Source organism: Thermobia domestica, chromosome 1 (genome assembly GCF_964235325.1).
Source record: "Thermobia domestica chromosome 1, izTheDome1.hap1.1, whole genome shotgun sequence".
Lineage (NCBI taxonomy): Eukaryota > Metazoa > Arthropoda > Insecta > Zygentoma > Lepismatidae > Thermobia > Thermobia domestica.
Window position 1 is genome coordinate 84,712,490 of NC_137454.1, and position 72,089 is coordinate 84,784,578.

Sequence of the window (72,089 nt, forward strand, 5' to 3'; positions counted from 1 at the left end):
TACATATATACACATATACCGCACAAGTGCGTAAATTTGAGCAGCTACAAATATATTAAAGAATTTAACATGTGAAATTTCCGTTCGTTATTATTAAAGACTAACAAAATACCGGTTTTTCGCACGGAGAGAATGTGTTTCATTTTGGGTATAAAGAGCACCAAAACTGTCACCAATGAACTTAGGAACCCCCAAAACTATGAATTCGATACTAGTATCAGTCATTTTCAGTTACTTTTACATGTCATTTCTCCCCTTTATGAGTAACTAATGGGGCATAATTTGGATTTAAACGGTATCGAAAGTGTCACTGTTCATCTCAGCCACCCAAAAAACTATGTATTCGACACTAATATAGGCAATTTTCGATCATTTTTATATATCCACCCATTCTCCCTGCCCCAAGTTGCGGCGCTGAATTTTCATTTAAACTGCACCGGAAATGTCACTGTTCATCTCAGGGGCCCTGAAAACTATGGATTCACACTAATATCGATCATTTTGCATCATTTTTATATATATCTCCCTCCTCCCCCAGTTTGCGGGGATATATTTGGATTTAAACGGCATCGAAAGTGTCATTGTTCACCTCAGCGACCCTGAAAATTATGGATTCGACACTGATATAGGCTATTTTGAATCATTTTTATATATCTACCCTTTCCCCTCCCCCTCCCCTAAGTTCCGGCCCTGATTTTGTATTTAAACAGCATCGGAAATGTTACTGTTCATCTCAGCAACCACGAAAACTATGGATTTGACACTAATATCGGTCATTTTTGATCATTTTATGTATCTCCTTCCCCTTCCTCCAAGTTGCAGTGCTGAATTTGAATTTAAGCTTCATCGGAAATATCACTGTTCATCTCAGCAACTCCGAAAACGATGAGTTCGACACTAAGATCTGTAATTTTCAAAATATATTCGCACTTCCTCCAAGTCGCTCTTTCAAAGGTCTAGAATCCATCCCAGGGCCGAACTTCATCTATGTTGAAATTTTTTATCGAGATCAGTCTGGTGGTTCAAAAGTTGTTAAGTTGCAAATATAGTCACTTTCATTTTATATATGTAGATAATTTGTCACATTAGAAAACAGGTATTTGTTTACATTGCACATAAAGTTTATATTAATTTGAATATTAAATAATAATTATATGTCAGTGCATGAATATCAGTGCAATTTGCTTACTACTATTTGTTTTAAGAAGTAGTTTAGTTAAAATTAACAAAATTTCACCAGATCAAAGAGAATATTAAGAACTCAGTTTCATTCAAGAGCCCTATTTGTTGCAACAGAAACGCTTCATGATGGTAGATGTGTATGCAATTGTAAAAGTTCTGTAATTAATGCACAACCAGGAGTAAACGACTAAAAGGCACATAAAAGAAATGAGTGCATACTATTAATTTTCAAGAATAATTACAAGTTTTATTTTCGAATGCTTCTTTTTTTTAAATATTCACAATATTGAAATTTCTCAATTTACATTTTTCACGCGTTCAAAAAATAACTGTTCCATTACTAGTAAAACTAACTTAATACAAAGATTTTTGTTATTTTCCCAATTTTTCCGGAAAGAAACCGGAAAAAACTGTTCTTTTACCAGTCGGTTCAAAATTTCCGGAAATTTTACAACACTAGGGAACATTGATATGACAAGTGAAGATCAATGTGAGCGCAAACTTGCAGTGAAGTTCCCAAATTTTGAACTTGAATTTGTTTTAAAGCCTTTAGGCAAATTTGCATTAGGTCGTGAATTTGGATGCAGTGGAATGGATGCAGCTTACCAAGAACTAAGGGGGGGGGGGAGAAGGAGGAAGGGTCATTAAGCAGTTGATAGTAATCGGCTGAATATGATGATATATTTATTCATTGTTTTGGCCCCCCAATATTTTCTTCAAGTCGGCGCCTATGGTGATGAAGCATGCTTTACAAAAGATACTGTGTTGAATAACCAGAATGGTCATGTATGGGAGAAAATCCTCACACCATAATCCCTATTGGTCACCAATACACGTGCACGTTGAACACCAGGTCTAGTATTTTGGGAGATTAGCTTAGTGATCCATATCTTTTACCAGTTCGACTAAATGGACAGTTTTATCGTTATTTCTTGGCAAACATTTTACCAGAATTCTTGGAGGAGAATCCACTAGAACTTCATCAGCGCATTTGGTTCCAACATGACGGAACCCCGTCCCATTTCTCACATGACGTTTAGGAATGCCTGAATCATGTGTATCCGGTATCGTGGATAGAGCGAGGTGGTATCGTGATTAGGCCTGCTCGTTCACCGGACCTAAACTCATGAGACTTTTTTCTGTGGGGACATATGAAAGCCCTGCTTTATGAAACACCTGTACTGTCAGAAGAAGAGCTAGTTGCAAGAATTGTTACTGCTAGCCATTACATCAGAGAGGCACCACATATGTTAACATGGGGACCGCGGTGGCTTAATGGAAGAGCGTTCACCTATGGTGTATGGGGTCCTTGATTCGATCCCAGCCCGCGCCAAGTAAACTTAATGATGGACAAACACCGTGTGCGTGGGGTTTTCTCGGGGTTCTCCCGCTTTCTTCATTCCACCATTCCATTCATTACTCATCATCGAAGTCTTCTTCAGCCTAGGCGGCATAACCGTGGGAAATAAAACTTAAACATTTTTTTTTTTTTCATATGTTAACACGTATTGGAGAGAGACTGACAATTTTGCAATTCCGTTGCAATTCCCGTACTCACGTCCCGTTTGGAGCGTTGTACAACAGTAATTACGCAAGCGACACGGACGGAGAAACGCACATCCAAAGTAACTTAGTGTCGAATACTACGGTCATCACATGACGTATTTCGAACAAGTACAAACAAAGTTACAAGGAATTAAAAATTTGACTTTTTTCGAAGAACTTTATTTTGGACGAACGAGGTCGCCCCTGTTTGAAGTAGCTTCCCTTTAATGATCTCGTTCCGAATTACTAGGAGGTTCTTCCATCTCCAGTAAGACCGCTTTCCTACAAAACACGCGCGGGTCAGACACGTGCCCGTAGCTGCCGGAGTATCACATCCAATCACGTATTATTTAAAATGACATATTTGTGAGATTTTTTTAAAAAAATACTTTTTGATTTACTTTGCTTCTATAACATTACAACAATATTTTTGGTAGGTGTAATTACAATAAGTTCTCGCAATTACATAATTTTAAGCAGTGTTGCAAAATTTTTTCCAGTATTTATACTTATATCTAAAGAATGATTTGAGATATCAAGTTGCCATAAACAGCATTGTGATCTTCATATCTATTGAAAGCCAGGTGTACAACTGGACGAGGTACTTATTCAAGCAGTTTTTCCGAAATAAAGGCTTTGCAAAAAAGTCAAATTTTTAATCCCTTGTATATTTGTTCTTATTCAATCGAAGACTGTCATAGTATTAGACGCTGGAGTACTTTGGATGTGCTTGCCCTATTCGCCTCACTTGCGTTGTTACTGCTATAAAGACCACTAAAATTTGGATGTTTGTAAAACTATAGCGTCTTTACTTTGCATCACTGGATAATAAATCTGATATTGTAAGTTTTTATTTAATATGTAGATTTGAAATATACAATACCCTGACGTAGAGTTAAAAAAAACTTTTATGTTGTGTTGTCAACACTGTTTACCTGGTTGTATCATAGAGTATGTGAATCAATGTACCCCTATCGATATTTACACAGTACACAAGTTCACTTTTTTTTTTTTTTTTTTTTTTTTTTTGTCTTTTAGTTTTAAAGTCACAAGGGCGTGTGAAAATAAATGATCAACCCTGTATAGGCTATACTGAAATGCAAACTGTAGTTATTCGTTCATAAAAGTACAATTTCCTTGAAATTCCTATTCAAATCAACGTTAAAATTTATATTCAATTGGAAGTTTTTTTAATGTTTGCAGTAAATATGATCCATACATACATACATTAGTCCTACCTTAAAAAAAAAAGAAAAAAAAAAAAAGAAAAGAAATGATTTTACAGATTTTTTAAAACCTCACGACATAACCCTTTTTTATGGTTTCTTCAATTATCCGGAATTCTATGTGTCTGGATTACATCTAGAGCTCATTAATCCGTATAATTGAAGTTTTGTTGTATTTACTTTTTATAAAAATGAGGGTAATATGCCATAGAACAGTTTTGTAGAGGGTAGTTTTGTATGTACGAGATATTTGTACTTGAGCAGTAAACCATTAAAATATATGTGGGAGGGACGAGAAAGTGAAAATAATTTCTTCAACTTCGGTATTTTAATGAGTTAACTTTTATGATACATTCTTATTAGACAAGGAAAGTAAAAGTCCAACTCAGGTGGATTCATAATGAGTCGAATTGAACCGAAGTGAATCTAACAATTTCAAGTAGTCACAAAGGGTGCTTTTGTCTTACATATTTTTGGAGATTTGTTTTTTAGGTTCACGTCCCACAATATGCTCCAAAGTGAAATGAGATGGTGATAATAATAATGAACAAAGCCCACATGGTGCAAGCTGTGATGGAACCAGAGATACCCACCAACTACAGCTGGGCATTTTACCACTAAGCCACTGCAATCCCTGTAGACAAAACAGATACGTAATCTCTTTAATGACCATATCTGATGCACTTGAATAAGAAATTTCTCCATGACCGGAAATGACGTTATACCGTACTCAAATGATTAGGTGAAATTAGTCACTGGGGAATCTTAAATCTAAACAATATCTCAGAGAGTGTACGCTGTGGAAAACCCGGAATGAATCAATCTTCAAGACAAATTAGCACTACAGAGACTTCTCTGAATTTAAGATATTTGAATGGCGGGACTTTTGAGGAAGTATGATGAGAATTGTAATTGACTTATGGAGCAAGTTTTGCATTAATGTAGTCTGCAATTTATTTGTCTTTAAATTTGTTTCTGGACTTCATAGGTGAATATGAGAGTTAGACCTCTCCCCGAAATTCTAAGTTTAAACTGAATAAAATGTCGTTTTAAGTCGTTTTCAATTCCTCTAATATTTTCTTTTTAAAAAGACATACCGTTGTCAGTTTCCATCTTGTTTCTGAGTACAGCCTTGACTGTGATTCTCTACATAAATAAACGAAATAATGGGTTTTATACAATAATATAATAATTGGGTACCATGACATTGCCTTAAGAGTTAATTCATGCGTACACAGAACTATAAATTATTACAAAAGAAAAACTTCTTATGTCGTAATCAATTAATCTTTCTTCATTGTAAATTGAGACCTATATTCAAACCGAGGCCCAAATCTTCAACTGGGAAAGTGACATGACCAATAACTTGTATCTGTTGATTGTGTTGCCAAAATGTAGCTACGTGTTGTGGATTGTTCAAAATAGGTCCTTCATGAACATAGAAAATTTTCAACTGTTTAGATAAGGACTTTTTGCTTATTGATAATAGGAATTCCTCGTCACCAATTACATTGTAAAACACCACTGTCTCCAAAGCTGGAGCGCTCTCCAACAATAACGCCGCTGCATCAAATTTTACTTCGGCAAATAATCCAATCTTTCTCAATTTTGGTAACAGTTGCGTTTTCTTTTTATCATCCCAATACACTTGTCCCAATATATTTAAAATATTAAATTCTTCGAGATTTGGACAATATTTCAAGAACATAGGCAATATTACAGATTTCGTATACATACCAAAAGACAGTTCCAAAAAGATTAAGTTTGAACCAAAACATGAGACATATTTTACTAAATTTTTCAAACCCAATTGGTCGGCATGAATATCCCACACTTTCAATTTCCTAACGGAATGACATGTAGATTTCAAGATATTCAACATATCGTCTGACAGACGTCTCATTTTCACTGATCGCAAATTCAATTTTGGAAAAACAAACTCACTTCCTTGTTGTTCATACTGTTCACACAGATACGAGATGTATGTGTCTATGAACATAGCACAATCCTCTAAGTTTCTCAAGAATGCTATTCCTAAAGCTAGCCCTTTGTAAGTAACATTAGTCCCAATCAAATCAAGAATTTTAAGCGTACTGCACAATGTGGTAGCACGAATTGTAACATTTGGAAAGAGCTCTTTAAATTTTGAATTGTTGAACGGTTTGGTGCCATTTTTGGTATCGGTTAGAATAAATGTTATGAAAATATCAGTTGTTTCATCATTCAAATCTTCGTTCATTTTGTCACAGTCCCACTCACGGGTTAAATAGCAGATACCAGTATCACTAACTTTTGAATAAGAGATACTTAAAAATTGTAATTGGTAACATACTTTACCGATTACTCGTAGAATTTCATCGGTACAGATATATTGTAATCTTAAGTGGCAGAGAGTCTTGTTTGCCATGAGCAAGTCATGAAATAATAGCATATGCTGACAGGTTGCAGGACCATGATTATTTGTAGTTGGAATCACCAACACCTTGAGAAACTTTACTTCTTGCACTAAAAACTCCAGAAGTTCGTTCAAACGATCCGTAGGTCCAGAATCTAGGTTGAATTGATATGACAATTGCTCCATATCTGATGACCACAAAACATGTGTTATATAAATAAACATACTATTTAGCATTTCAGGAGAAAGCGAACTAAGCTCCATACGCAAGATTTCTGCACGAACAGAGGTTGGCAATTGTTGAATGTATGCTCTCAAATCTTTTATTTCATTAGAATGTTTACCCGTTTCGAACGGTTCATTGTATGTGAAAATGCTGCTAACAATTCTTCCAGATAATTTATTCTGAGCTAAAGATTTTAGTGATTCTGGCTGTTTGTAAGACCAAATACTAAAAGTTTGATCAGTCATGGTACCACTTAATATTTGGCAGAATAGAAAAATCAAAATTATGTTCCCGAAAACATTGTTGTCATAGACACGTAATAATCGTTTATTATTGCGAATTCAGACATTAACAAAAATATATATCAGTTTGTTCAGTTGACGTTCATATCAAATCCACAAAGATACATTCACCCAGGGATATAATGAAAGTTACACAAGAATATACTACGTGTGTCCACCTAATTCAATTATTTTACAATGTATATTCAACTAAACTTTACGAAATGTGTATAATTGATAGGTTCCCATGTAGCCGTGGGAAAACAAGGCGCAAGGAGGTAATAATCAGACACCTCAAGGCCTTGGCTTTAAATGTTTTTATAATTACCAATAAAGGTAGATCTTTTTTAAAGTAAGCTTATTGTAAGGTATAAGTCATTCAACATTAAAACAGAAATAAAACAATGTGTTCTACGATTCAAGTTGATATAGTATCTAGATCAGAAATAAATCGTTGAGAGTAAACACGTGCTTTTCGTGCAATTTTTGAAAATTTGTAACTTTGTTTATCAAATATCAAAGTTGAAATTTATAACATAGTTTGCTTTTATAAAAACATATTTAAAAAAAAAAACTATATCCCACCAGAGAGATACTTCAAACTGTGCAAAGAGTACAAAATTTCAAATTTAAAACATCACACATCACGTAACAGTTTCGACACAATAACTGTGCCTTCATCAGACTTCCACTCCTTCTGAGTGATCAGAGAAGGAGTGGAAGTCTGATGAAGGCACAGTTATTGTGTCGAAACTGTTACGTGATGTGTGATTTGTTACATATTATCACACAGCCTTGCTCAGTGCGTTGTTGTGTTTTAGTACAAAATGGAAACAAGGCCTGATAGAATAGTTAAAAAAAATCATATCGTACGAAGAACATATCAGTGTTGTTTATCTATAGTGAATACCATATGTAGTTATAATTTTAAAAAAATCAAGTTTAATATTTCACCTATTCATTATAAACTTTAGCTCTAAAAGTGGAATTTGTTAAATTTCGATACTACACTTAGGGAGTAATTTTCACTTATTAGGGTCCAATTAAGGCTTTTCATGCCAACAGAAAAAAATAAAGAACAGAAAGAGCTGAAGAAAATTGTTTGTTGCAATGTTTTTCAATAATCCAGCCCTCAGGTATATAAATTTACGCTAACGTCTGCAAAGTCACTAATTGACAGGCGGTACTCAACAGAAATGACAACCACTCACAAACAGGTTAAAATTAATTATAAAAAAAAAAAAAGTTTTGTAGTGCCGATGAATGTAATACAGTAAAACCTCTGAATAACGGACACCAATGGGACATGAACATTTGTTCATTACTGAAAGGGTGTCCGTTAGAGAGGTTACAGAAATTTAATTTCTCACAACGGTAATTGTGTGCAGTAATATACAGTAAATACATTATGTATGAGTGTAAACACGTAAAATTCAATATGAAAATACTCTATTTAGTACATATTTGAATTACTGGGAGGGATGAAGGAGAAATTCATTTCTGTTAAATAATATTTTGCTGGAGGATGTGTTAATATATTCGTATATTGCAACAGGCTAAACTCTTTTGCATGCTTTTTCCTCTACAAGGGTAATAAAACTTATTAGCAAGTGTCCTTTGAGAATCCTCAGTACGTTTGCAGAAGAAGCATGTGTATGTTGGGGGAGGGGGGTCTAAATTTGTTAGGGAAGGGAAGAGCTTTAGTATAGAATTCTTGATCATACGACTGACCTTGCATGAGTGTTATTGTTTATTGAAGGTTTTCTAGGATTTCCACCAGAAAGCAGTTTATTGCGGGCAGAAAAAAAGAATTTGAAGTTCAGCTTGAAGCTGTTCTGTTTGATGATTCACCAGGTCTAAACTGAAGATAGATACACTTGTGGGAAAAAGACTTTTCTGTCTACTGTAATATATCGCATAACCGAGAATAATTCGTGTCCGTTATGAAGAGGTTATTGAAACGTTTTTGGGGAAAAAGGATTGTCCGCGTTCGTATCTAAGAGTGTCTATAAAAGGGAGGGTTTTGTTCCGTAAGGGAACGTATAATTTTGAAAAAAAAAAAAAAAATGTCCGTATTATAGAGGTGTCCGTTAAGGGAGGTTTCAATGTAATACAATATAAAGAATAAAAAGATTGAAAATGGTCAAGCGACCATAATTTGGTTATTTTATATGGATCGTCCTTTTATAGCAAGCTTATGTTTCAAGATAATTATCTTTTACAGCCTTTTTATTATCATCTTTTTGAGTCTGCATTGATTCTTTGAGCTTTTCGCTAGATCTTCTGTAAGCAGTTGTAATTCTTGTTAAAATTACCTGAGTAATAGGAAAGCTTTAAATCTCTCTCTATATAACAAGAAGTTCTGGGTGAGTGACTGACTGATAAACTCGAGGTTTCAGCGTTTGTTAATATTTCTCCCGCAAAGGGGGGAAGGGGGAAGAGAAGGAAAATAAGACTGGGACTTGCAGTTGTTAAAGTAAGGTAACCATATCGCAAAATCCCTTAACATTTGAAACATGTTAGGGATATGAAACTTGGTACATACATATCTTATTCAAAACAAGTGGGCGTATGCCACAGTATTTTCGAAAATTCTGTTACAGCGTTTCCGAAAATTCCGTTTTAAGCAAAAGATGAAAGCAATTTCTATTTTTTTCCTCAATATATAAACGTGACTTCATAGTTGTCAGTCTCATTAGGAGAAAATACGTAAACTATTGGAAATAAATTTTTGAGCACAGTCAGCACTTGAACCAACATGGGCTTTTACCTTTCACTTTGATTGAAATGCGTGTTCTAAAGGGGGATGGGGGAAGGGTTTATATTTTTCACAAAGAATATACTATAGACGTATTCTTGCAGTGCAAAGAACGGAAGCAAAGGTTGAGATATAATGTACGCGGTCGTAGACCGAGTAAATTTAGTGTTTTATGGGCGAAGTCCCCAGCTAGCCGAAGATTGTACTTTCATAAAACCTGATTGCATTTATCCTGACTCTTCTGTGAAATATAGCAATTTCCTGACTCTCGGCATGTTTCGAAGCATTTTCTTTAATTTCTATGACTCATTTTAATTTCTGACTTTCTATGACCTTCTCGGACTTTCAAGATCAGTGTGAACCCTGAGTTATTAGCAAACATGAGTGTTACGACTTTACGTGTTCTTTCGATACAAATTGAACAAGTTGACTCATTGGAATAGTTTTTTAGTACTGTACAGAGAATTGCATTCTTCTATTAACTGTATAACTGAATATCTGAGTAATTAATTGGTAATGAGTATTCTCACATTCACAGTAAACATAGCATCTTATCCCTACATTCCAGCTTCCTAATTTAGAGATCCCCACATACCTGTTTCAAAGTAAATGAAAAGGGAACTGATTACTCTAATAGCTTAATAACCCTAAATAGTGAAAGTAAGTTAAATCGGCTAATCCCGGTCTCTACATAGAGCACTTACACAAGATAATACAGCACATTCCCTTTATAACATCATATCAGTAACTTGCATACTTATTAAGTGTATGAGGTACACTGAATATATTTACGGTGGCTCATTCTCCTTATTCTATCTCCTTAAAACTTGAAATAAACAACAACGGCCCTGACGATTCTCTGCAACTCTCCGGAGATTCATTCATGCGCCGATTTTTCCGTTCTGTTGTATGCTCACATCATACAGCATGTACCAAACGCAAAATTTAAGAGGAAAATATCTATATTCTATCATCATCTTTAGCCTACAAGGAATAACCGTTGAGATATTACCATAAAAATTATATTTCAATAACTTTGTCTCATACCACTTCAGCCTACTAGTAGTCCATTGTCTAATGAATGGATAAAGTAATTTGAGCACAAATTACTTATTGTATTAATGAGTATTTAATATAAACAAAGCTTAAGCATCCAGGCAACAATGGCACTTTGATCATACACATTTCAACGACAATTTGTCACCATCTTCAGTACAAATTCTTTAAAGAAGCAATGATGCTAGGATTACATTGTTGGTAATTTTTTTCATGTAAAAACAAATTAAAATCGAATGTCCCTTTTCCACTGTGTATGTGCTTCTTTACTATGGTAATAAAATCTCAACGGATTAATATACTTTAGTTCTATGTATCGTGATTCTCGAACCAGATACATAGTGGAAAAAAAGACATTTTAGTTTTAATTCGTTTTCACATGGAAGGAAAATTCACCGACAATGGAATTCTTCTACTAATGTTGCTTTCTTAAAAGAAATTACCGAAGATGATGATAAACTATCACTGAATTGTGCACGGTCAATAGTGACACTGGTATCTGCAGGCGCTTAAGCTAGTAAACAGAACTTTGCTCATCTAAATTTGAGCAGTTTTTAGGACCTGGGAAAATTAACTATGTTCTGTAATCACTGCTCCAGAATGAAACAATAGAAATTTACCAGAAGTTGTATCAGCAAAATTCAGTTCCTGTGAGACTATTCTATATGCTCAAGCTTCAGAATATGCACAAAGGATACTGGTTTATCTGTACCGATCGGCACCTGTTAGCCTGTTGAGTGCATATTCGTAAATGAAACAGTATACGGTGGAAGCAGGCTGACTTGTCAGCGCATGCAATCGGCGCCGACAAGTTTGCTGTAATGAAATTTTAATTCTTGTTCACTGGTTATCAGTGCCGATTTTCTATGCGTTGTGATATAAAATGAATGCCGAGGACTTAATTACAGCTACTTTTAACATGCCTGTGCTGGGACAAGAAAATCAGATACCAGCATAATAGACATGTAATTGACAAATGTCGGAAGGAAATACGTGAGAAAGAAAAAAAATTAATTAATATTTATTACAATTTACTGTATTATTTCTATTTTTATTACTCTTGTTATTATAGTTTTCATTCTGCTTCAGGTCCGCTATCCGCTATAATGCAGTTGTTTGAAATATATATGTAAACCACGTTCTACTTTATCAAGAACGTAACTGAAAATCACTCTGGTATGCTGAAACAATCCTTTCTCTTTTGCCATGGCTACTCAACCAAGTGATGATATTTACCACGTCTTTTTCTACTGTCATTTATTGCATGGATACCAGTTGTTTTCTTTCTGAGTTTTAATGCGTCATTATCACGCCTATATTTAACATTTTTGCCGCCCTGAATCGTTAAAAATTGCTGCTCCATCAATTTCATTATAAACCGATGTAGAAAATTTGAGACGGTGGAACAAATAATCAAAGCAGAAGTAAAAACATATATAAAATACATGTAAAATCCCGTGCCATACACATATAAGCGCGCATAACAGATTTCTCAAATTTTCAGAACTGGAGTATATAAAACCCTGGTCCTAGAAATTTGCACCTGCGCAAATATGGATCTGAGAACTATCGAGACAGTAAAAGCTCTTCAATTTTCATTTAACTAGTAGGTTCTTGCTGCCACACGCACTCTTCCTGTTCAGTAATTGGCTCCCATAATCGGAAGCAGGATCCTTCTTTCCTTGTGTTCGTACCATTACTGTATATACCAGTATGATTAAGACAATGAAACTGGACACCATATTTTATTATTATTTTGAGATTACTATACTCCTACCTATGCACTCATTAATTTAAAAAAGTTAAGAGATACACAGCCACAGCCATTGCTAGTGAAACATTAACAATGTGGTGTCTACTGAAATCACGAAATCCTTTATCAAATTTTGATTTTTCTCGTAATCTCAAAATGTTAAAATATTGTTTATTTAGAAATATTACCGAAGAGTGATGCAAATTTGGATCATAGTTTACATTATAATTGTTCACAAAGTCGAACAAATTTTTTAACAACTGAATTAATAAGTTATTTATTTATAATTTTTTGTAGTACCCTCCATTCCACTACATTTATATACCGGTATATCATGACTAAATAATGACAATGTTCAAGACATTGCATACAGTTAATGCAAATTATTCCTGCACTCAGATGAATCCGTACTTATAAAATGTGCATAAAAAGTAATTACTAAAGTCACAGTAAGAAGCGAAATTCAACCGAACATTTCAAATTTTAATTCCTGAACTTATGTATGGGAATTTAATACAGTTATCTGGTTGGCAATAGTAGGAACTTCTTGATCAGTCGTTTCTTTGAAATTTGGATTTCCTGTTTTAGCTTTCTGCACATACCGTCGTTCCTACTGAGATCGTTTTCCTGATTCACAGTTACTCTCCCCAGCCAGTAGACATCTTACAATGGGAAACGGTTTTCAAAATGAAACCAGTTAAATCTGAAAGTAAAATTCACAGTGTTTTTATTCTGGGAAACAAAGTGTTAATTCTCCGCATCCTGATTGGCTGCGAATGCAAGCGTCAAAATCAAAATATATGAAAAAAATCAATAGGTGTGCCATCCGGTAATCGTATGATCTTTTCAACACATACAATATTCCAGTATTCAAATCGATTTAAATTGAAAAATTCATTTCATAAATACGAAAATAATAATAATAATAATAATGATAAAGAGATATCGCAATTTTTGAAAAACTTTAGATGGTACCAAGTACTGTGTACCGCCAAAGAAAGAAGAGAAAAACACACACACTAATTAGTAATATTTTTGATTAATGGCATTAAGAGAACACCACGGAAAAATCTATCAAGATGAATTCGAACTATTGTCCAGATTGTGAAAGAAGAATGTGCTAACCATACGTTTGTATTTACTCGATTTTCGGTATTATTACTAATTTACAGCCATAGCAAATTCATCCCAAATAGGTTCTTGCTTTAAATGTAAACAGTGTAAGTGCTCCCTTCCCTCCCTCCCTTCCTCCTAAAGTGCTTCGGCAGAATTCCCAATTTATCACCCCTATATATATATATATATATATATATATATATATATATATAAAAGTTGGTTGTGATAAAATCAAGAAACTTGCTTTGTAGAACTTTATTTTATTCTACTTCGGAATTTTTGTCGTTTTCGAAAGCAACATTATGATCTGAATGTATTGTAAGTCTATTTTCAATGAAATGTATTGTAAGTCCATGTCCCTTAAGAAGAAAGAATGAAAAAAAAAAAAAAAAAAAAAAACACTAACTCTCGGATGCAACCTGCGCCCTAAAACTCGCCTGTGGGCATCCATAAATGTAAATAATCAATATACTATACATTAAAGTATATTATTTATTTTTATTGTACATACATACTATATTCCACATATTTCAAATATGCAAGTTGCCCGTTCAAGTTTCACGACAATAAAATATAACTTGTAAAACACTGATAATAATACCAAATATGAACAAGTAATAGAACCATTAACTAAATATAATTGACTAATAAATTACAACTTGTCTTTCAATTCGTAAACAAATATTATACATCAAATCAGTTCAACTGCATTATAAAACAAATCACATAAATCAACAAAATTCCATTTACATAAGAAGAAAAAAAAAGCGTATTGTTAATAAGTCTACTAATATTTCTGATGATTTGGTTTATTAAAAGACATTTTCGCAGTTTCATTATTTTTACACATGAACTTAATAATAACGAATATTGTATTATCCAAAATCAATAATGAACACGATAAAACACATTACTGCAAACAAAAGGTAAGTACGCGCTACAAAGTTAGAGTCCCATTATGTCTCCATGTCAATGCCTTATTTTTACTTATTTATTTTTTCACTCATAATTCGAAGTATGAGAACTGAATTCACAATATAAAATGAGAATTTGGAAAAAATAAATCAATTTTACAAACGCCAACCAGAGATCAATTTGGTGATTCAGGGGAAACTATAAAAGCACGATCAGTGTGAGTAAAACTCACAACTCATTTGTCCTACCTGTCTAATCATTTATCATTAGATTATACAGATGTTATTATATCATACAAATGATAATCTGATCTAGTTAAAAGAACAGTTACCTTACTTACAAGCATCCACGAACGCGTTTTTCCATGTACCGTTTCGATGTGGGCTTACATCCTCATCGATGCGAAGGGTGTAAGCGCACCATATCGAAACTGTAAGCGGAGGAACGTTTTCTTGGATACTTGGAGATAAGGCAATTCTTCTTTTAACTTGTTACTATTCAAACAAGTGCTATAGGACACATGCTTGTAACTATACACGAAAAAGTGTGGTTATAGCTAGTTATCGTTACATGTTTTTAAAAATAATATTCTGTTTTCCTACACATATCAATTCACAGTTAACTCAAAAATTTTATTGAGTGTTTCACGCACAGGTTAACCACGGTCACATACTTAGTGTCAATACTTGAAGGATACGACTTAATGATGTGGTGTAGTGTGAAATGAAATCTTTAGTTTTACGTCCCACGTTTATGCCGGTTAGGCTAAAGGAGACGGCGATTATGAGAAATTAATGAAATGGTGGAATGAAGTGGGAGGAAACAGAAGAACCCTGAGAAAACCCACGAGCACGATGTTTGTCCACCAGAAAGTCCACACGGCGCGAGCTGGGATCGAAGTGGTGTAGTGTGAATGTATTAGGGTTCTTTTCTTTCTGCTTTTTAGCAGTGTCTTCATTTACAGGCAGTCTACTACTCAGTTTAATAGATAATCGTTACGCAAAAAAATTCACAGAAGAGTACAGGTTTTCATAGTTTTGTAGTACAACTTTTTAAATAATAACGTCCTTCTCTTATGGAATAGTTCTTAGATGAGAGAATCTACAATGGATTTAGCGTAGGAGTTCTAAGAAGTTACTGATGAAAGTACCAGAGACTGCTGAAATTACTTCAAGAGTTACTTTCTGTACTGATGCAAGGTTAGTACTAATTTTTATTTAGTTAATATGCAATCTAATTTCCTTTGAGTTACAATTTGATCTGTCTAAATAAAAGGAAATGATTCGTAACATCAAAACCCACTGTTACTACATATACCAAGAATGTGTGAATTAAATAACACATCCTAAGTTCATAGGATGACTCATGAAACAACTTTTAGGTAAAATTCGACTTTATTTATCAACAGTCTTCTTCAAGAATGATACATTCATTCCAACGCTTCTCTAACATTTCGATACCTTTTTCGTTGAACGTTTTATCCTTGGTCTCAAAATAGACAGACCTCAATTTCGGCAATCACTTCTTTATTGGAGTCACATCTCTTTCCATGTAGCATTCTTTTTAGGTTTGCAAACTTTTTTTTTTAATTTCTTCCGTCAAATACACCAATAATGTCATACAATATTCGCTGTTGATGGTTCATCCTATCTCACGGTAATCGATGAATAAAATACCGTACGCATCCCAAAATACGGAGGCGAAAACCTTATCAGCTGACATTTGCGCTTTTGATCGCTTTGGGCGGCTTTCAACGGTTGCTGCCCACTCAGCTGACTGCAGATTTGACTCTGGAGTGTAGTGATGGATCCATGTTTCATTGTCATACACCGCATGAGAAACTACTTTTTATTGCGCTGAAACAGTTTTAAATAGCGCTCCGAATCGTCGACGCGTTGTTGTTTTTGGGTGACTGTGAACAAATGCGATACCCACTTTGAACAAGAGCTTTCTCATGGAAAAATGTTCAAGCAACATGGTGAACAAACTGCCTTTTGATATCCTTAAAGTGTCAGCTATCTCACGCAATTGCACTTTACGATCGGCTAAAACTATTTTGTAGACTTTTTTACGTTTTCTGGAATAACTGCCGAACGTGGGCGACTAGCGCATTCAGTATTATTGGTGTTTACACGGCCAGGTTTAAATTCAGCAACCCACTTCTCTACCATTTGTCTCGATAGAGCAGAGTCCGAATAACAATTGTCAAGCCACTGCTTTGCTTGAACGGTATTTTTTCTCCATTAAAAACCAATGCTTTATTAATACACGAAATTCAGATTTTTCCGTCGTTCTAAAAATTACAAAAAGTTTACAGCATTAAAACCAGTGTAACTTGTGAACTAAACGTCAGATTGTTGTGAAATTGTGACACGTATCATTTGAAGGTTGGTACTTACGTCATTCTACAAACTTATTGAGTGATGTGATACTATTAGATTTGATACTATTAGATTTTATACTAATCTTGACTAGTGTGTATGTTCTAAAGTTGATTTTTTGCCAAATAATTTCGACATCTTAGCTACTAGCTTAGAGAATAGTGGAAATTACCAGTTTAGTCCTGTATCACGGTCAGAATTTGGTTGAAGACGATCCTCTTCTTAATGAACTAAATACTATAAGATTTTGATTGTGATCTTCGGCTAATATAAACCAATCTTCTATGTAGATTAATGTCACGGTTTCTTCTTTAAAGAAAGACAAAAAAATCAAATTACTAACCACTCATAGAAATGTAAACACGAGTTTAAAATGACGCGTTACGATTTCTGCTTCGTGAGTGTAGTACGTTTTGTAGTTACATGTAGAATTTACCTATCTGTATTGTAGATAAAAATTAAATTATCAAATTTAATTTTTGCAAATAAACAAAGTTATTGAAAATGATACACCAATCCTTATCGATGTTCACTTTATCCTTCTCGAGCCCCCGACTGCTTATGCAAATATAAAGATTCAATACATGCCTATCCTATTAGGGAATCCAACTTATGTAAAACGAGTATTTCTTTAATTTTCTGATTATTAGTGAATATATGTCTTGACAGGCCACAGGTCATTTTCTTCATTCTGGTGTTAATATTGCGTTTACTCACAACAATTGCACCTAGGTATATACAACTGTCACTCACTCACAGGGAAGTATCAATATACTTAAAATACGCCATTCACTAACATTTAGTAGAAAACAGCAGCCAAGTTGTAGAAATTATTCAGAAAAAAGAAATCAGGATTGGGACACACATCAAGATTATATCTAATATAAAATTTGATATTATTTGTGTTTCTGCCTTCTTTTTCAAACTAAACACTAGTTTTAAACAAAACTGGGACAAGTTCGTCATATTAACTTTAAAAAAAATAAATAATTAATTAAATTTAATTTTGCTCTGCTATAAAACACAAAGAAGACTCGAGAACACCAAGCAAACCTACTATTTCTCATCAGTCACAAAGAAATTTCCTTTAGAAAACATACGGATATGAACGAAAGTTAACATACAAAGAAAAAGTCCACTATCAGACAAATGTGTTTACCCCTTTCGGGATTGTGGGTTTTTCGGGTATTTTTTAGACTTTCAGTCAAGCAGCTACTGCATCGTCACTATTTGTCCTAGGATCATGGTTAATACCTCATTCTCTTCAGAATGGAGCTGGCTTTCAAACGGTACCACTTGCATACTCATACCATATACCAGGAGCGGGAAAAATGATGTCAAAGGGAATTTTTTTTCACACTTTGGGCCCCCCTGGAACGGCCCTGTGTGACACCTAAAAAATATCTGATAAATAGTACTTGGTATACTGAATGTGTGTGCCAAATTTCAAGTATCTATCTTGAATACTAAGGGCGGGAGAAATTTTATCAAGAATTCCCACAATGCCCCAAATTACCGCAAAACACTATGATCTCAGGTAAAAAATTCCCTAACACATCCCTAATTACCCTAGGGTCATGTTTCGCCCATCATTCTCTTCAGAATAGAACTGCCTTTCAGACGGTATGACTAACGTGTCTCCATCATGTATCTAAGGCGGGAAAATCCCGAAGAAAGGGATTTTTTGTTCTAAATATCCCTTTTCTCAACTTTTAGCCCGTCTGAACCCCCCCTTCCTCTGTTTTAACGCAGAGATCAGAAAAAAATCTGATAAATACTACTAGGTAGGCTGAATGTTTATGCACAATTTCAATCTTCTAGCTACAAAAGTAAGCCCGCCAAAAAATATATATACCGACAATGTACCATATTCCCGTATACAGAAGGATATTTTGTAAAAATTCCCTGACACATCCCTAATTACCCTAGGGTCATGTTTCGCCCATCATTCTCTTCAGAATAAAACTGCCTTTCAGACGGTATGACTCACGTGTCTCCATCATGTATCTAAGGCGGGAAAATCCCGAAGAAAGTTTTTTTTGGGTAAAAATATCCCTTTTTTCAACTCTTTGCCGCTCTGGATCCCCCCCTGTTTTAAGGTGGATTACCACCCGGAAGTCAATACATATTTTAGCTCATTTCCTTAATTACTGCGCAATGAAATGTTACATATTATAAGTATTGTACTATAAGATAAATTTATGTTTCAGCTACAAGACAAGGCACTGATTCATTTGGTTGTGTCTTCTGATATCGAAAAAGGTGACAAATAAAAGAAAATATTTGATTCGTTTTACAATGAGCACACAAGATAGCACTTGCTGTTAGATCTTACTAGAAGCGCTTAGTTTTATGAAATATTCATTTTTACATGTAAAGTATTTTAAAGTAACGATCTCATTACGAAATAGATATATTATTTGACCAGTTTTCGTGTTATGTTTCACATTTTATTTAAATATTAATATGCATTTAAGGAAATAGATTTTGAGAAGAAACTTGCGCAGAACGCCATAATGCGTTGTTGCCAAATTTGTACGTTTACTGTGGTAGTCACAATAAACAAATTCCTGGATTTTGGGGTTGCAGTTCGAGAAGCGGAACTTAGCTGTGAATTGCGGTAAGGGTCGAAAACTAATTTCTCCAGTAAGTATCCAAGCAGAATTCCATCATTACTTCCTTTATTATCTAACATCAGAAAGCACTCAACACTATCTGGCAAAGCCGCACTATTCAAGCAGCGTTTAGCATAGAACCGAGAACACCTAGTGATCCACCTTAACTCAGAAATCTGAAAAAAAAAATCTGGTAAATACTACTCGGTAGACTGAATGTTTGTGCAAAATTTCAACCTTCTACGTGCAAAAAATAATGAACATAGGCATAAACTTTTGACAAATCGTCTTACTTGTTACAATATTGCATGAGATCCGTGGTCTTCAATTTGAAGCACACCCTCTTCGGCATACTTTGGACGGGCCCGAAGTACAAGTTCCGTCGTTAGGTCTTGATGTGACGGACGAGCTGTGATGCAGTTTTGGCTTCCCACCCTCGTCATAAACGTTCGTAGCAGCAGAAACTAGAAATGTTCTATAGGGCGTACCTATGGGACATTTGGTAGATTAGCATTCCGTGGTACGAATTGAACTGTGTGTGCCATCAAGCAGTTAGTTGTTTTCCTGTTATAGTGGCTGGTTGCCAAAATACAGTTATCAGATCACCATGATGATGTGTGTTAATGAACTGAAGCAACTACGGTAGATATCTCTTGGTGTATATGTTGGCTCTGATTGCTGGACCATTAACTGTATTGATGAATGGTTGGATGATACACGTTTACTAGTACTTTCTTCTGAATTTTTTCCCTTCCTTTTGTAGCAAAATAAATGAAATGAAATCTTTAAGTTTTATGTCTCACGATTATGCCGGTTAGGCTAAAGGAGACGGTGAAGATGAGAAATGAATGAAATGAAGAAAGTGGGAAGAACCGGGAAAACCCCGAGAAAACCCACGAGTACGGTGTTTGTCCACCACAAAGTCCACACGGCGCAAGCTGGGATCGAACCAGGGACTCCAAGCACCGGAGGTGAACGCCCTACTACTGAGCCACCGCATTTAGCATGGAAGCATTAAAATATCGATTAATACTTTTGATAATGTGGATACTTTCAAATATCTAGGACCAATATTAACAGACCAAAACTATATTCATGAAGAAATTAAATGTCGACTAAAAGCAGGGAATTCGTATTATTCAGTTCACAATCTCTCGTCGTCATGAATTCTGTCGAGGAATTTGAAGCTTAAAATACATAAAACGATAATTATGCATGTTGTTCAGTATGGTTGCGAAACATAGTCGCTTACTCTGAGGGAAGAACATAAACTGAAAGTATTTGAAAACAAGATCCTGAGACGAATATTTGGACCCAAGAAAAACGGAAGTGTGGAATGGCGGAAATATCATAAGAGGAACTACATAATTTATACAGTTCACCAAACATTGTTAGGGTCATCAAGTCTAGGAGGCTCAGGTGGGCAGGTCATGTAGCCAGGATGGAGGAAAGTAGGAACGCTTTCAAATTATTAACTGGAAGACCAACCGGAAAACGACCACTAGGAAGACTTAGGCGCAGATGGGAGGACAATATTAAGATGGATCTAGCAGAAATAGGAATACAAAGTAAAAACTGGATCCAGTTGGCTAAGGACAGAAATCAGTGGAGAGCTTTTGTGAACGCGGCATTAAACCTCCGGGTTCAATAGGTCATAGAGCTAGTTATTTATTTATTTTTTTAACTTTTGAGTTCCCCAAACTCCATACTGTACTTATGCAGTTATTCGAGGACGTTATACATAACACTGAGTTGATTTACGTTATTAAGTAGCACACGACAGCGGAGGTAGCGAGATCTATTAGCGTGACTGTTTATTAATAGGACTTACCATGACTCATAGACTGAGACATTTACCTTTTATTATTATTAGGAGTTTCTTATAATTAACTTAATGTAACTTAAGTCAAGAAACGATTACACCAAAAAGTAGGTGGAAACAAAGAACAAACCTCCCAATTTCGAAAGAATCATAATTAACTTTTTACAAGAATAAATTGAAGCCAAATAATTAAGTGTTTAAGGTTCTCAAACAGACCTGGTAAATTATTTTCGGAGATACAAGAAACTTAAATTTTACTAAGTTTTAAAATTATATATGTCACTCTGTTTCTCAATCCTAAATACACCGTAACCTTATAGTTTCTCACTTATTTTTATAAATAACAGCTACATTCCTAGAGTCTTTCTATTTCAAGTGTGCCCTACTGGCGCTGTTGTCGATGTTTCCCGTACGTTCCTCGAAAGAGGAGGGACAAGTTGCTTTGGTTGAGGACCTTCAATAGTTGGATGCGGACAAGGTTGCCACATTGAAATATTCCGAATTATTTCACGACCTTCGCTGTGCTTAGCCATTCTAAGTAGCTTACGATCTTTACTCGCCAAGACCAAACAACCGAATGACAAATTGGCAACACAGCCGAGGTCATTCACTTCTCTCCCCAAAGCAAAGGGAAGATTTCCTCCGTAAGATGGCGGAGGGAGTGGGGCCGAAGTATGTTTCACATGTTTTCCGAGGGAACACTTAAAAAAGAAAGGCTCTAAGCGTTACAATTCATGAAGTGTCGTATAATCGGGCAAGCTAGTTATATTTGGATGATGTATGACTAGCAGGTTGGATCCCATCCCTGCTATTTTTGTCTTCTTGAAAAGTCTTCATTTACATGGCATCCCGATTGATTCATACAAACGAACTTGGCTCCACACACACACACTAACTAACTTTCAATTACCCGTAAGCATAGTAATAGTAACAAACTGGAAAAGCAAACTTATTTACCTAAATCACATTATTCAGAATGCAACATTTTCAAGTTATTGAATCATGCACAAAGAAGTCTCAAAAAGCTGAACATAGAAGACCTAGAACCAGTGTTTTTACATTACAGCATTATTATTATTATTATTATTATTATTATTAGCGAAAATTAGAAAGAATGGACAAAATGATAATTTAAATGTTGCATTTAATTGAATGAAGAGACTCGGGTTCGAATCCCGGCGGGAGCTCATGTGGTTTGGATCCCACGTGAAGCTGCAGGTCCCCATCACATATAGCCTTGCTGCTGAAAGGAACGCTAAATACAATCTTACCTACCTTAATTGAAAGAAACTTTGAAGTGGACTAATCAATGGGATTTGTACATGTGCAATTGGTTTTACTGTGCATAAATGGTTTAGGAGCACCTAGGAGGACTAAATTATGATACATAAGGTAGTTTCTTATCGGTTACCATGGAACTACTGAGTTTGATCCTTTCTCCTTTCCTTAATACACGCTGCGAGTTCCGTTTCTTACAAGTTCACTGGTTTTCCTCAAGGGAATAAGAAGTAGGATCACTTAAATTCTCAAATCGTTACTCAGATGATAATTCATAATGAATCTGCCAAGAGCGAATATATGGATATGGATAAATACTGAAAATACAAAAATGAATATTATTAAATCACTCAATTGTGAGTTTTGGAACAAGAACACGTAATTAACGAATAGTCACTCTACTAGTATGAACACTTTAAAAAAAGAAAAACTCTTACACAATTTGAATTCACGGTATAATGAAAAGAAAATTCAGCAATTATTTCATTTAAATTCTGATCGACAGTTAATGTGTTTAAAACTATATTCTGTATATTTTTTTTAGAATACTTACAATATATAGTTTTCACACTACTGATACTTTCCACTTTCCTTGTAAAAACTATAAAAAAATTAAAGATGCACATACCGATCCGACATGCATGCGTCAACAAAATAAGTAAATGACACAAATATATTGCGGAGAACAAACACATTTTTATATTCATAGATCAAACTTAACAAAACATAGTACAGGGTAAACGAAGCATTACACATAAACTAAACAACAAACGAAAACAAAGTCATGAATTCATTTGTACTTCTCCTTTAGTTAATTAAAAAAATCTACAATCAGAAATGGTATTTTACTATATTAATACAAATCCCCACTGCGAGATTCACAGTATAATAGACAGAAAAGGAAATATTCCTTGTTCCACTTATTTTAATTTTGAATCTTCTTATACAGTAGACAATATCTCGTTTAAGCATATAAAAATTCGGCAAGTTCACATCAAAATTATAGAAAATGATTAAAAATTTACTGCTTAAGTCTTCAGGTGCATTCATATTAAGTTCGAGATTAAACAAAACTTCACATACACGTATATCTTCTCAAATTTAAACGCAATAAACCTTATATATTTTAACCCGTACTCAAAACTGATATTACGAATTAAGTTTTCCTATTTAAAAGGTCAGAATATAACATGTTTTCAACACTTATTGTTTCTTTGGAAAGTCTATACATTGTTTTCCATATAGAATTTTAGTTCCCACATTACAATGAAGTAATAAAAGTACTACAAACAAAAGCCCATCAATTTATTGTCAAGAATGCTGTGCCACAAAATCAAGAGAGTTGTTCAAAGGTCTCGCTTTCGTGATTCCCAACCAACACCGCTCATGGCAAGAATTAGTACTAAATTATGTACCATGTAATAATACACACTTCACTGAGCTGTTACTTTTTTTTTTTTCACATGAATACAGAAATCGAAATAAAATGAAGATCATATTGAAGAACGAGTTATCACATAAATATAGATCTCTCACCCAACTCACTTTGTTTATTAATTTGCATCAACGAAGAAAAATGATTATTATATACTAGGAACAAAAACAAGATTATGAAAACCCATCATCAAAATACGACAAGATCGGATAACGCAGCAATTTCTCTGTGGGGACCAAAGAAGAAAAACACTTCTATGTTGGACGCAAGTGTAACGTGTATACTGGTTTCATAGTGCGATTTTCGTTAAGTTTCCTTCTTTACAGAATCAACCTTCATTCACAACCTGAATTTCTCATTACCAATATGTATTTCAGGAAAGCATTGGTTTTCATCGATACTTGTTTCGTACATATCCTCGTATATCATTTACATTTTGCAATACTTTTTTCTTTCATTCCTTCGTTATCTGCATTGAGAACGCAAAAAAATCTGTATATATATATATATATATATATATATATATATATATATATATATATATATATACCAGGAATAAATAATAATAAAGGTCCTGATCCAGGTGCCAGTTTTAAGAGCTAAACTACTTACAGAAGATATAAGTGAGCCACTTTTCCTAAATACAGGTTTACTTTAGTGTATAGGCTAAGATAAAAGCAACTGAAGGCAAGTTTTATGCCCATTTACATATCTTATAGTTTGAGCACTGAAATACCAATTGTCTATTTTTCTGGATGGACCATAATCCCCTGGTGGTGAGCCATTCATGTTAAGGTTCGAGGTAAATTGGAAACGCTAAACTATATAATGAATTTATTGTATTATGTATCTAATCCATTCAAGCATACAGAAATCAGAACTACAGGAAGGTAAGATTTGGAAAACTGACATCAAAAAACCTAGGTGCCACATTCGTATGTTTAGTTGTCATAGCGACCTGGATTTTACAAGCCCAATTACTCAATATTTTGGTTTAAATTATCAACTTGATCACAAAGATAAGAGAAGATGTTTTGAAGGCTTTAGGGAGGCAAGCTAATTATAAATATTTCTAAGCTTTAGAAACCTTCAGTGCGCACGAATGATGCTCAACCTTCCACTTCAGAAAAAAGAAAAAAAAAATGTTTTATTCAGTGTTGCTTTGATATCCTTACTGTGGACTTTTTACCTCAAAATCTTCAAAAAATATGATGCTATCAAGGTTTACACTTTTCAGTTAAAATACTGAAACAATTACATTTACCCATACAGGGATATAGTGAAATAAGCCTGTTTTTTTTCTATTTCCCTTTTTTCTTAATAAAATAAATATTACAGTTGTTATATTTTCATATACACATTTAAATGCTTAACGAAAGACTGTACTTCACCCAAACACATTCAGAATAAATGTGTTCCAGCTCGAATATAGCCATGGTTCAAAATTAGAAATTATATAAAATAATATACATATCTACCATCAAATTAAAAGGTTTATTTCAAAATATCACAAAATCATTTTTACGTGAGACAGTTACCTCCTGTGCTTTGTGTACACTTATACGTATATGTGATTTGACTACGGCAGGGCATCAGCTGATGCGCACTGTCTCTCAGGTGGCGATGAAACGTTGAAAAATCATTTTCTTGTTCTTTTCCTCGCCACCTGAGAAATAATACGCATGCACTGATGTCCTGCCACATACATCTGTGGATATACATAACATACGAAGTACCGTAACCGTCTCACGAAACAGTACTTCAGGATATTTTGGAATGTATCTTTTCGTTTGATAGCACCTTGTATTTATAAAGCCACTCTGGAATTGGTATTACACATTAGTAAAAATAATAACTTTTACATGGTAAAAAGGAAGAAAACTATGCATGTGTGTAGTACTGACCGTCTATCAAATATTAAAAAAAGAACGAACATCAATTAAACATTTGCTTTCTAAAGCTAAATTATATTAAAATTTTAAAACACAAAGACATACACTGCACAACATTTAATACAAACGAAATGCTATACAACATAGAAACAAGTTCTTAGAAATTAGTCTAGGAACCAATGTTCAGTAATAAAAATGTCAAATCAGCCTGAGGATGAATCAGCTCGTCCATCTCTTTAGGAAAATATTAAGGATGATCTTTAAAACTTACATGAATTTATTCAAATTGCATGAAAAAAAGTAAAAATTTATTTATCACATTCAATAACAGTCATAAAATTGTAGGCCTCCCATTACCCTAGGTACACAAATTTAATTAAACGCATCTAATTTAAAATCTTTAAATGGAAGGTTATTTTATAGCATTTTCGGTATTAAATCAGTGTTCTAGGTATTGGTCTGAGACACAAGAACTTAAGAAACAGTTCACCTTTGACAAGATGCTATACGCGATTTCCAGTTTAATAACTTTTAGAAGTCATTAACGAAAGTGTCAGCAAACACTGTTTAAAACAAAAGACATTGATTTAGCAACAGAAATTGACGCATGTTGTCTAGACTGAAAATTTACCAGTTACTGGGTCTTCTTAAAATTGTCCTATACAGTTTCGACTCATACTACAGTATTCATCGTAAGGTTTCTGACTAATAACTTAAAGAAATACTTTCACAAAAGAAATATAGAGTACTTTTAGAGAGAGCTAACTTTTGCTGAGGGGAAAAAAGAATCTATCGAATTGCTTATGTGAAAAACCTCTGAATCAATTTGTCCCATGCCATGCATTCTAAGTTTATGCATGATGTAAAGAATGGAAAGAGGTCTTTAAAGTACTTTTGAATAAAATAATTAAAAGAAAATATTTTGTAGCCGTAATTACTGATTATTAATCAGGGTTGTGAAAAACTCATTAAAAAAAAGCCTAGTGGGTCTTATTGGACAAAATTCCGTTTTATTAAATTTTGTACGTACATTTAAAGCCATATTCCTAGTTAGATACCACTCAAGCATTCATATTCTATTGTACACAGGGTTGGCAAAAACCATGGTTTTTATTGAAGAAAGAAAAAAAAAAAAAAAGGTTTTTGGTTTAAACCCGGTCTTTATGGTTTAAATAATTTACTCTATGTATTTATATTAGATATGGACAGAAATTGGTTTGTTTTGCCTGGAAGGGGTCACATAAGCTTAAATCGGAATCCAAACCTCTTCTCGACTTATATCCAAGAGAAATTGTCCATTTGGACATCAAAACCGGGACTAATTGGTCACAAATGCGATTGCCGACTCACTCACGAAGGACTCCTGATAAAAAATACGTTGCACTGATCTTTACATAGGCGTACGTGTTAATATAACTGTCAAGAGTCATTTCAAAAGGACAAAAAGATAAACAATTACACAAGTAGAATTATATATAAATCGGGAAACTCCCGCCTTAGACATTGGGAAAATCCTGTTATTACTTTAAATGTATTTGTATGTAAAATTTTCAGGTTAACATACCATAATCACTACGCTAAAACTGAGGTATTAAATTACAAATTTGGTATGTAGATATCATTCAATAAAATTAAAACAAAGTCAAATCCAAGTTGATGTTGGAAGCTACATAGGCAGTTGATAAATTTTGTCAATTTCTATCAATATATTTAAGCAACCTTGGCTTCTTTATAAAACAGGCATTCATTCAAGTAGAAATATATAATTTGGTTTCCTTTCGTATGTTTAGGCTTAACATCCTTATGAAATTCCAAAGTTATCACGGAGAAGACTTTCGCTTAAAGGGACACCCCGAATCGCTACTTGGTTTACACTTGAAAGATAGGTTGTGGTTCGACCGAGAATTAAACACGGGACCCCTTGATTAAATGGTGAAAAGTAGATAAACGTAATGCGTATGGCTTGATGCGTGGAAAGGTTACCATTAAGTTTACACGATTTAAAGCATTTTTCGTTTTTTTTTTCTTTTTTTTCATTTAAACCAGTTGGTATTTTTTTGAAAAAAAAAAAAAAAAAACAGCTGGTTTAAACCAGCCAACCCTGATTGTACACATTTGGAATGAAACTGTTAAATTTCCTTGTCGCACAAAGGGAATCCGTGAAGACCTATCTGTTTCGTGGGATACATTTTGCACTTGGCACTCGCTTATATTTCGATTTCTAAAATGAAGGATGTAGACAATTTTATAGAATAACAAAGCGGTGGGTAATTCGATATAATATAAAATCGAAATAAAGCCCCCATTTCACTCAGGATTCAAGGGTCAGCCATGGAGATTTCTTTTAACTTTTCTCGAAACATGTCAGGCAAATACAAATCATTTTCCTATACCTTATTTTCAATTGACAGTTTACTTTCTTACAATATTTTATGATAAATGAACCTTCGCTACATGCGATATGCGTACTGTATGTCACATATTTCCAGCAGTTAGTCAAGATGAATTAGGGAGTAATTATTTTGCGTTTTGTGTGTGTAATCATCCAGGTATACTGTTGAGAAATTGGGGCTAGATCTTTAGTAATTTCCTTTTTTAAGTGAAGCACTTGTATTGTCTTTGATTCAAATTATGGTATTAAAAATTGAAAAGTCTGGTTTGCACATTTGTAATCATCATAAGAGAGGATTTTGTTTCATTTTTAATTTGTGTTTTGTTTCCTTCATGGTTTGTGTATGGGAGATTATCCAAATGTAGTGTTGAGAAATCCTTTTTTTTTTTAAGTGAAGCATTTTCGATTTGTAATTACCTGACACATGTAGAAAGACATGTTATTATTTGTTTACATTAATACGCGAGTGTGGTACAAAAATAAAGGAAGGTAGTCGCACTGCTTTTCGTCCTAGATTACAGTTGAACATTGTTACAGCGTGTTTCATCGAACTCGAAGTAAATTCGTTGTGTATAATTTCCAATCTTCTTTTTTTTTTCTTTCTTTCTTTGTTAATGGTATTGTTCTGGCTGGAGATCTCCTTTTGACAAATACCTATTTAAAGTAAATTCTGAAACTAGACGTGTGCTGAGAAATATGATTGAAGAAACTCTGATCACATTAAGGTTATTATTTCAATCCAAGTTTTGAAGTATATTTTACGAGGTGGGTTTTATCCAATAACAGTTTTTTTTTTTTTTTTTTTTTTCTGGAGAAAATTCCAACAACCCTGTTATTAATTAGCATAACCAAATCATTTATCAGAATTAACGGATAAAGGTTCGTTTATCGGTTGTAAATTGTAATAGTTATTCCAGAATCTGAATTGAGTTTCCAATTGTATTTACTTCACTAAAATAAAAATTTCAAAATCATAAACGTATAGAGCATAGGTCACGATTGATGAGATATTGTCATTAAAGAAAGAAAAAAAATTAATGAACATCTCCGGCTGGTAGAAATAGGGGAAAAATTGACCTACACAAATGAATAGAACGATGAAGTCAAATAAAATCAAGAAAAAAATCAAACACACCTCGTAATAAAACACCTTCGCGCGATATTAAAGCTAGACTTGACGAAAATAGTTTAGAAATGCAAAATGTAGAATATATAATAGAGATAATTCGAACGCAAGCTATAGTCTGAAAACTCCTAATTAGACACTATTGTTAAGTCTTAAGAAGTGTGAAGTGTTACTTCAGTCCGAGAGACAGTTTTTCTAACAGCTACGCCAAAATTAAGTTCTGAATATCAGTATGAGCTAAAAGAAGGGGATAAAAATTGCATTGCTTTTCTGACGAATTATGATTGTTAATATACCTTTTACTTTACATATTTCATATATTAGTTTTACCTTGTTTAAGGTAAGTACAGTGGAAGCGCAGATATTACTGTTATCGTCTTACATTACAACAAAATTCTGCTGAAGTAGCTACAGTTTGTTCATATTTTTCTTACTGTTCAAATTAGAGCGAAAGAATGTCCCAACTTAAGTTAAAAATAAAAATCACATATTACCCATTTCTCGAATAGTATTACATTCAATACTATAGCACCACTCTGACTAAAGAGCGTAAAGACACTACTATTCATCTCTTAACTAGTGAATTCTATATACATTTTACTTTAAATACCTCAAAACATTTTTTATACAGCCTATAAAAAATGTACACCGCTAAAAGAAACTGTAATTACTTACTTGTGCAAATGTTACACATTATTCTTAGCTAACTCAGTGCCTTAAACGTCCTACACTACCTATAATTATTAATCTTTTCTTACATAAGAAAATCGTATAAAATTGGAATTTTGGAGCAAATACTCCAATAATGTCATTTTGAAATATGTATTTCACTACATAATATATACGTAATTTACTGGCCTCTGGAAACACACACAACTAACACACTCAAAAGAAATTTTAGACACGAAGTATCATACACTCTTTATACATATTCACAAAAAGTACCCATTTCAACCATACCAACATATACGAAGTATGGCTTTTTCTTTGCCATATCTAACTTATACTTTAAACTCAACAGCCTGTCATATCTTTACCATGTAATTTATTATAATGTACCACATATTGAATTTCGTAAGCATTTTTCTTTTTCTTCTTGTTTTATTTACAAAATACTAGCATATTTTGTAGTATATTCTCTTATGTATTCAAATTAATGACGATATTTTTTTTTTTTAGGAAGTTAAAAAGATTTATTCCCCTTCCCTTCTAATTAAAAAGAACGCAAAAAATCCACAAAGTATGTCTAGTTATTTCTAGTGTATGTTGCATTTATAGTTTACATAATAATTTGAGGTTCTGGAACAGAATTTGCAATCGATTTATGAGGCAACACTTGACCCCCATTTACATACAATTCATCTTTAACTATTACATCCTCTCCTAAGACTGTAACATTTTCCATTCTGACCCACTGTCCAACAACACACTTCCAACCTATGATACAGCTGTCAAGCCACGAATGTGATTTAATATGTGCGCCCCTCAAAATTGTACACCTTTTTATACATACACCATCTTCAATAACAACATCTGGACCAATTGTTACGTTAGGCCCTATTCTGCAACCATTTCCAATTTTTGCTGTGGGATCAACCAAAACATTTCCTACAACGCCAGAGCCAGAATAAAGGGAGTTACTGTGCTTTTGTCGAACAGAACCTAAATAAAGGCACATACCAGTGAGAAAATCTTTAGGTTGTCCAACATCCATCCAAAATCCTTGTAGCTCAAGTGCAAACAGTTCTCCATCACGAGCCATATAGGGAAAAACTTCTTTCTCTATACTTGTAGGTTTCAATTCGATTCTTCTCAAAACTGACGGGTTTAAGATGTACATTCCAGCATTTATTTTGTTAGACACGAACTCTTGTGGTTTTTCAATGAAGTTCTCGATTTGGCCTCTTTCATTGTACACCACAACACCATACTTCGAGGGTTCCTCCACCTTAGTAACAACTATGGTACCTTCTTTTCCATGGTTTTTGTGGAACAACACCATTTCTTTGAAAGGAAAATCGCATATGATATCTGAGTTTAGGACGAAAAACGGTTCGTCGCTAGCACCAAGGATGTCTTTTGCTAACGCCAAAGGTCCAGCAGTACCCAGTGGTTCTAATTCGTGTGAAAAAACAAGGCTAACACCAAGTTTTTCAACTTCTTTGCTCAATTCTTGTTCCATTTGTTCCGCCCGGTACGAAACAGCCAAAACCACTTGAGTTACACCTGCTTCAACCAGTGCTTCGATCTGATGCAACAACATTGGTTTGTTCGCAAATTCTACCAACGGTTTCGGCCGGCTAAGTGTGAGAGGTCTCAGCCTTGTACCGTAACCTCCAACAAGGATCAAAGCTTTCATCTTACCTAATTTCAAATCGCCGCACATAGTGATCTTGTGTATCGTCTAGATTAGCCACAACTGTACATATAAATTTGTAGTAGGTTAATTTAGTAATTTTGTATCGTTAAAATTAATCACAACTGTTTATACAAATTTGTATTTTTTATTAAGTACTGCACTTTCCGCTTTTTGTCAACTTGATTTCAGCGAAAGAAGTGTATGGTTTCTTTCAAAACTACTTTTACTAATGTAAATAAAGTTATACGTTCAAATACACCACTCCCACTATGCACACTCGTCTTATCCACACTTTCATTGACACGCCAACGCCACGCACACTTACTTCTGACGTCATCACGCCAACTCACCAAAATTGTAAATTAACTCTTTCATTTGGCGCATACGGGAAACAACTATATGAGACAATGCTTTCTTAGGAAAAGGTAATTATTTCGCTATGTATTCACTCTTCTCTCATAAACTATCCATACCTGCACCACAACGAATGGCTACATCTAAACACTAATTATAGTTCGACGCTCAAGCACTGTCAATTGTTCATTGCATTTTCGTTTGTCTTTTATTCTGAATAACAAATGCATGCGATGACGCGTGTGATGTTAGCATACCTGTGTTTTAACATAGTAAATTATGGAATCAATATATGTTATACATGAATATTGTGAACACTAGTGCCTTGACAGCAAGTTTATTGTCTCCAACTGGACGAACACTGTTGTAAAGTACAATGTGTGTCTGTTTATGGATTACGAATTGAAGAAAAAATGTGTGGAATATTTTGCTCTTTAATATATGGCGAAAAAAATACAAGTACTGATACGACACTCAAGAATAGTTGCCAGTCTAAAGTTGTAAGTTTTATTCAAGTGTTCGCTTATTTAAAAGAATGAAAGAGGGAGAAAACATACAAATAAAGGCGAATTGAAAAAAAAATGTATAAGCTAGTTATAAATAGTACAAGGCTAGTTATTACTAAATTACCGTACCGGTACCATAATTGCATTGAGAACCTAAACATTTACTAAGCATATGTTTAGTTTCTGGGGCCAGCCTTTTTGAAAAAAAAAAAAAAAACGTTAAAATTATGCTAATTTTAGGGTACGTTAGATTTAACCAGAGTTTCCACTTCACAGTTTGTATAAATCGGTCACTGCCTTTTAAAGATATATCTAACTTCCATACAGTGTATTTTTATCCCATTGTCCTTTCAAATTACACACGAATCAATTACTCTTCTGTGGGTAATTACTGTATGGAAGTCTAATTTGTTAAGCATGGATTCACCTATAAGGAAGCTATTAATCATAGGGTGCTGGTTAAGCTTTAAGCACACCACATTTTACAAAATTTACAGGAAAAAATCGAATACTCTGCGTGGAAAGACATTAAAAGCATGGGCGGAGTTATAGGGGCATTGCCCCTCAACTTTTTGACGAAAAAAAAAAAAAAAAAAAAAAAAAAAAAAAAAAAAAAAAAAACACCTTCCGAGACTGACCAAAAGGTCTGCCGCCCGGTGGACAATTCCAAGCTCCGTCTATGATTATAAGGAATAAATTTCTACAGGCTGCAGAATTAAATACGGTACTAAGTAATACAGCTGTAGTTAAGGTTTACAAGTGTTACTAGCATAAAATCATTACAAGTGCTGGTTTAGTACGGTTAAAATAAGTAGGTGCATATGAAAGGTGACTGTATTAAATACTTTTTTCCATTAGCAGAGTATTTCTTCGAGGTGTACAATAACTGTATTTTATATTTACAAGTGCAACGTTACTAGTGTGAAACCACTAGAAATGGTATTAGAACTCATATTATTGCGAAAACCCACGTGTTTCTACTACCCTCGATTAAGAATAAACTCACCATCACTGACGCACCTGCTCCCTTTGGACACACTATCGCGTGGGCCCACTATTGTGCTGCCAAAATGACTTGAGCCGTGGCAAAAATGCGAACTAAAGCTCACACCCCGACACGCCCACGCTTTGAGCCAATAAGGGTTCAGCAGCTGCTAAGCGAGAGAGCCTTAGCGAAAGAGAGTGGAATTTCTTCAGCCGATAGCAGCGCCTGAAACTGAAGACTGGGTGTCAAGTCAATGTGGCATATTTATAGTTTTGCCGTGTCATGACTCCGTTAGATGGTATTTCGTCCTCTTTTAGTGACCACCTAGCACTGGTTGGTTTGTGGTTTTGCATTAATTTTATGCGACATCTGAAAGCTGAATTTGTACACAAATCGTAAAAAGATCGTAAGTTTTAAACAATTACTTATGGTGTCAAGTATGCTAAGTAGGGTAATGAATGGTAAGTCCGCTTCTCGCTATCCACTACGGTTTGTATTCTATGCTGATCAACAAAAAAGCTGGAAGTGTTCATTTCTGTCACTTCCAGTTTTAATAGAAGATTAGGAGGGTACATGGTACTTATTCTTAGATCGCTAAACCGATTTTTTTTTTTTTTTTTTAATAAATACTTTTCGCTATCTCTTATGCGCTGTGTAGGTCAGTATTGAAACCATAAGTTGTAGTAAATCGAGCACGTCCAGCTTTAGTAGAATGTTAAGGATAGCAGACGAAATATTATCTTGGGACACGCTTAATCGATTGCAGAAGATCGCTCTTCGCTAATATACGCATTTCCGTTTTTATTCTGTAATGATCAACTTAAAAAACGGAATTGATTGATTTCTATCGCTTCCGATTCGGGTATCCCTTCAATCATCGATAAATTCTATTCCTACTTTCTAACCTTGTATATCTTGACTAAATTTGATGGTGATGCATTAAAAGTTCTTGAGATTCTTTTGTCCCACTGACGAATGGACGGACAAACAGGGTACATATATATATATATATATATATATATATATATATATATATATATATATATATAAAGAAGTTTTTGTAAGCCAAATCCTTTATAATCAAAGCGTGTAAGTGTAGCAGAATGAAGTACTGTATCTATTCATGCATTTATCTATTCATGGGGAATGCATTTATCTATTCATTCTTTTGTTGTAAAACTGTTCATAATAAATAAATTTACACCTTAAGGAGGAGGACAAATCATTAACAATTTCAGTTAATTTTTAGTGTTTTATACGCGATAAGAATTTTGGTTACAACTTAGTCCTTACTTCTCGCACTAGATGATTCTCGCAGCTTTTTTAATGAATTGCGTACATGTATGTAAAATATCTACCATATCACGTGAATAATATTTGTGATAAAACAGGTTATAGTGAAAGTTTGAAAGCAACTAAAAGTAAATTTGCGTTCGCTACCATACTGTATGGATTTTATGTTAAATTTCCCTTACTTTAAATATATGGTTGCTTTGAAGTCTAATGTTCTTTTTTAAGAATCAAGGTTATTTGAGACGTGAACCTACATTTAATGCAGTATCCGAGCAATGGAAAGTCTTATCAAATATGCTACCCGTATAACTACGAGGTTGTGTAATTATGAATTTAGTAGAAAATATAGTTACGAACTTATGTAACCGTACATTACATAAGTTATATGATTATGTAATGTACGAAGGTATGTAATTGCAAACAAAAATGTATTTTCATTCGTTTGCTGATGGACCCTATACGGTAAATTTCAGTGTTTCTGCTACTTTCATCAGTAACGTTTTGGAACTCCTATGGTAAATCCATTGTAGATAACTATCCCATAAGAGAAGAACATCGTTACTTCGAAACTTGTTGAAAAAATAGTCCAGAAATACCTGGAAACTGTAATGATTAGCACAGATTCCCAGTGGGGACACTCGGTCTAAACAAGTAACAGCTTTTTTCAGGGTAGCCATTCTGAGTGAGATTTTCCCCATTCACACCAGGCAAATACCACAATGGTCCCAAGTCGCATCCATCCTTCGCTATTCCTTTCTTTCTTCAAAATTCTCCGGGCAATGTGATCGCCAGTGGACTTCATCCCTCATACTTGACGGGCTAACATGGCCATAACTGCGGAAGGCCCAGAAATCTAATACCTAATTCTATTCCTGTAACGACTAGCTATTAAACTGAAAACAAGAAAAATCGATACGATGCACTGTACAATGGTTCTGTAATTTTTAGAGAAGCATAAATAGGTTATATTATACATTTGCTTCACGATACAATTAATTTTTTTTTTCTAGTTTTTAGCAGTGTGTTCATTCACAGGAAGCTTACTAGTCAGTTTAATAGGTAATTGTTAAATAAACATTTTTATTCAAGATATGCACAAGATTTCATAGTTTTCCGGTATTTTGGAGTTGGTCTTTCAACAAATTTCCGGGTAATGACGTTTTTCTCTTATGGGATAATTCCCAGATGAGATGATCTATAATGGATTTGGGGAAGGGTTTTAAGAAGCTACTGATGAAAGTAGTAGAGACTGAAATTATTTAAAGAAATTTTAGTTCCTGTAGAGATACAAGGTTAGTACTATTTTCTTTTGTATTATCATTCAGTTTATCTGTAAATTTGTCTGTATGGTAATATATAGTGGCTACATTTCTTGTACTGTATTCTTAATGTTACTTCTTAACAGTGTATTATTATTATTATTATTATTATTATTATTATTATTATTATTATTATTATTATTATTATTATCATTTCATCGAAAATCATCGGATGGTGGTTGCTTCATCATTTGTAAAATTTCTATTGTTTTGCATATATATTGATACGCGTTTCTGATAAGTATCTATGCCCACAGCTGCCATATTTTCTACGAGGTGGCAAATAATACAGGTATTTCAAAACAACACCTACGATGTTTGGGAGGTGATTCCTGACCAAGATAAAGCAAAATGTGTAGGCCAACCTGAGTGTAGAAATCCGTCATTTCGGAGTTATAGGCTGCCGAAGATAATAAAAAAATGAACTTTAAAGGTCCATAGCTCCAATATTATTGGACCTACCGTAGGCGGGTCAAGACTTCACGTAGGAACTAGTATATCCCCTATCCAAATTTCCGTGTTTTAGAAGCCTGCAGTGCTTCCACTACAATTTTTGTAGAGGTAATTGGTGAGTACTTTAAATTATATGCCCATAGCTAAACTCCCTCTATAAAAATTGTTGCATGAGTACCGCAGGATTCTGAAACATGTATTTTTGGATAGCACATATATTAATTCCTAACTAGGGATGATTCCATATCGGGACCAAGTACTATCATAAAACCTATATATCATCTGAAAGCTCTTGTCATGAGAAGTACGAGACCGTTTTGAAATCACGGGCAAACCCACAACCTGATCCTATAAGGGGAGAATTTCGTGGTGTTTGCGACCCTCTGTATGACATATTCGACACAATAAAAATGAATGTTATGACCTAGAACACGTAAGCATCTGAGCCCATTGTGTTCCTTTTTGACTCGTTGCTAGAACCTGACTCGTGCAAGGGTTTGGTAATATCACTTTGCACCCAGACATACCCATGTGGTCAGTGTTGCCAACGAATTGTAAATACAGTGTGGCAAATAGTTTCTCTACCACTGAACGTATATCCATGTAACGTGGTATAAACATCATTCGTCACTAGAGAAAATATACCTTGGACATATTCCTCTCTCAAGGACCCCAGTTTGTCAGTGTTGTCAACCAATTGTAAAAATGAGAAGGTGTAAAACATGTCCCGTACGATAAGACGTTTATGCACCAATCTTGGCAGAAATATCACACGATACTATAGTAAGGAGACGTTGAGTGTGACCATTTCCCAACCATTCTAGGTTGTCAGTATTGCCAACCAAGTGCAAACATCACAATGTTGCAAATGGCGTGCTTGCCATGGAACGAATATAAAACGAATGTGACATAAGCAGTATTTACAATGGAAAACATAGTATTAGTGTCCCTGTCTCCCAAACACCCTAGTTTAGCAGTGTTTCCAACTAATGCGAGCATTCAAAATTTTTGCATGAAGTCTACAGCATTAGCGGACATAATTAGACTGTGGCCCATGCTAGGTTTTCCATTGTCCAATGTTGCTTATGTCACATTTGTTATATATTGGTTCAATTGCAAGCACGTCACTTGCAACATCGTAATGTTCACATTAGATTGTAAATACTGACAACCTAGAATGGTTGAGAAATGGTCACACCCAACGTCTTCTTGCTATAGTGTCGAGTGATGTTTCTGTCAAGCTTGGTGTATAAACTTCTCACCGTACGGAACCTGTTTTACACCTTCTCACTTTTACAATTGGTTGGCAACACTGACAAACTGGGGTCCTTGAGAGAGGAATACGTCCACAGTATATTTTCTCTAGTGACGAATGATGTTTATGCCACGTTACATGGATATACGTTCAGTGGTAGAGAAACTATTTGTCACATTGTATTTACAATTCGTTGGCAACACTGACGAAATGGGTACGTCTGGGTGCAAAGTGATATTACCAAATCCTTGCCCGAGTCACGTTCTAGCAACGAGCCAGAAAGGAACATAATGGGCTCAGATGCTTACGTGTTCTGGGTCGTAACATTCATTTTTACTCTGTCGAATGTGTCATACATAGGGTCACAAATACCAACAAACTGGCCCCTTGTAGGGTGAGGTTGTGGGCTTGCCCGTTATTTGAAAACGGTTTCGTACTTCTCAGGGCAAGAGCTTTCAGACGATATATAAGTTTAATCCAAGTACTTGGTCCCGATGACCCGACTACGATAGGTCCCATAGTTTTGGAGCTATGGACCTTTAAAGTTCATTTTTCCATGCTCTCGGCAGCATATAATTCCGAAATAACAAATTTCTGTAGCCAAGTTAGTCTATACTTTTTGTCTTATCTTGGTGCCAGGAACCACCTCCCAAACGTTGTCGGTGTTGTTTTGAAACACCCTATTAATTTTCCACAATTTGGTACACACCATGTTGAATATTTGGCCACCATGGGCATAGGAAGCAGATGTGATAATTATCATTATCCAATTGTGTGTCAGAAAAGCGTACGAATACAACATACGGAAACGTACACATGCAAAATATCAGAATTTAAAAAAAAAAGTCACGCAACGTATTTGTAAGAAACTAGTGTATATTCAGTGAAATTATCTTTCTCATTATTCTTATTTTTATTATCTTCGAACAGTTGGAAGCGTTGAAGGACAGTTTACAAAGAAGGGGACCGGATATCTCATCAGAACACCTTGTGGATATACACTTGAACTGGAAACTTCATTTTGTTGGGCACGTACTATGGATGCAAGGGCGAGAACCAGTTAAGCAGCCACATGTAGATACTGATGGAAATGTTTTGCTTTGGAATGGTGACATTTTTGGTGGACCAGAGGTATGATTAAAGTATTTGTACAAGTAACTAGACAACTACAGTTCTGTTTCTCTCAATTTATAGTTCCAATATACACTAAAGCTTTTGGAGTGTTGTCTAACTAACTAACTAACTAACTCTATGGCCTATGGAACCCGGAGGTTCAGTGCCGCGTTCACAAAAGCTCTCCACTGACTTCTATCCTTAAATATCTTTAAATTTCGTATAGACGAAAGGGGAGACAACCGATTTGTTAACACACCATATCCTCTATAGATGTGAATTCAATAACGTACAAAGAGTGAAAAAGTGACCGACTGGACCGGACCTCCGGCATACCGTGCCGATGCGTTAACCAGTACGCCACTCAGTCCGCTTCCCAGAACAGCCACTCACTCTCGAGGTCGGTGCTTCACTTTTTCACTCTTTGTATGTTATTGAATTCACATCTATAGAGGATATGGTGTGTTAAAAAATCGGTTGTTTTCTCTTTCATCTATATGAAATCACAACCGTCATAAGTGCTCAATATATGAACACAGGGATTGTCCAATCACAGCAGGGTCTGTGGTCCGAGTGGAGAGCACCGATCGAGAGAGAGAGAGAGAGAGAGAGAGAGAAAGAGAGTGGCTGTTCTGGGAAGCGGACTGGGTGGCGCAGTGGTTAACACTTCGACACAGTATACCGGAGGTTCCGGGTCCGAGTCCTGGTCCAGTCAGTCACCTTTTCACTCTTTGTACGTTATCTTTAAATTTATTTAAATTAATAAAGTGATGATTTAGTCGTGGGTAACCCTTTGTTCCTCATAGCTAATGGATTTAATTATATTGAATAATATCGTTGATACTTTCACCATCGTCCCCAACTACAAAAGGAAAGGCACACTATTCACCTATTTTAGCTGTCCCAGAAAGCCTAATTGTAGTATTATGGTCTTGGTATGATTTGTTGTAGTGTTAGAGTTTAACGTCCCTTTCAGCAACGAGGCTATATGAGACGTGGACCTACTGATTAAAGGTGGAATCCTAACGACATGCTCCCCCGCAGTGTGATAAATGACGATTCTAGCGGGACGAAATTGTTGAGGAGCTAGTTTCGGAACCAATATGCGTGAAATGTGACTGGTGGGAGTACTCTTGGTCGTAGAGTATAAACCAATAAGTATTGGCATCAGGAGCGTCATGTGAGAGGCTATTGGGGTGGGCAATTGTCAACTCGAAACAGAAATGTGTTTGAATGAATGGATTTCGATTATAAAAACGTATGAACTACATGTGTGAATACAAATATATTAGCATACACAGTTAAGATATAAAATGTTAAAAATTGCCAAACACATGTATGTAAAGATACTAAATATTTGGAAAAATTAAAGCTGATATTGTAAGGGGTTATCGTCATCTAATGAATTAAGAGAATACAGAATTAGAAGGTTACTTAGGCCTATGTCGTGTGACTTCTGCACCCTCTTCCTCTGTTCTGGATCACACGCTAGTAAAATATGTTCAAAGGAATTGAGAATGATATATATTTAGGTATATCTTTGCATTACACTGTCCCTTAATTATCGTCTCCTTGACAAAATGTAAACTGACACGCCTTATCGACATTGATTAGAATGTGAAACAAAATTCTATACATAATGAATTAACATAAATAAAGATAACTGCAATATTCACATCTCAGTTATTGTGGCAGTTTTGTTCTATAAAGCACGAAACAACATATAATGTATTCACAGCAAGGAATATGAAGAAAAGCACTAAAATGGCTGTTAGGAAATAATGAGAAACAAAGTTTGCTTATGGGCCCACAGAATTAAATTCATCATCATCTAAGAAAACATTATCTGTATTCAAAGCAGGCTATGAAAGTAACGAAAGAACTTCACGCGATATATAGCCGGCCTTCTTCCGAGGCTTGCGTCTTAAACTTGCTATTAATGGATCAGAAGATATCAAGAGTCTATGAATGAGATCTGTGTTGTTATCCACACGTGAGCTTTTTCATGTGAAGTTTTCTCGGTACTTTCTAGTGTCTTTGTTCCTTGCCTCTTGTGCTTCTTACGAAAGTGGCCAATCGGAAGAATACAGGGAGCAATAAGAATTTTCCCATGCCCCAAAATCTTATGCACGCTACTTGGCATGTGATACCATGCATAATCTCGTAAGTACAAATGTCTAGTTGTTGCTACCTACTGCTCAAAAGCATTTGCGTTAATGAGAAAACCGCAACTGATGCATTCTAAAATTACATGAAAATGTTCAATGAGTCCAACATTAACACCTGTAATGGCAGCAGACAATTCAGTATTTCTGAAAAGTCTTCGCGCTAAACTACCAACATTGGTGTTTCTTCCCTATTATGTAGCATATCAACCAAAAGGCTCATCTCATTTCGAAATCTTTCTTGAATATACTTTTTCCTATTGGCTAATTTATCTTCCATTTCCGGACCTATTACTCGCCATACTTTTACATCTAATCTATACGTATACAATGCGCAGTATGCATTCCATAAACCTCGTGACTTAATGTATTGTCGAGTTGAAAGATTTGCATCAACAATGAGTGCCAGAGCTTGATCTGCAGATATACTCTTCTTTTTGTTTTCCTCATTAGGCACTGAACTGACTTTTACTGGTCCCTCGACGGGATAAGGTTTTTGATAGTTCTTTCACGACGGTCGCAGAATCCTTTGTGCCCTCTTCGCAAAGCTTCATTTCCGCACTAGTGGATATCTGCTTCAAGATATTTGATGCGACGAAATCTCTGAGCTTCCTTTTCTTTGTTTTCTCGCAACACACTGAATGTCTTGGATGGCCTTCCAAACGAAGCAGATGGTTTGTCAGGGGATGGAGAAGGTAGTTGCTTTCGAACAGTGTCTGGTAAATTTATGTTTCCACATGTAAGAAATTGTTCATAATGACAACAAGATGTGTTCCACCTGTACTCAATTTTCTGACATAGGCTTCTTACAAATACCTTTAAACTCTTTTCAACATCCTCAGAAAGGTGTTTCACGCTGATTATTTTCGGTACAAGTTTATACACCTTATCAAAACGCTGTTTTCCGGTGACACGACCAAATATCAAATATTGCTTGCCGAGAGATTGAGGACCCCATCCTGAAAAAAATATATAATTATTAGAAGCGCAAGCATGCGTAGAATTTTTCTTCATATTATTTTAGTACACATCCTAGTGCATGGACTAAAATCAATCTGACGTCTGTATACGACTGTATAAGAGACTTCCAATCTACACTGCATTAGTGATAATGTTAAATAAGACATGGTGACATTGTTACAGATCAGGTGTTATTACTGAAGGTTCACAGACGCAATACACTGCTAGACTAACATGTGAAACCTAGTTCAAAAATACGCAACAATGTCATTCCAAACACACTGCAAAGTTTGGAGATAATACCTTTGGTTTCTGACTGTCATTTTCAACGCTACAGACCACGAGTTCCTTTGGTCGAATTTGGGGCCTTTATGCGACTTCTCGGTCTCAGGTAATGACAATTCTTATTGCTATTCTTCTTCATAGGACCCTTGTCTTACAATCTACTAAAAATCACGTTCTTTCACGGACTTCAATTTTTCCAGTTAATTTCCCCTGGATTAATCAAATAGCACACTGTGCGCCGGGATTTGAACCTGGGTCTCGACTCTAAAGGCACGTACATTAACCGCTTAGCCAAGAAGGAGCTCTTGATATGATTTCGGCAACCAATCCTATTGCTTTGAATAGCCAGACACTAACGAAGAGCTTTGGTTTGAAACGTAAATTTCATACACAATTATTATTTCATATGTAGTCACTAATTACCTGGTTCGCACTAAAAGATTAATACTTTGTTACGCATAATAATATATAGGTTCGTATTTTAAGATTATTCAGTTTTCTTTATCGCGCTTTACGTTTTATATGTGTTATTCTACATAGATATTCCTGTATGCATGAAAACAACTTAATAATTATCTAACTACCTGTACCAACAAGATCTTTTGATGGTGTTTAATTAAAGCCATTATTGACATTCTTCTACTGCTATCTAACATTATCGTTATAGACTTCACAAATATTTTTACATTTAAGTCAGGTTATCCTTTTTCCCACTGAAAACTCTAAAATCAATAATAACTGTTTGAAATGTTGCTGCACTATTATCTAACATACAGCTAAGCAATACCAACCTAGAAGCAATTAAAGATATTACTATTTACACATGTTTTCATACAATTTAAGTTATTTCTCTTTACTTCAGTTGCTTTCTTCTTCTTTAACCCATAGACAAATTGGTTGATCAGCTTTTACAAACCTACCTGTGTTATGTATATAATTTAAAGTCACAAATGTTTACATTTTTGAATGAACTGTTTAAATTTAAATCTCGATCCTTATATAGGTTTCCTTCGTCCAAATATAAGCTTGGGTGTTTTATCCTAATGTAATAAGGCGCGAACACATTTCTTTGTACTGGTGGTGACGTTTACATTATAACTTTCATCACCTCTTTAAGTTGAGTGTTATTATACCAGGTGTTTTGATAAGCTAGAAACTACGAAATCCTTCTCTTGTATATAATTCTTTTGTTCTAGTTCCTATATTCTTGTTAGTCTTTGGAATGTCGCATTAACAAGTTGCTTCTTAGATGCTAGCATGTACAGTGTTTTTCACAAAACATTTTTTTTTGTAATCTGAAAAATGCATCTCAATATATGATTAAAATTATATATAACAAAAACAAATAAAAATAAATAAATAAAATGAAATGAAATAAAATAAAATAAAATCACTCACCTCGCACCTGTAGGTAAGAAAATGTTAATTTTCAAAATTAAGGGACTTTTAAGTAGATTTGAAAAACAAAGCAGTAAAAAGAAAACAAAAAAAAAAAAAAAAAAATAGTCCCCCATTTCCCATATTAATCAGTGGGCTAGAAATAAAGATGGTGCAAGTGTTTAACATCGTAAAGAATAATTGAACTTCCTTTTTCTATAGTCTGTCCGTTTTAAGCGCTAGTCTCTAACGTGTCAGGCAAGCTTAAAACAACCCTGCCTTCGACGATAATGATAGACACGATCGGCGTCGAAAAACAGCTAATGACTAATCATTTTATCCGTTCAGGGATTCATAGTATCCGTTTATCTGACACCTAGTCTGCAGTCGACGCTTCGGAAGTCAAGTATGCTGTGTGTTTATGTACGAGGCGATGTGATGAAATTAAGTGACTGCCATTGCAAAGCAGGCAAATGTTCATTGCTAAAAGCAAATAGTAGACTATATGGTGAAAATGTATATCATCTTTTTGGAAACATATTGTAAAGTTTAGAGTTAAATATAGGACAATTTCCTTTTATCGTTTTTTACGTTTAATTTTTATTTTATATTTTTTTATAATCCATTCTCTATTCGGAAGTTATCCCTTATCCATACCACAGTACTTTAGTCGACCAACCCATCCTGTGAGTTTTTGTTGATGCCTACTGAAGTCACTCCACTTTGGACCTGGCATCGTTATCTGGTGCAGACAAAATATCACCAACTTTGTACAGACTTCGGAAAATACCATTGTAATTTTATAAAATTCAGTAAATGCGAAACAAGGTCACTTGAGCTGTGTCTGTAGGGAGTGTTTCCAAAATACATATGATATTTTCCACTGATAAAGAAATAAACATTATGAAATATTAGTGTTCTCATATGTATTATAGTTGATTTTTATTTGGAATAAGGGTAGTAATTTTTTACTTCTTTCTCCTGGTTCTTTTGATGTTTCGTTCATCACTCATGTTGATGCTTTTTTTTTTTTTTTTTTTGGAGTATGTATTCAAATATAACAATTACGATTTTTTTATCCTTTACGTTTTAGCTTTTGACCATTTTCTGCTTTTTATAACATCCATCCATCTGTCATGCTTACATGAACAGCAATTGGTGTCTAACTGAGAGCAATAAACGTGAACACGAAATAAACACATAGACAGACTGCATGATCTCTGAGAAAATCAAAAAAATATAAATCATGCTCGATGTGTTATACGAGGCGTATTTAAAATAAGACCGAACTTTTGAAATATCGCGTCAACCACATAGGGATCGCGCAGCGGCTACTGAGAACACCTAGTGGCAGGTTTAGACATCAAACTGCCATTTACCCCGTTTTTTTATGAGCATCAGTCGCCGAGCTACAGCCGCTGAAGTGAGTACATGCACGAGCTGTTCGTTGGATTAGTGACAAAGTGACGAAAAGAGAGCTTAAAGCAACGTGAGCGTCTGAAATTTTGCTGCAATTTTATAGAGACATTTCAAGTGCTTAACCAAACATACGAGGTGGACTATTACGAGTCGAATGCATACGGGCTATGAGTGGTTTAAGCGTTTTGTAAAGGGCAGAATGTCGGTCGGTGAAGATATCAGACCTGGACGACCTTCCATATCAACAGATGACGACCATGTCGAGGGAGTCCGTGATGTAATTTGTGGAAACCGTCGTTTAACTGTTCGAGAAGTTGCTGACGAAGTAGGCATCAGCATAGAATCATGCGTCGTTCCTGGTCCGCAGTTATTTGGCAAAACATTAGACTCTCGTTGTACCCTATCCACTCTATTCTCCACACCTAACTCCAGCAGACTTTTTCCTATTTCCCCAAACGTAAAGCCACTTTGAAAGGATCGTTTCCAAACTATAGAGGAGATTCAGGAATGCAACAAGAGACTTACGCGCCATCCCAAGTCTCGAGGCTTAGGAGGCTTTCCAAAAATGGAAGAAACGTTGGGAACGGTGTGTTCTTAGTAGAGGGAACTATTGTGAGGTGGGCAGTGCTTAAAATGTTGTAAAGTGAAAAATACAAATTTTATAGCAAAAATTCGGTATTTTTATGAACGCACCTTGTAGGTTCAAGAAAAGAGCAAGAACTAGAGAAGCATTTAATTTTGAGTTTATTACTCTCCTTGTGGCAACAATACATTATCTTGACTGCATCCAGAGAATTCTCTCTTATTTTGTCTTTGAAGTTCGCAATCTTGTTGGAGAAAACACATCTCAAGCAGTGCATATGCATTATAATGAGAACGTCACGTTTTTATAATTTTGTATTTTCGACGAGGACTCTCAAATAAGAACGGTTAAAGCAATGGTTATGCACCAACTGGAGACAAAACAAAAAGATGTATTATAAGTTTATAAATATAGTTTGTGTTTTATAGTTCTAAAAATTATCAGTCCTAAAAATAATTTTGAAGAAGACTAATGCTGTTATGCCGTGTATTTGCAGAAGTAAGCAAACTATGTGGTTGGTGTGTGCAGGTAAGACCAGGCCCGTATTTAGGTGAGTGCTATTCTGTGCTCAAGCACAGGGAGGCAGAATTTAGGGGGCGGGAAAATTTTGATTTTTTTTTTAAACATTCACAATAAATATAGTAATATTTAAAACTAGCAACCCGCAGAGCCCCACGCAAGCGCAAGAAAATATGTTCATGTGTTCAATTTGTTCTAATTACACTAGTTCCTAATTAGCTAGCTTATCTAATTATTGTTAAAAGGTCATCCTCTTTTATCCCCACTCCAAGGAGTGAGGATTTTCTTGAAGATCATATAAACTGATATCGTTAAGCTCAGCGATCCCGAAAACTATGAATTCAACACTAATATCTGTCGTTTTCGATTAGTTTTAAAATCTCACTCACTCCCTGGGGAGTGGAGTATGACCTTAAGGTTGAATTGGATTAAAACTGTCACTATTCATTTTAGCAACCCCAAAAACTGTGAATTCAACTCTAATATTGGTCGTTTTCGGGAGGGGGGGGGGGCAAATTATTTAGAGCAAAGGGCGCACAATATATAAATACGGGCCTGGGTAATACATGGGGCTGTGTAATTTACGGTACAAGAATAGAAAGGACTGTCTTTATAAGCAGAACGAACTCGTCATTGGTAATGTTGTTTTCTTCATTGTGGGCTTATGCTTTGGAATAGATAAGTTGTTAGAATTGCATTAGAACATTACGCTACCTGAATCAGTTCATCTTGGAAGGAATGATATTCAAAGTAAAATCTCATAAGCATGTATGGTATTTTCTAAAGTTGGATATAGTATAATTTTGACATAAGTTGGAAATTTTGTATAGCTACTCCTTTCTTTCCTGTCTCATGAAGTAAAAGCGAAATCGTTTACGGTTTTTTTTTTTTTTTTTTTTTTTTTTTTTTTTTTTTTTTTTAAAGCTTAGGTACATGCATATTTTCAGCTATCTTCTAGTAAAGTGGATCAATATGAAAACAAAATGTTGTTAGAAACATGCTTTTGTTTTGCTTTTATACTTTCATTTATGTGACAAATGTGAAGATCTGCAATAAAAACTAACATTTTTACATAATTTTACTCGTACAAAACTTATTTCCAGTCAGTACGTGTAATATTTTTCCTTAAATTTTATTCCAGGTGAAGAACCACACAAGTGATTCGGTTGTCTTATCTAATTTACTTCGAGCGTGTGGAAGCAGTGAAGACATCCTTCATGTGTTAAGTTCTATTAAAGGTCCATGGAGTTTAATATATTGGAGTGCTACCCATAATCAATTGTGGTTTGGTCGTGATGTTTTGGGAAGACACAGCCTGCTCTGGTTGTGGCAGAATTCTGTTAAAGAACAGTTTGTTCTTACGTCTGTAGGAAAAAGGGACTTAGCTTGTAATGAGGATTTGAATGATAAAACCTATGCAAATTTTACAGAAGTACCTGCAGTTGGTGTGTTCGTTTTGGATTTTAATGAAGATGGTAGTTGTAACGAGTTACATCTGTATCCATGGAGGTGGAATGGTAGTTCGTTAAGTGTTGATGAAATACAGAATAGTGTACCTGTTAAAGTTGTCAATGATCAAAGTATTTATTCTTCTATAGCCTGTGATTTTAATATGACATTGCCAGATGTCAGTTATTTTACTTTTGTTAGGGATTTTGATAAGAATACTCCTCCAACAGCAATATTAGATACGTTGTATTCAAAACAGTTTTATTTTGAACAAGTGCAAAATCTTTTAAAAATTTTAAAAGAATCTGTAAAGACGCGAGTTTCTACTCATCCACAGTTTTGCAAAACTTGTGTACAAAATAGCGAATTTTCTACAAATATAAAATGTTCTCATGCCAAAATTGCTATTCTCTTTTCCGGAGGTCTAGATTCTACTATATTAGCTCTTTTAGCGGACATGTTTGTTCCTAGTGACGAGCATATAGACTTATTAAACGTTGGCTTTGAGCAAGAAAATAAACCCATCATACCACAAAATAGAAAACAGAGAAGGTGGAAAAAGCAGACAGCGGAAGAGCAACGAAGTTTAGATTTTGAAGTGCCTGATCGAATTACAGGAAGGGATTCAGTACAAGAGCTTCGTCAGTTGTGTCCTGGACGGACTTGGAATTTTATTGAGGTTAGTATTTCCATGTTCACTAGAATGTCGTATGTGAACTATAATTGTACTTACTTAGTAGTAGCTATTTAAATGAGAAGCAATGATATATATAGTGACTGATAGAACGTATAGAATACATGCTTCAATGTAACTAAAGTACTCACTTGTCAAGTTAAATCAAGATAACTGGAGAACACAATATTTCTTTTGGCCACAAAAGTAGAAATAACAATTGGAATAAGTTACGTGAGAGTGCATTCTTCACACATTATTACATTAGAGGTCCAAGTGTTTGGGGGTTTACTGCACTTAAAATACATTACTAGGTTCACAATTCAAAATATTCATTGATACACAAACAATAACCATGTAAAGAACTCAAGATACAAGATGTATTAAGCTTTATTTATCCTCGTCAAAAGATACTCGATTATATATCCGAAATATAAGAAGTTCAATACTTTGCTTAAGAAATACAAGTATGAGTGCTTTAGTTATATTCAATTATATATATATAATTAATTTATGGTTTGACGTTTCATCTTTGTCCATGCATATTTCTCTCTATTTTACGTTCTCTTTCTTTGCTCTGATGTCTATCTCCGGCGATACAAAGGCTCAAAATGATTTGTTACTATGTGTCTGGTACTCTAGATATCCTAATAAGTACCGTAATAGGGGATGAATATGATCGCCGTGCAGAATTTTGGGAGAAGTTTTTCGAAAATTCTTAAAGAAACTTTAGAAACTGGAGAAAACATTAAGAAAATAACGATATTATTTTTAAATGAGATAACTATTGGTTGTGAGAGCTTGGCTATAGATGGATATGATGATAGCTTATCGTATGACGTCCAAACTTTGTGTGCATAATGCAAAGAGTAAAAAAGCGACTGACTGGATCGGGACCCTACCCAGTCCGCCTCCCAGTGGCGTAGTGGTTAACACATCGGCAGGGTATGCCGGAGGTTCCAGGATCGAGTTCCGGTCCAGTCAGTCGCTTTTTCACTCTTTGCGTTAGAATTCGTACCTATAAAGAATTTGATATGTAAAATAAAAAAAATCCGTTGTTTCCTTCTTTCATTAGTGTATTTGTGTGCATAAGTGCGACTTTTAGATCTAGGAGCGGCTCGTTCACTTTAGTTATATTTATAGTTGTTCTTCTTGTTATATTTATTTCTATGTGGCTTTTCTTTTTCTTTCTTTTTTGAGAGTTTTTATCCCCATTTTGAAAAAAAAATATAGCAAGTATGAAATCAAACAAGGCCAAAATGAATATTTTAAGTTTCCTGTCTTTTTTCATATTTATTTTTCTTTCTTTTCCTTTTTATTGTAGCCTGGTTCCATCTACGTAATTGTCTAGCTATATTGGTGACTTTTATATCAATCGTTTTTATAAAACGAACAGGAAGTGACTATTATTGCAACACTAGATAGGTTTTTACATAAGAGAAGTGACGAGAAAGTAGAAAATCATGTATATAGACGCTCAAAGACATAACAAGAATCATAATTTTTGTCTTCAAGGTGGAGAGACAACACTATAACCAAAGGAGGAAGAAACAGTGGTCTAATAAATGGGCTTTGTTCTGATTAGGGTAAAGGGAATTAGTTCTATAATACAGTTCTTCGCTTTTCTGTAAAAGATATTTGGAATATTTAATTTTCAAAAAGAATTTTGAAAAATAACTAGTTTTAAATTTAATTATCTTAGTTTTCGTTTCCTAAATGCGAAGATTGTCAGGCAAGTAACGATACAAATACGAAATAAGATATACAAGAAGTGTATTAGACACAAAGAAACCTATACTGGTATAGAGATTATTTCTCCTCATAAGTACTACCGTTGTCCAAACATTTGTTCAAACGCGGAACAAGTTTCTACGTCCTAGAATCGTAAAAATCCGGCGCCTTTATGTGAAACCACATTGTGACTTCCTGATCTTATTGTCGTCGTCAAAGTGTTTTCCACCAAGACTATTTCTTTAGGTACAGGGACTGATGGTAGTCGCTGGAAGCGACATCTCCGACGGCGATGGATGCTTTCCTTGTGTCTGCAAAAACCTGATCACGGTGCATGTTTCACACTTAACTCCTCGTTCAAGACTTAGCAAAGTACTGACGAATCACTTCCAATCCTCATCGTATGGATCAAGATTACTGCAAACTTTGATACACATTTTCCCTCTAATGTGCAAATGTGTTTGTATCTTTAAATAAATAATTGGTATTTCGAGGAAATAATCATAATAAATACCTCCTATATTTCGAACAGTGTTGTTGCTCATGCGAGGATTACTTGAAACTACTGAATTTCTGTTTTGTATTTTAAGACATTTGAAGGAGAAAGTTCGAAAAACGTTTCGCTTATTTTCAAGTCAAGGCAGGTAACATATCGAAAGTGTAAAAAGTTATTTTTGCAGCGTTTTAATTTTACAAAATATCATAAGTCTAGAATGTACACAAAAATGAATAGGGAAGTTTTTACTGAGTTAAACAAACTAGAAACAAGAATATTTGTAAGGAATATCTCGTCTTCCTCCGAAACATTCATATTTCTCGGGACAAAAATGTCTGAATTCACCACTGAATGTGTATTAACCAAATATGTACTACATGTGTTGGCCTTAAATTTATTGTAATCTAATTAGCGTCTACCACGTTATTCAGTTGTGATTTTAATTCAGTCTTTGCTGCAGTCGAATATGTAACAAATTCGTGTGTAATGCCTTGTGTTATACGAGCACTAAAACCACAGTTATATTCAGAGAATTCCGGGAGTGAATTTTTCCCGGCTAACAGTTCTGGATTTATTAAATTCTGAAACAACAATATATACAAGAAGAAATTTCATAACCCCAGAAGGGTTCATGAACCTCGCCCCAGGGTGAAAGTGTATGAATTCTCTAAGGCCTAATTCGTGGTACACTATTTTTCTCACTTTGGTTATTTTCGTTATATAAAATAGTTCTCCAGGATAAACCATTCCTACAAAGAATTACATTTAACTGTTCCTATGATGCCTTTTAATAATCACAAAGAAATCAAGCACTTTACATATAAGCTGCTACGTGGAAAGAGCGTTGGGTACATTGCATCAAGGAGACCTCTCGCTCGTCTGATACCGTCAGTGGTAAACATAACACTGCTGCTCCCAGCAAAAAATGATACTCTTTACTTGGGCCAATATCATGAACATTCGATTGTCATGGGAATTCTCCTTTTTCTTTGCAGGCATTCGACAAATCCCTCATCCGGTCTTTAGTATAGAATGACATTTAATTTACCCACATAGTATTTTTCATTTTCACAATTTGAAATTTATTATAGTGCTTAGAGCAATTAGGAAACAAATTCATGACAGCAAAAACGACCTGAAAATCGTGTGACGGTATATTTGCTTGTGGTTATCGTTTCTATAACAGGCACAGATTTATATTGGATTTTGAGCACGGCAGAGCTGGCGTGCCTGACATAACGTGATTGAACGCGAAACCACAATTCTACAGGAAAACCCTAATAGTATACCGTTATGAATGTAAGAGTGCAAGTGTGCTATTATGTTGTGAAAGTGTTCAGTAAGGATAATATCACACAGTGCAATTAGCTGAATCTTGACTTGAAGAACCACGTGGCTTAAAGCATGGCAGATACAACGGAAGTAGCAGTGCTTTTAGTGTACTTCATAATGTAATTCCCCGACTATGTACACTCGTGTCCAAAATTATTGTCGCATGTCTATAAATATGTTTTAGTAGGAATATAATTTGATAACGAATTCGCCCGGTATTTCTTACAATGTTAGTATGTGTATAATCGGCAAAGACATGTATGTGGAAAATTTCATGTCAAAAGAGCAGTAAATAAGAACAATAAAACGAAAATAAAACTTTCTTGTCCATTTAGCAACATTTTGTTTTATTCATTCTAATTTTCGTACTTATATTTCTTTTCTTATGAAATTTACCACAAAAATACATTTCCCGATTAATCACATAGTATCAGTATTAAAAGTACCCTGCAAAATCATTATCAAATTATATTGTTACAAGAAGACAGTTATAGATATGCGACAATCATTTTGGACATGAGTGTACATGTAACATAAGAATTGTGCGACAGAGACCAAAATAAAGCCTCCACGAATTGCGACAGCAACGGATGACCGGTACTTGATGTTAGGTGATAAAGTGTAGCTGACCTGCTTTCGGTAACTGGATGGAGGATGACAATCTAATCTGTTTATAGTCTCTATGGGAAATTGGCCTTAATCCACGGAGTCCGCTATTATGTTTCTCTTTCATTGCACATTACCATCGAGCTCGTAGACAATGAGCTGCGGAACATCTAAATTGTGGATATACGAGTGACTTCTGTTGTGTTTTATGAAGAATCACACTTCGGGCTGCAGTTAGAGAATCGACTGCATACTGATTTTCAGTAAACATGGGTCTTGTAATAATCCAGCTCATGGCTTATTTAGTATGGCGGGTGGAAATTTTGGTGTGAGCAAGAAACACTTAATGTCCGATGTACTGAGCTGCTTGTCGTCTGGAATAGAAACTGACAGATCTCAATATGTAGTGTCCTTGGTCTTATTGCGCGTCTTCGGCTATAGAAAGTGGTTCATTGGATTGTTCGATTTCAAAGACGAATGGCCTCCCTTACTGAGAGCGGATTGTGGATGACATGCTTAAAGAGGAGGGTATCGAAAAGAACTGCAGCCGGGGTCCATCTCGGATTTTAATCTTGTAGAGCACATCTGAACTTACTTGGAAGACACATTGCAGTTAGGTGTGATACCTCTCACAACTTTTCAATAGTTGGAAATGGGCCCTTCTGAAGGAGAGGGAGGCCTTTTGCAAAACTCCACGATAATTGTTTCGATTACATACCGAACAGGTGTGTATGAGTTTTAGCAGTTCAAGGAGACCATGTACTTTACTAGAAGTCAATTGTTAGTCTTACCTGACTTGTACATTTACTTGTTATATAAGTGTATTGTAATGACATCCATATGCAAATGTGTGACTGTTGTATGATTTTCAGGTTCTCCTTGCTGTTCTGAGTATACTTTCGTAATTATTTGCACCAATGTATTTTACTTGTTCTATATTATATAACACTGAACATATTACTTATATTTCATAACAGAATGATTATCCTAAGTATTAGTTTTCAATGTTCTTGTTTGTTGCAGTAAATTATAGTTAGTTTAATTAGAGTTTAGCATCCCTTTTCAACACCGAGACTATGAGGCGCTGATTTACGATTTGAGTTGGAATCCGAAGCACCATAATGCATTTAAATTTCAAGGTTGTCATCGGAAATCGAACCCGAGGCCCTGTGCACCAAAAGCGCATGCGCTAACTATTTGTTCAGCGGGGAGGGCGAGCAAATTATATTATCTTGTATAAAAATTATTGAGTTCTTCTTTTTCAGAGAAAGACACAAAAGAAATAAATTTAAAGGGATATATATGAAATAAAGCATACCAAGCAAATAAGTGATATACCGAACATTGTTAGGGTCATCAAGTGTAGGAGGCTTAGGTCGGAAGGTCATGTAGCCAGAGTGGAAGAAAGTAGGAACGTTCTCAAAATTTTTACTGGAAATCCAATCAAAAAAGACCATTAGGAAGACCCATGCGTAGATGGGAGGATAATATTTAGATGGGTCACTCAGAAATAGGGGTACAAAGTAGAAACTGGATCCAGTTGGCTAAGGACAAAAGTCAATGGAGAACTTGGGAGAACTTTTGTGAACACGGCATTGAACTTCCGGGTTTCATAGGTCATAGAGTTAGTAGTTAGTTATCAAATAAAGTATTTAAAATAAACATATTTTATAAAATAGAAATATTATTTTTAGTATTTATCTGAGATAAAATTTAAAAAAAAAAAAAAACCTGAAAAATCTCATTCTGGATCCTTCGCTACAATTGAACTTGAATTCGCGTCGCAGTTCAGTCCCTGGATAGGACGTTACACAAACTGAGTAAATAATACAAAGTAAGGAAAATTAAAATTGTATTTAAGTGTACCTCATATGATATTTATAATATGGGAAACATGAATTGACTTCTATCCTGTGAAACTTATGAATATATTTCCTTCAATTTTCTCTTTTTATTATTTATGTATTTATTATTTTGTAATTTATTTTCAGATAAATATAACAAAAGATGAATTAATCCAAAAACGTCAAGAAAGAATAGCTGACTTAGTATATCCACTTCAGACAGTATTAGATGACAGTCTTGGGTGTGCTGTATGGTTTGCTGCTCGAGGAGTGGGTTCTCTATCTGGGTCACAAGAGGAATATACCTCACCTGCTAGAGTATGTTGTTTATTAATTCTTTGGTAGCCTCTAGAGTAGAAAAATGATGATTTAAGAAAAGAAAAAAAAGAAAAAATCTGTTAGTTAGCAACATATACTATACTTGTGATTTTTTTTCATTAAGTACACAGTCAGTTTCGGAACAAATTTCTAGATTTTATTCTATTTATAAATTAATAAATAAGAAATTGTGAATTAATGTGTAAATTATTTGATATATTAAAGTTTAGACATGTTGTAGAATTGATGACTGAAAAGCGGAATTATTATTGACTTGGAAAGCAAGATATTTGATTAGGTCAGGGGAAAAATTTTTCACAAATGTACTCGTAAATCACAGAAATTGAGATTATTTGATAGTTGCCAATAGCCAGTTTAGCTTCTGAAGATTTAGCTTTCTGACTCGTAGTTTGCGTAGTCTATCGAAATGAAAATGCTGGTGTACTTCACACGGCTATGCCCTTTGGATTAAAGGAAATGGATGGTTAATGAAAGTGATGATTATAAAATTTTTGGTGGAACGAGAATTTAAGAGAAATTGGAAAAAACTCCGAGAAAATGCACGGACACGATGTTGTCCACCACAAACTCGCGTGGCTGGAGATTGAACCAGGGATCCTTTGCACCAGAGATCAATCGCTCTACTGCTTAGCCGCTGTGCCCCTTCCGTATTCTATCGAATTATCTAGTTTCAAGTTGATTTGTTTCTGTATATTCCGCATCCAGGATGTATATAACAACAATGGAAGAACATATCAAAGTCGTAATCATTAATGAGAAATAGAATTCTCCCCTTTTTTTCGGAAAAAGAATTCCTAGGAAACGAAAGAGAATTTCTTTCGTATTTTCCATCGTGTAAGAGCTCATAAATGTTTAGAAAGATTTATCAAGTCAGTCAAATTTAAGTCTGTGTTTTGACACTGCCATTGTTCATGCATTTCTGGAATAGACTTCAAGTTCGTTCAGAGTGACTTGCGGCTTCTAGTAGCTGCGCTCACTTTTAGTGCTAAGGATCCTTCTTTCGATTCCATCGCATGTGGTGGGTAACACTGTGTCCTTTAGTTTTCTCAGAATTCTCTCGCTTCCACTCACTCTGTTCTTTCTGTTCTGTTTTTACATATCTGTTCCTTTTATAATCAAACTTCTTCAGCCTATAGGCCATAAGAAGTTGCGTTAAACTATTTTTTTTCTTCTCAGTTTTGTGCAGTTACTGCCTTTTAATTGATTTGACGAATCTACCTAGTTTGGCTTTACAAAATATTATAAAATTAAAAATCTTGAATGAATCAATTTCAACAGAATACGAAAAAGTAAAATGAATGGAGAACGTCAGTGCCTCTGTGGAAGATTTGAACTAGTACAGTGAAACTTGTGTATGTTGGCCATGAACAGATCCAACAAAAAAGGATCAATCAAAGAAAAGAGATGTACAGTATTTTGAAGCAAAAGCTATTATAGATCGTAATATAAGCACTTTATATGAGTTACTAAACAATATTTATGTATTACGAGTTCGTAGCTTGTATTTTATAAATAACATATACTATAAATAATTTCTGCATCGTAGAACATCATATCTAGGTTTGCCATTCGCACGCTGTAATTTAAATATAGAAATTTCAACATCCTAATGGCTACAAAACGCTGCGAACGCTCTCAGTTCTTTTCTTACTTCAATCTGTGCCATACATATGAGTTCGAGACATACAATCAGTTCGAGAAAAGATTTCGTATTCTCTCATCCGACTAAGTGGTCGTGCTACCCGTCATTAAATTTCAAGTATTGCACTCTCAGAAATTTAGTGTTATTTCAACTGCCAAGAAACACAGGAAAACAATCGGATACCGATAGTGAAAACTCCCTCACTGATCTTTGGCGTGTATGTGTTCGTGCCGTGAGTCATATATGAGTGTGATTAAGAGATATTCGTACTAGGGTAGAGAAATACAGTAGAAATACCAGGTACAGTGGGATTTCGTGCTCCGGCCTTTCCTTTCCATGTAAAAGAAATTATGCGTAATAGAAGTCATGCGCCAATGGTAAAGAGCTGCATCCCAAATTAAAAGATGTTAGAATAAAGCGCCGAAGACCTGGGTTTGATTCCTGGTAGGAGCATATGTGGTTCGGATCCCATGAAGTTGTAGGTCCAAGTTTCGTATATTCGGTTGTGAAAACGGATGTGGAACTCCAAATGAACCTACCAAATAACCAAATTAAAATATAAGTTTTTGATTTATTTTTCGTTATCGTGGTATCAAACACTTCAAAAATAGAACTGCTTCATGATCTAAGATCGAACATGAAGATTTTGTGTGAAAACCGTAACCAGTAGTTTTATAATTATTTAAAATACATAAGGAATACTTATTTTATATTTATAATTACTCACCTAGTGTTTTCTGCGGACAGATATTATGAATACTCATATGCAGCATTTCTAAGCCTTATCGGACTTTATCTTCTGGCACTATATGATTTATATATTTTCACTCTTCCTTGTATTTTGTGTTAATTGAAACTCCTTAGAAATGTATATCTTTTACCAAACTTACACACACACACACACAAAAAAAAAACAAAAAAAACAAAAAAACAACAAAAAAAAAAAAAACATGAACTGTATAGATTAGACTTATAGTTGCAATGTTCCCAGCTATAGCTTATAAATACAATTTATTATTTTTAGATACACTTAACTAAATAACTACTATCCATAAAGGACAAACAACTGTTTGAGAATCAAACCCACTGTGCAAACTAGTTTGTAATTTCGTTAATGCATTCCCACACGATTAAAATTACAAAGAACGAAGTTATGAAGTAAACTTATTCATAATATCTGTCTTCAGAAAATACGGAGGTAAATGTAATAAATATAACAGTTTTATCTAATGTTGGGGAGGGGCTGTGTGCACTTGTGTGTGTGTGTGTGTAAATTGGAGCGTTTTGATAAGAATACGTTTATTAAATGTTTTCTTTTTACAGGTGGTTCTTGTTGGAATGGGAGCAGATGAACAATTTGGTGGTTATTCAAGACATCGATTTTGTTTAGCAAATGGTGGTTGGTCAGCTTTAGCTTCGGAGATACGAAACGAAGTAGCGAGAATATCTTCGAGAAACTTGGGCCGAGACAACCGAATCATCACAGATCATGGCCGTGAAGCTCGATTCCCGTATTTAGATGAAGAAGTGGTTTCGTATGCAAATTCATTACCTGTATGGGAGAAGACTATACCTGTTCCAGAACTTCCTTCAGGAATTGGCGAAAAACTTCTTTTGAGATTGCTGGCATGGCATCTTGGTTTGCGAAAAGTAGCTGCATTTCCAAAGAGGGCATTACAGTTTGGATCCAGAATAGCTAAACTTGAAAGTAGTAGAGAGCGTGCTTCAGATATTTGTAAGCGGTTGTGATTGTGAATGCATTTTTGTACTGTAATTTTCTGTACTGGTTATATTTAAAAATATATTTATACTTTTTGCGTAGTAAGGAAATTCTATTGTTTCAGAATAGCACCTACCGTACTTCTCTCACCGTCAATGCCATTGCAAATCGTCTCTCTTAATATTAAATGGGATTCTAAGAAACAGCCGAGATACGAATTTTTAGTAATGGATACATATTACATAAATAAATGCGTATCATATAAACAATGGTAAACTCAACTCTTTATCCTGTTCAAATTTTTGTATATAATATCGATTTCTTTGGAACCTTTTTCAACTGTACATCTACTTGTTGCTTTCTTATATATACAGCGTGGTTCGAATATGGGCGTACCCCTAATTGGTGTTTTCTGACCGGTTTAGGTTTTACGCACATTTGTTTGGTAACATTGTGTGGCATTGTCTGGCAACATTGCTATCCATGTTCATTTGTTTTCTGCTGTTTTCTGCTTGGTAACAGTTATTTGTAGTGAAGTTGTTAGAGTAATCAACAATGTGTGATCAAAGTCCATATAGCATTGAACAAAGATTAGTTGTTGCGGTTTGGCTTCATGAAAGGCGTTACACAGTGAGACATGGAAAGTGTTAAAGCGACATTTACAGACCGCTTTGGTATTACGGTAATCCACCAAGAAAAGCAACAATATTGGGGGTGGGAAAAACATGCATTTGCTACGGGCAGTGTGAAAGACCTTACGCGAGGCGGTCGACCGATAAAACGGAGGGGAACATGAAGTGAAGTGGAAGTATCAGTGCAGCAGTCGCCTTCAAAATCAACATGTAAAAGGTCTTCGGAGCTTGGTATTCTTGGGACCACCATGATGAGGCACATGAAGGAAGATCTAAAATTGAAGGTTTACCGTCCAATGCATGTGAATGAACTGAGTGACACCGACCTGGATGCGCGGAAAGAGGCGGCATGTAGAACTCTCCTTAAGGCGTTCCCTTCCAAACGATTCCGTGATGCAGTCCTCTTCACAGACGAGTGTGCTATCTACCGGAGTATACATTCTCGGAACGTTTCAATGTGATTAAAGGAAAACCCCCGGTTTTACAAAGAGATGGAGAGAATCCCACCACACGAGATGGTGTGGGCTGGAATGAGTCCAACACACATTTTTGGACCATTACTTCTTCGAAAACAATGTTAATGGACATTTTTACCTAGAGATGCTTAATGAGTGGTTGGTGCCTCAACTGGAAGAAAATGGTATCAAAGACACTATTGTGATACAGCAGGATGGAGCACCAGCGCACTTCGCGATTCACGTGCGCAGTTACCTGAATCAAACGTTTCCTGGCCGCTGGATTGGAAGAGGTTGTACATCTTCACCAGTTCCCTTGCTTTCATAATGTTCTCTGCGCTTCAGTCCAAACAGAAAGCACCAGTACTTCCTAGCAGGCAAAAAGAAAAGAAAAAGTATATCTTAACAGCAATACGATCAACCACCCTATATGTGTCAACGCTACGAGTCGCAGAAGAGCGTTGAGGAGATTGAGCACGTCCTAAATAGCAAACGGAACGAAATTAATTGTATTCAACATCTTTTATCATATTCACTAGTTAAATTTATGCAGTACTTCTTTTCAAAAATGTAGAGGAAAATGTATAATACTTAAATTGCAATATTTCACATTTTCCATACTTTGTTTGATAGTATTATGGTTCTTCTTTGGACATTCAATATAGAACAGATGAGATACAGGTGGGCGAAACGAAACAAATGATTGATTCGTATTTACGTCCTACGTCAGCAACTATGCTGTATAAGCAGAATAGTTTACAATTGAATTGAATTGAAAATGCCTTTATTCATGAGGCGAGGTTCAGCCGTAGGCTGCTCTACCACCTAACCTCAACAAAAGTACAATCAGGAATGTCACATGAGAATATATATAAAGATATTATACACGTGCATATATAACGACAATAAACATATAGCGTTTAGTTAACTACAAACTAATATTATATATATATATATTGAAGAAAACCAATATGAAGTAAGAATATAATAGTTGTTCAGGTACAATAGACCTAATACTTGTCCTCTATACTATAATATGCATACAAAATTGGTTTATTTGCTGCAGGCTAAGGCGTAGGTGTTCAAGCTAAGTTTCTGTTGATGTAAAAGATGATCCTTTACCCTACGTTTGAAGGTCAAAAATCCTTTGCACTCGATTATATCGGAAGGTAATGAATTCCAGGCTCTCACGGCTGAAATAGAGAATGATTTCGCTGCTTTTGTTAATGTATGCCGCGGGATGTCAAATGTACGGGAACGTTTTGTTTCGTATGAATGGATTTCATTTCGGAACGTCAGCTTACTTTTAAGATATAGGGTACCATTATTGTGTATGACTTTGTGTATCTGGCAGTACAGATGCAACAAACGCCTCCTTGACATTGTTAGAATGTTGTTTTGATTTAGTAAGGGCAGTATATGTTCACATTTTCGCGTGTTATAGATAAATCTCATGCAGGCATTTTGAACTTTTTGGATTGATATTGCTAAGGATTTAGTAATGGCTGGTCCATATACAGAATCACAATAGTCGAACAGTGGAAAAATAAGCGTGTTCACTACAGTTTTGTGTTCTGATTTAGAAAATCATTATATTTGTATAATAATCGCAGAATTGATATTGATTTATTAGAAACAGTAGATATATGTCGCTGCTATTTTAACTCACCATCTAGTATTAATCCGAGATTTTTTACTGAAGGTGAGTAATCTAACGGCGTGTCTCGAATGGAAATATTAATTTGTCCAGTTTCCGATTTCCTAAGATTTTCTCTTGTTCCCATGACTGTAAATATGCATTTACTTGCGTTTATTTTCAAGGAATTGGACAAGCACCAATCACTAAATATTTCTAAGTCCTCATTGATGAGGGCTGCACTTTGTAAGGCGTGCTCTGGAGACGTGGCTAAGCAGAGTTGTGTATCATCCGCGTACAGATGTATTCTAGAGTGTAGCTTTGGTACGTCTGCTGTATATAGACAAAATAGCAGAGGTCCTAGTATTGATCTCTGTGGCACTCCTCTTTGAAGATTGATTCGGTTTGATACTGCAAGTTTAGGATCTCTTAGTACCACTCTTTGTTGCCTATCTGAAAGATATGATCTGAACCACTGGATCGTGTTAGTGGAAAAGTTATAGTATTTCATTTTAGCTAGGAGTAAGTCGTGATGAACTGAATCAAATGCTTTAGTAAGATCTAATAATACCAGAAATGATATCTGGTTGTTATCTAATGCTCGAAAAATGTCGTCAGTGATATGAAGTAGGGCTGTGGCAGTGCTATGTGAATTTCGAAAGCCTGATTGGTGTAGGGGTAAGATGTTATTATTAATGACGTAATCATTGAGCTGGTTATGCACAAGTTTCTCCATAACTTTGGACAATATTGGTAATAGGCTAATAGGCCTAAGGTCGTTTAGAGATGATACATTTTGCTTTTTCGCTATAGGCATTACAAAAGCTTCTTTCCAGGATAATGGAAAGGAGCATGTGGTTACAATGAGATCTGAACCATTGTACTGCATTCGATCCAGAACGTGACGAATCAAATATACGCTCTCGTGCCACTAGGCTGAGACGAGGACTGAAGAGAAATAAAACTACATTAGAAATTGTGATTGTAAACTTGTGCCGATTCTGTATTGAATTAGTACAGCATTTCTTTATATTGCGTGGGAATGCCGAATTCAAGCGTGTCGGCGCCTCTTCAAAGTGTAACGTAAATTCTAATATTCAGATTAAAAAAAAAAAGTGTCCAAGGTGTGTCTAGGGAGGGACCTTCTCAAATTTATACAGAATAAAGTGATATTTTAAGCCAATTTGAGGCTTTTTTTAATAAAACAGAAAAAATAGAATGGAATTGAGTTGGCCATGATAGTTCCAAATAAGATGCTTAATTTGCATCTGACTGGAGATATATATGATTGTTACGAAGATAGTATTTATGGTGAGTTATCAAATATTAGAGTAGATAAATATCGAGAAATGCTGTTGCATTATAAACATGTTTGCCTCTTTCTATTATAAAAGGAGAAATGCTTACTGACTGATCAACACGTAGATCAAACTCCTTAAGCTAGAAACCTGAAATTTGGACAGTATATAGGATGTGTGACATCAACCACCACTAAGGAAAGACTTTTGGAAATATGATACGGAAAAGAACAGGGGTTGCAAGTAATATATTAAAATGTCTATATTTCCGAATCCCCTTAGTTTAGAGAGATGAAATTTATATTTAGGCTTCATTTAAAATAATTAAAAACGTGTTTAGGCTCTTTTTTATATTTGATCTAGAAAAGGAGAAAAGAGAGAGGAAGATAAAGAAATAGGGATTGCAATTATTATGATGACCGTATATCGAAATTCCTGAAGGTGTAAATTCTGAATAATAAAAAGAAGAAGCTAGAGGATCTAGGCAGATCCTAATAAGTTCTAAACTATTACCAGCCGTAAGTATACTCCTTTTAGGCCTTTAAATAGGGACATAAAGTGTGGTTTTTGAATGTTTCATTTAAAATAATTAAATACATCTTTCACTGTTCTCTTATATTTGGCCTAGGAGGAAAGATAGGTGGTAAAGAAAATGGTTGGGGTTGCAATTATTAGATTAAGATCTCAGAATCTCTTAAATTTAGAGATATGAAATTTCGATATAGACTTTTCATTTGAAATACGTAATTAAACATGTTGAAGCATTTTTTGATATTTGACCTAGGAGAGAAGAAAAGAGTTGGAAGAAATACGGATAGGAGCTTCAATTATAGTAAACTGTGCATGCCTTGAAATCATTTCAGTTTGGAGACATGAAATCTCGTATCTAGACTTATCGTTTAAAATAATTAAACATGTGTTTAACCTTGTTGGTTGAGCTTAAGTTTAGCTCCCATACAGTACCGAGGCTATATGAGACGGACCCAAACGTGGAATCCACGTAATTTGTGCTTTGGTCGAGCTGTGTTTTAATCGTTTCACATTGATTAACATACATATTCTAAGGAGGGATTCAAACATACCTTTCAGTTTGTTTTTGGTAAACATTATTCCGCCATCCGAAAAACAGGGACTCCAATTAGTCCTATATAAGCTGCGGGAAAAGCTATTTAGAATACGCTACTGGATCAAATTCACCCATAAGGGTGAACAAACCAAAATCTAAAATTGAAAAAGAAAATCCTCATTAGTCCTAGGACCTGCCGAAAGGCAGAATACTTAATAATAATAATAATAATAAAAATAATAATAATAAATAATAATAATAAGGGAACATGATAATCCACAGAACCAGATCGAATCAAGGTGTATCCTAAATAGTAGTAGAGAACTTTCTAGCACTGAGTTGTCGTGCCTACTTTAGGTTCGGAAAGAAACCGTTCTTCAAAGGTAACCAAGAAAGTTCTGTCGATTTTTGTAGAGGTCTGTGTTCAATTGGTCCTAACACTGTGAGCTGAATGCGAATGGAGGTAAGGCGAAGGCCAGTTGTGGGTCTGGGTATATCCAACATACTACCTGGTTGTGGCAGTTCTATTGCACCGTGAACTTACATAAGAACAGAGTGAACATGGGACCTCCACAGAGGGTCATCGTGTCTGCTATAGAAGTTCAAACTGGGGTCAAACTCCGCTGCAGCTGGGCGGAAGATATGCCAGGTTTTGGTGCGGATGTCGTCACTACGCAAACAGTGCAGCAATGGTTTAACAAGTTTTAAGGACGGTGACAAAACACTCGAAGACGCACTATGTGCCGGAAGACCAACACATGTACAAAATGGAGATCTTCAGGCAGCAATTGAGGTGAACAGTGGCCAGACATGTGAGGAACTGGGACTACAATTCAGTATGAGTAGAAAAACTATTCGGCAGCACCTCCATCAACTTGGGAAGCACTACAAATTGGGTCGATGGGTCCCACATGATTTGACTCCAGGCCAGAAGGCAACTCAAGCAGACACCTGTGTTTCTTTACTGTCTCGTCTGAAGAAGAAGCTATTTCTGGACAGGGTATTGACATGTGATGAGAAGTGCGAAGTACGAAGCTCCACGGCGCCATCATCCCGTGGTTAGCATCCCATGAACCGGTTCCAAAACAGCCGAAACCAGCACTGCACCAGAAGAATGCTCTCCTGTGTGTTTGGTGGACTGCTCGCGGCGTCGTGCATCGGGAACCGCTAGTAGCTAATCAGATCATCAATGCAACCGTGTACTGTCAGCAGTTGAGCCGTATTCAAGAAAAACTCTGCAGCCAGCACTTCTGAATCGCAAAGGCGTCCTCCTATTACAGGAGAACGCTAAGTCCCACGTGGTTAGGATGACCCGGGACACCATTCTGGGCCTTAGATGGGAAGCACTATTGCATCCGCCATACTTCCCGGACATTGCACTGTCCGATCATCACCTGTTCCATTTCTTAGACAATCACCTTGATTACGCCAGTTCAATCCCTAGTAGAGGTGCAAAATGTACTTGATATCTTCTTTGCTTCACGGCCCACCAAGTTCTACAGCGATGGAATCCGTGTCCTTCCAGAACGTTAGCAGAAGGTCGTCAATGCTGATAAGGACTATTTTTTATCTTCCCGGTATGTCTTAGGTGACATATCGATGTTTGAAGGTGGTGGGTGAGAAAGCGAAAGAACTTTCTTGGTTACCTTCAGAGATACGTGCTAAAACCTTTTAAGTGCCAAACTTGCAAATGTTACATAACATCTCACAAGGAACGGACATCAACGTGTTATTTGGACATCCGAATCAAACCGAGTCCATTTGATAAACATAAAGAAGATATGTTCATACACTAAAAATTAGGTGCCATGAACACGGAGTAAGTCCCTGCAGCCCATTACCCTGTTAGTATAAAGAAAATCGTAGATTCGCAGTTAAATAGCCATTGCATAAACACTGTTCATTGGAAAGTCATGGTTTATAGTTCATTCTTTTCAGCATGAAACAAGCTTTTCAGAGGTGTTATATATTGCGGCCCACAACGTAAATGAACAGGGAAAATCCCATCAACTTTGGCCCCCCTCTGTAGAGGCCCCGGGTAAAATCACACAATCCAAATGTATCTCGAAAAATACTATAGGGGATAAGAAACATGTGTACCAAGTTTTATTTTGATATACGGAATAGGTATGAGGGGAAAGGTTGTATAATAGACTGAAATAGTGTGACGTCACATCCTTTTCGTTGCCATGGTGATCACCATTTTATTTTCTATACAAACACGAGCGAAGGCTGAGAAATAACGCATAAATGGTGATGTGTTATGTATTTGATTGTAAACATTAATGCAATTGAGCAGAAATGGAACAAGCAATATCCTAGAACTCTTTACTAAAGATTTTCGATATTCTGTAGGCAACATAAAATTCTTAATCGTAAAAGTAAAATTACTAACAAGTAGACCTCACCACTTCGCCGTTGCGTTAACAAAAGGAAACAACTACTGTCCTAGAGTAGAGTTGAATATAAGATATTGACAAAAATTTTAGCTGCTAATGAGCACTAGAAATATGGGAAAACGAAATAGAAACACGAATATGGGAAAGCCAAGTACAATATAATTTGATAGTTGCAAGACCGATATTTTTTCGAAATAGATGGAGGAACAATAGTTATGACTTCAACTATGTAAATCGAGTTAGGAGGGATGTTTTTATGGCATTCCAGATCATGGCCGCCATCTTGAAATCCGCCATATTGGATCGACGTCAACTTTTTCAAATGGAAAGAGGGCCATGTGATGTATCAAACAACAATGATTTTTTCCACCCAATCTCATGCACTAATTAGTTTGTCCATATCTGGAACGGTTTACAACTTACACTTCTTTGAAAAAATTCGTTGTTTGTAGCAGATAACAGATAACTACAGTGGCAATGAACATAGCTCCAGAGACAGGATTCTTACAGAACAAAATTACGGCAATGCAAGAAATGATAGTCCTCAGCATTCATAAAGTGGTTCTGACCTCGCCACTTCGTGTGTGCGTTTGTACATTCAAACTGAAACTATAAGCAGTTGGGGCAGCACGATGAAGAGAATAGCAATATTGGTTTCCAATGGCATTCCTGGTCCTAGCAGCTACTGTATAATGTAGAAGCTTACGTGCATCGTGTACCATTCTACAGCGACAAACTCTTTGTAAGGAGACAAGTGCAGGAAATATATTATTCTCACTGTGAGTTCTACCCATGAACTTGGAAGTGCTTGAGTTATTTCGTTTATTGCATTAAGCCTGTAATTCTGTGAGGTGCGTGCGTGTGTGTGTGTGTTAGGGAGAGTGTGTGCAGGCAACAATTATAGACAAAAAACGACATACCATGGCGTTAAATAAGGAAAACATTGCTATGTACCTCCTGCAGCAGTTACAGACATTACGGTTCAAGCACAATGTAACAAATATATCAGAACAGGAAAGAGTAATCGCAGATGACATAATTAGATTCCTAGCGGATGAAGAATTGGAATTCGAAATGGAATACACTCTGAATATTCTAGAGGTGGCACATCATGAGATAAACAATCAAGAAGCTAGTGTGGAAGCGGAACGGTATGTGAATTGCTATTGGTCGAATACAGGGAGCAGGAATTCACTTATGCTGGATACCTGAGAATTATTTAATAATGAAGAGGTGCGAAGTACAATAGCTCCACCTGGGAAATCAGTGGAAGTGTGACAAATTCCAAAAGGTACCACCGGCATATTTCAACCTTCGAATGTATTTTTTAGACAATACAAAACATTGGCGTACTATATGTGATTATAAAATGAAGGACGAACATTTCCATTCAAAACTGCATGACAGAGATACTATTGTCACTCTGCATTCCCTTGTGTACAATCAATTTCAGTCTCCTCGCTTCACAGGAAGGATTCAATAAGCATTTTGTAAATCAGTATATATTGATGAGCCGATCGAATGGTTCGAAGTGCCGAAGAAGCACGTTTTCAATATTCCCGGCATTAACTTTTGTGATATTTCTGATGCTTCATTTTTCATTAGGTGCTCATGGTACTCTGCAAAATTCTGTGTTGACCATTTTATGAATGCTAAGGACTTTCATTTCTTGCATTGCCGTAATTTTGTCCAGTAAGAATGCTATCTCTGGAGCTATATTCATTGTCACTATAGTTATCTGTTATCTGCTACAAACAACGAATTTTTCCACATTGAAAGAACTATAAGTTGTAAACCGTTCGAGATATGGACAAACTAATTAGTGTATGAGATTGGGTGGAAAAAATCATTGTTGTTTGATACATCACATGGCCCTCTTTCCATTTGAAAAAGTTGACGTCGATCCAATATGGCGGATTTCAAGATGGCGGCCATGATCTGGAATGCCATAAAAACATCCCTCCTAACTCGATTTACATAGTTGAAGTCATAACTATTGTTCCTCCATCTATTTCGAAAAAATATCGGTCTTGCAACTATCAAATTATATTGTACTTGGCTTTCCCACATTCGTGTTTCTATTTCGTTTTCCCATATTTCTAGTGCTCATTAGCAGCTAAAATTTTTGTCAATATCTTATATTCAACTCTACTCTAGGACAGTAGTTGTTTCCTTTTGCTAACGCAACGGCGAAGTGGTGAGGTCTACTTGTAAGGAAAAATAAATGAGCAAATATGATTCGATCAGAACACACAATTGTAATATTACATGATACAGACAAATCAATACCATCTTTACATAAGGTTTGTTCCCCTTCTGTGCAATACATCGAGGCATTTATATTAACAAATTGTGGATACAAACTTACCTCTACTTCAGTTCTTCATGTTTGCCTCCACTCTGCCTTTTAAATATTTAAATTCACCTTCATACATTACGGAAGACACATGATTTGATTCAAGAGAATATTTTCGCCTTTCTCCACCAACTTTACTTCGTTCTCAAAGTATTTTAAAATTCTAAATAATTTCACAGCCATTGTTTACTCAACACCTCATTTACACTCTCACGTTTGTATAGAAAACAAAATGGCGATCACCATGGTAACGGAGAGGAAATGACTTCGCCACTATTCTAGTCTATAATACGCTCTGTACATACAAATCGGAACACATGACCTGACCTAAAAAGAAAATACATTATAAACCAGTTGAAAATGCTCCAAGAGCATTGCCAGAACAAACTTAAAAAGAATGGTGATGAAGCGGGAAGGATAACTGTGATTGTTCCTACATGTAAAAGGAAATCTTTTTATTCGCACCTTCTGTTTCTCGCAAAATATCATCTTTCTATGACTTACGGTTCCCGAGACATGGCTCCTTAAATCTCCCGAAATTCGAACTTTTTGGGTCAATATCTGAGGAACGGTGGCCAGTTGGCCAGTGGCCACCGGTTACTATTTGGTACCAAAATGTTCACCATCCTCTTAGGTGTTGATCAACATCAATATCATCTCTCTATGACTTATGATTCCAGAGATATGGCTCCTTAAATCTCCGGAAATCGACCATTTTTGGCCAGTATCTCGGGAATGGTAAGGGTGACGCGAAAAATTCTCTTACTTTCTCAGATAGTTTTTGATGCTCTATCGAATGGAGAGCTCAAGATTGAAAAAATCGCAAATAACAGACGGACAGACAGACATAACACACATACATAGATAATTCAGTAACGAACTTTTTAAGTTCGTTGAAAATATAAGCCCAGTGCTATCTATCCTGATATCAAGATTTGTACCACATTCTCAGTAGAATGAACAGTGGCGTATTTAAGGGGGCTACCGTGCTTAAGCCCCCAAAATTTTATTTATTATTTTAAAGTAAAAGAAATTCTTGCAGAATTTTTACATTTCCAGGAATAAAGTTACCAAAGCCTCCCTCTCGAAACAAAATCGTAAATACACAACTGAGAATGAAGCAATCGTTTTAAACAGTAACTGTACTACAGTTGTATCGGGATAAACCCACGTTATCCACCAACACCCCCATCCGTTCTTACTGTCATACTAGATCTCCCTTATTTAATGATACATCTCCTATCCGTGCATGGCGTCTCTGGTTCGATCCCAGCTCGCGCCAAGTGAACTTTGTGGTTGACAAACATCATGTGCGTGGCTTTCCTTGGGGTTCTCCTGTTTCATTCCAAGCAGCTACAGTACCAACACTATTGGCGCTAGGATCATGGTTCGTACCTCGTTTTTTTTTTTTTTTTTTTTTTTTTTTTTTTTTTTTTTGTAATGAAGCAGAGTTTCCAACTGCATCAGTCAAATTTCCCTATTACGTACCAAATGCGAGAAATTCCGCTTAAAGTGCGAAAAGGGATTTTTCTTAAAAAATCCCTTTATCGCGAATTTCTCCGCTCAGGTATATGACACGCACATGCGAATGGTACCAAAAAAAAAATTGCTTCATTGTGAAAATAATGAGGAACGAAGAATGTGCGGGGAAAAATAGTCTTGACACTATAGCCGATTTGCCAATTTTTCCTCGATAATACATTTTCAGTCAATTTCTATCCAATCCACTTCAGCATAAAAACTAATCAGTGTAGGAACATGAATCATACATCGTCTTGTTCGGCATGAATCGGCCTTTCGAACGGTGTAACTTGTATATACCTATCTTGCACCTGAGGGGAGAAAATTCCCCAAAAAGGGAAATTGTTATTAAATCCTTTTTCTATTTTGGGCCCCTCTGTGCGCCCCGGGTGGTAACGCTCAGCGCCCAAAATATTTCGAAACATACTACATAGTGTATGTAATAACTGTACGAAGTACCAATCTCATATCTTGAAAACTAAGGGCGAGAAAAAATGTTGACCCATGTCTCAACAATACGCATGTTCCCCTATAGCATGAAAAAAACGCCGAATTCTAGATAAAAAATTTCCTGACATCCCTAATTGTCGTAGGAACACGAATCATACTTTGTTTTCTTTGGCATGAATCGGACTTTCGAACGGTATAACTTGCATATCCGTATCGTGCACCTGAGGGGAGAAAATTCCCCCAAAAGGGAATTTTTGTAAAAAAAAAATCTGTTTTTTTCAATTTTGGGTCATTTCCCTTTTGAGGGAATTTTCTCCCCTGAGGTGCACGATACGGATATGCAAGTTATACTGTTCGAAAAGCCGATTCATGCCAAAGAGAACGAGGTACGATTCATGATTTTAGAATAAATAGTGATAATAGTGTAGATACTTTACTAAACTAATTGACTAAAAATGTTTAAATAAAGTAAGAATTCAAACATTGGAAAATTTCCTGGCATATTTCTATTTACTCTAGGATCATGATTCCTATCTCGCCGTGTTCCAAATAAGAGTAGGTTTCCAACGGTACCACTTCTAATATGTCTATATGTCCCTGAGGGGAGAAATTTAGAAAAAAAGGTAAATTTTCTCCTGAAAAATCCCTTTTTTCGATTTGGGCGGGATTTTCCCGCTTTTGGTACAAGATATGGAAATTTGAGTGCTACATTTGGAAACTCTGCTTTATAACGAAACTAACGAGGTACAAACTATGTTTCTAAGATTAATAGGGATGCGTCACGATTTTTTTTAAAAAAAACCTCTAAAATTTACTCCTTTTTAAAAGCCGCCTTCGTTAATTGTGACGGCACTGCCCCCAGGCATGCATACGTGACTGCAAAATGCCCATAAAACATGTTCTTTGATGCTTCCATACTTGAATAAATGAAAAAAAACCAGGTGTGAAAAGCTTTACTAGAGATTTATAAAGCAAATTCCGAAGGTCGACGCCATGGCCTGTAAATTTAAAAGGGTTAATTGTGTACTGCTACAGTGTGCGACTTTCCAGGGAGGATGGAGGAAATGCCCCTCTTAAGAATTGGATGTCTCCGTAAGTTTTGAACTTCCTCATGTTAAAATTCTCGGATTTATTGTCTGTCTCATAAGTAAATGCATGTTTTCCGCGCTATAGTATCTTTTGCCCCTTACTATGAGAATGAAATCGGTACACATTCCTTGCTACCACCACGCTATTTAATTAAATATTTTAACGGTTTTAAAAGCTCAATCCCTAACCAAATTGATAACTGCATAACTCTTTGCAGTTTATACAAGACACTAGAAAAATATCGTAAAACTTAACAAAAAGAAAACAAAACGTTCTTTCACAGCGTGAAGCTTACAGTTGTCGCCATAGAGTAGAGGTCTTGTGTATCTTGTTCCGTAGTTCATTGGATCCATGTAGAATTTCATTTCCGCGACCCGCTTTCGAATCTTTGTCCTATAACTTTTTTGTTTTTATTTTTTCATTGATCAGGTAGAACTCCAGTAAAAAATATATATATATATATATATATGGTTACAGTTTAAGGTGCGATTTGATATTCTGCAAGTATTTATGTATTTATTTATTATCAAGCGAATAAGATGAAGCAGAATTTTACAAGCGTAAAACTGTTCTAGATTTGACTATTAATAAAAACTATGAATAAACTTGCAGCTCAAAAATAAATTGAATGCTCTTCAATTGTAGTCCATAATTAGCTATGGTCAAGGAGATGGTATTCAGTTGTTTGTGTGTGGTCAGCACATTGGCTTCCATCATCTTTATTTCTGGAACTAAATATAACTAATTTTATTTTTCGTTTAGATATAAAATACTCACCTTTAGTTCTTAACGAAACAGAGAGCATAGAGCAAAATGTCACTATGGCATTGCCTTTCGTTATATACAGAAATGAAAAATTATACATTTATACTTGAAACTGTCGAAGGTAATATGACAAACATTATGAACAATTCTATAATAGAATTAAGCAATGGTTTATAATAAAAAGAACTGCAATGAAATGCAGGGTGTTTGAAGTTAGCAAAAATATTTGCTCTTATATGCTGAAATACAAG

At 35.3% G+C, this 72,089-nt stretch overlaps 2 protein-coding genes and 1 long non-coding RNA gene across 4 annotated transcripts; 1 reads left to right on the forward strand and 2 right to left on the reverse strand.

Annotated features, from left to right (window-relative positions):
* Window positions 1-14,012: 14,012 nt before the first annotated feature.
* LOC145686777 (uncharacterized) lies at window positions 14,013-32,278 on the reverse strand. The gene is made up of 2 exons (XR_014131649.1): window positions 32,227-32,278; window positions 14,013-22,866 (listed from the first exon to the last, which is right to left on the reverse strand). It is a non-coding gene; the product is annotated as an uncharacterized LOC145686777 (long non-coding RNA).
* Gmppb (GDP-mannose pyrophosphorylase B) lies at window positions 23,059-31,867 on the reverse strand. The gene has a single exon (XM_081760427.1). The coding sequence runs from the start codon at window positions 31,778-31,780 to the stop codon at window positions 30,674-30,676; it is 1,107 nt and encodes a 368-aa protein (XP_081616553.1). The 5' UTR covers window positions 31,781-31,867; the 3' UTR covers window positions 23,059-30,673.
* On the forward strand, window positions 32,045-58,336 carry LOC145686761 (asparagine synthetase domain-containing protein 1). 2 transcript variants are annotated; one of them, XM_081760415.1, is made up of 5 exons: window positions 32,045-32,178; window positions 38,849-39,049; window positions 47,481-48,467; window positions 54,618-54,788; window positions 57,775-58,336. In XM_081760415.1, exons 2-5 carry the CDS (start codon window positions 38,960-38,962, stop codon window positions 58,198-58,200), a joined length of 1,674 nt encoding a protein of 557 aa, XP_081616541.1. In that variant the 5' UTR covers window positions 32,045-32,178; window positions 38,849-38,959; the 3' UTR covers window positions 58,201-58,336. The 2 variants fall into 2 exon arrangements, with proteins under 2 accessions (XP_081616541.1, XP_081616531.1); XM_081760405.1 differs by lacking the exon at window positions 32,045-32,178 and adding an exon at window positions 32,349-32,607 and having other exon boundaries at window positions 57,775-58,334.
* Window positions 58,337-72,089: the final 13,753 nt, after the last annotated feature.

Bases quoted from the DNA above. Each gene is read 5' to 3' on its own strand.
- Gmppb (XM_081760427.1), bottom strand. From the start codon at position 31,780: ATGTGCGGCGATTTGAAATTAGGTAAGATGAAAGCTTTGATCCTTGTT.
- LOC145686761 (XM_081760405.1), top strand. From the start codon at position 32,521: ATGTGTGGAATATTTTGCTCTTTAATATATGGCGAAAAAAATACAAGT. The intron at 48,468-54,617 runs GTTAGTATTTCC...ATTTATTTTCAG, and splicing joins GGACTTGGAATTTTATTGAG to ATAAATATAACAAAAGATGA. The intron at 54,789-57,774 runs GTATGTTGTTTA...TTCTTTTTACAG, and splicing joins AATATACCTCACCTGCTAGA to GTGGTTCTTGTTGGAATGGG.